The following is a 72,089-nucleotide window of genomic DNA, read 5'->3' on the forward strand; positions in this document are numbered from 1 at the left end:
TGAGTGCCACTACTTATGGCTCCAAGATAGAACCACATACACACACACAGAGAGAGAGAGAGAGAGAGAGAGAGAGAGAGAGAGAGAGAGATGGGAAAAGGGATGGGGGGATTTGTTTCAGTTTGCATTTAAAGGCGAGCCTACATAATTCATATTTTCCAAAACAATACACAAACCAAAATAAAATCATCTTTTGAAATTCACACTTCTCTGAATTTTGCAAGGCATTTCTCTAGCCACATCATGTGTACAGAAATGCACATATTAGGGGTATGGTTTGCATTAAAATGCATATATAAACAGCATGCCAAAAAAAAAAAATGTCAGGGAAATTGCTTGGCCAAAATGTGTATATTGGGCAAACTTGCATACAAAAGTATGTCTATCGGGAGAAATTTGCACTAAAATGCTGCTGGATTTTCATAAGAACGTCTTTCCAAAAATCAGAAGCTGATGTTGAAATGTGGAGAACTGAACTCAAGATTGGAAAAAGGAGAAATTGGGAGAAATTGAAATTGACAGGTTTGTCCACCCTGGCTCAGGAGAGCCCCAAATTTCAGGAGTCCCTCCCCCCACCCCCCAACAAAAAACATTAAAGGGGGAATCACAACACCATGTTCAGCATGTTCAGTGGCCATGAAATTGTGACTGACTGTTGTAGGTGAAGGTGGGGAAAATGGGAAGTGGGGGAAAAGCAACAGAGTGGCTGGAGCTGTGAACTGAAGCACTCCATGCTGCAGCATTTTGTGAAATAAAGGACCCCTGACAGTTAAGTCCAGTCACGAACGACTCTGGGGTTGTGGCGCTCATTTCACTTTACTGGCCGAGGGAGCCGGCGTTTGTCTGCAGACAGCTTTTCCGGGTCATGTGGCCAGCATGACTAAGCCGCTTCTGGCAAAACCAGAGCAGCGCATGGAAACGCTGTTTACCTTCCCGTCGGAGCTGTACCTATTTATCTACTTGCACTGGCATGCTTTCGAACTGCTAGGTTGGCAGGAGCAGGGACCGAGCAACGGGAGCTCACCCCGTTGCGAGGATTCAAACCGCCGACCTTTTGAGCGGCAAGCCCAAGGCTCAGTGGTTTAGACCACAGCACCACCCGCATCCCGATTTTGTGAAATAGAATTATCCAAATGCTGTGCACATACTGTGAACATTTTGAACTGGTCTAAAGGGCAGGGCTGTCAGCTGTCTCCTGGATTTGACTCAGTCTCACTGAGCTTTCGCCTTCCCAAGCCAGCTATCATTTTATGCAACCAGTTACTCCCACAGCTTTCTGCAATCTTTGCATGGGAGGAACTTGGCTCATATTCACATTTTTCTGCAGCAAGGAGTAGAGCACTCAGGTGATGTCAGTGTGCTCCATGGTGCATGCCTTGGTCACCCTGGCAACCAGTTATCAGCATCACTTACAAGGGCAGGGCCTCCCCACACATCCATCACCCTGGACTGCTAGGGGGTCCTGCTAGTCTGTCACCATGCTAACATATGCAATGCTCCCCTAAAGAAAACTAAATCTCATTACTAACAGAGTGCCACTTCACAGCTGCAAGTGCAAATTAAAATATCAAATAAAGATTATGTGTCATGCACTCAGAGACTGGACTTGTTAGATGCATAGGAAGAGATGAAAGTCATGTATAAACAAAAACCTTTTGCGCAGTTATTGAGTGTCCTGCCACCTGGAGTAGTCAGTGAGTGATTATCCCTCAATAAAGGTCTGGAGTTGTTATATGAAATATCAATCAAAGACAATATGATAAATAATAGACAACTACAGTCGGATGAATTGGCATAAATAAAGCCTTAAAAAACGCAATGGCAATCCATTTCACAGAACAATGGGAATCAACTTAAACAAGAAAGAACCAGAAAGCACCATACAGTTTTACTCCAGAAAATATTTTTAAAAAATAAAAAAAATAAAGGGACACTGCTTTGTAAAATGGCTTTTCACATTCATCCGATAGTTACAACAAAGAGAATAAATTGCTCTGTCAGTAGGAAATATTGATTTCCCCTGCATCCTTTGTGACAAGATCATCCCACCAAGCCTCTGAATTCAAGCATATGACTGCAGCAGAGGAGTTTGACTTGATTCATTTCATCCCTCCCAGTTGTCTTTTCCATTCTTCTTTTGTGCAATGTAGTCAACTAGAAAGACCCTTAGGAGGATCATGGTTTGGGTGAAAGCAATGGTACAGCATTTATAAGGACCATCACTGCACACCAGCCTTGAGATGGGAAGCAGAGCTCTGTTACAACAGATCTCAGGCGCTGGAGTCTTTCTGTCCTATCCTTGCAAGCCACCCTATTTCTTCAACAACTTGTAAAAGCAGGTTTCAGGCAACAAAGCTTAGTGATATTTTTTCCCTATTTCCCACTCTTCTTTCACAAAGATTAGGGTTAGCCCCTCATTCCACATGTCACCCTCACAACAGCCCAGAGATAGGTCCTGGCTTTAGGTCAAACAAAACGTGAATGGGGATTCGAACCAGGATCTCTGTGGCCTCGGTCAGACATCTTAACCCCACCACCACACAGGCTCAGAATATTCCTGGCTGGAACACATGTGGGTATTCCTTAGGAACACCTATATCACTATTTATTGGAAGAAGACCGAGCTCTGTGAAGTTCCAAATTAGACCCACAGAGAAGAATAAGCACTGGCCTCATAGCTGTCACTGTTCTGCAATCACAAACAACAATCAGGTGTGCCAAAGGCTGGGTGAAGAAGGGGCTGGGACTTTCTAGTCAGCAAGATAAAATTTCCCTACTCTTTGCAAAGCGTAAGGCAGGGGTCGGTGGGTGGGCCTTCTTTTAAACCCAACTGGGAAAGGCAGGTGCTATACCTGCCAATTTCTTGCCACAGACGGAACTCCACGGGGAACATAAAGCAGCCATATTCTACCAGACTGGGCTGCAGCCTCCTGTAGAATGACAGAATTGTAGAGTTGAAAGGGACCGCAAGGATTATCTGTCATGCAGTCGAATCTTCCGTCATGCAGGAATCTTTTGCCTAACATGGGGCTTGAACCCACGAACCTGAGATAAAGAGTATCATGATCTACTGACAGCTATCTGTATTCCGTAGCAACCAAGAATAAATGTTCTTGAGGGGGAATATTCTGACAGGGGCAGCCTCTTTTCTGCTTTTGCTTGTTATCTTTTCCTGGAAACTCTGACCCCTAGGGACTACTAGCAAATGTGAAGTGTCCAGAGGAGGGCAACCAAAATGGTCAAAGGCCTGGAAACGATGCCTTATGAGGAACGGCTAAGGGAGCTGGGCATGTTTAGCCTGGAGAAGAGGAGGTTAAGGGGTGATATGATAGCCAGGTTCAAATATATTAAAAGATGTCACATAGAGGAGGGAGAAAGGTTGTTTTCTGCTGCTCCAGAGAAGCAGACATGGAGCAATGGATCCAAACTACAAGAAAGAAGATTCCACCAAAACATTAGGAAGAACTTCCTGACAGTAAGAGCTGTTCGACAGTGGAATTTGCTGCCAAGGAGTGTGGTGGAGTCTCCTTCTTTGGAGGTCTTTAAGCAGAGGCTTGACAACCATATGTCAGGAGTGCTCTGATGGTGTTTCCTGCTTGGCAGGGGATTGGACTCGATGGCCCTTGTGGTCTCTTCCAACTCTATGATTCTATGATTCTATGATTCTAAGTGACCCCAGTGTTTTTGGTTTTTTTTACTGCTTCCTGCAGAGACCGGCCTCTGTCCAAAGACTGAGCAAAAGCCTAACAACACATCTTCAAGGTGGGGCTCTGTAGACTTCCCGAAAAATTCCCAGCCTCTCTGTGGCATTCCTTTCCTCCTGGGGTGTGTCTAGTACTTGACTACTGGAAAGTATCACGAAGAAACCACAAGGAGTGCTTTAAAGATACACTTAGTTTGGCACAATTGTAAAAGCAGGCCTTACATTTTGCTGTGGAACTTGGCACCCTGCCACCCCTCTCCCTCACAAACACACCACTACGACTGAACCCTAAAATGTTCCCCCCACCCAAGGCTATACACAGATTTGGATCAGCCCCATTGGCTCCTATGGAATTAATTTAAATTGCTTGTGGGCTTCAGCCTATGTTAACTGTGGACATTTCATATTTTTGATAATGCACAACTTAGAGCTGTGAGAATAAACTAAAGTCCCCCTCATTACACATAGCAAGGTTGTGATTAATGAGCATTCCACGGCCATCATTACAGAAGCATGGTCTAATTATTTCAAAATTCGTTCAATAAATCATACTCCTTCCAGGTTAATTTTTTACTTGTTTTTATTTTTTGCCTTGCTTGCAGTGACTGCAGTATTTCAGTTAATTACAAGTGGGGCACAGGGCAGAGTTAAAATAGTTATAGGTTGTCAAAGAGGAAAGTGCTGCCGAGTTCTAAAACTAATATACTCTTGCCACTTTATAGTGAAAGAAAGAGAGACCGTGATACGGGCTTTTCTGTTGGCAGGGAGTTGGGCTGAAGGGGCTGAGCCACATTAGCTTTTAGTAGTTCTTGCATTTCATTCTTTATCTGCAGGGCTGACCCAAGACATTTTTCTGCCCGAAGCAGAAGAGTAAACCCTCTCTGCCTATCATAAGTCAAGTTGCATAAAATCCAAGACTGGCCAAGTTATTTTGCATAGGCGACAAGTCCCAGGGGCCCCGAGTGCCATGACTCCCATAGCATTTTCAATGAGGGGGCGGGCACCCACAAAGTGGGGCACAGCCACGCCAGCATGACCTTCCCCTTGTGCGTGTGCTATGTCACCACTCCCCGCTACAGGTGTGCGTGACGTCGGTTTGCCGGGGCTATGATGTCATAGTGCACACATGCCAGGGGTGTGATGACGTTTCTGTCAGGAGTTCAGCCTACACATGACACGGAGCACTGCAACATGGCTCCCTCTCTCTCTAGCATCAGACAGCAAAGAGGAAAAAACCAAAGGGCAATAGTCCCACTTCACGGAACACAGTTACATAAACATCCTGTCTCCGTCACTTCCCACTCTGTGGAGTCAAAACATATACCGTCATGTGAAAGACAACAATCTTATGACTGCAATCATGGAGCAGGAATTCTAACAGTGTTATGGCTCATGCCCTGGTGATGGCGTGTGGCCCCGGGCACCTGCAGTCACTCTGGACAGCTTCCAACTTTTTTGAAAACATTATAAAATACCAAACATTAAAAACTTCCTGATCCAAAAAAACCCAAAAAACCACAACCCCTCTACTGAGTTGCTCCTAAGTAACAGCCCTTGTTGGAGCAGATGGGACCATAATGCCTGGTGGGTGGCCCCCACTATAATGACCACTTTTATATATATAAGCTGAAAAGCCGAACTATCTATAAAGTTCTCTCTACCTTGTTTGGGAGCTTTGCTCTCCCTTTCTCAAGCTCCCTAATGGGAATATCGGCTCCCTGAATCTTTTCTTGAAGTAGTCCTGCCAATTTCAAAGGGCCTACTTCAAATTGTACAGAGAATAGGGGCTCTGGTCATTCATTGCATGGAAAATACAGATTCAGGTCATCCTCTGAGTTTTTTCTTCCTTTAGTCAATTTCCACTCAACATTTGTCCTGTAATGGGAACTTCAGCTCTCCTTGGGCACCTTACTTTTGAATACTCCAGATGATTTCAACTGGACTACTGTGAAATGTGCAGATAATCATGGCTGTAGTCTTCATTGTCTGGATAATACAGAGTCAGCTAGATCATCAACCAAATATTCTCTCTCTTGCTTTGGAGTTATTACTTTTCACTCACTTTTGTCCTTGCCCTGCAATGGGAACTCTCAGCTCTCTGAATGAAGTCCTTGAAGCGTGTTACCTTGAAATAGCTCTCATTATTTCAACACAACAACTTCAGAATATGTAGATTGCACTGGTTGTGCAGCCAGATCCTATACATATTTAACTAGAGGCATATCCCATTCTGCTTAGTGGTGTTTGTTTTCCAAGTAAAAGCAGTATAGGGTTACCCTTTCATCTTATGGGAAATAGAAAATAAAGGAAGCATATAATGGAAAGCAGAGATGCATAGTGAAGAAGAAGAGAAGGGTAAAAAATAAAGTAAGGCATTCAGGAGAAAGGAAACACAAGGCAGCAATCGGCTGAAGGAAAGGATGACAAGAAGCCATGGTTAAGCAAATATTGGAATGAAAAAGAATCGCATGGGTGTATATATTGTCCCAGTATACGCACTGGGTAACTGCTGCATATAATGGCTTCTCCACCTGTGAATTAGGGCCAAAATATATGCCAGTGTGGCCATTCTTATTTATTCTTATTTACAGTGGTGCCCCGCAAGACAAATGCCTCGCAAGATGGAAAACTCGCTAGACAAAAGAGTTTTCCGTTTTGGAGGTGCTTCGCAAAACGAATCTCCTATGGGCTTGCTTCGCAAGACGAAAATGTCTTGCGAGTTCCTGTGGGGTTTTTTTCCTTCTCCCCCCTTTTCCTAAGCCGCTAAGCCGCTTATCAGCTGATTCGATAAGCCGCCAAAAGCCGCTAATAGCGCTAATCCGCTAATCCGTCAATGGGCTTGCTTCGCAAGACGAAAAAACCGCTAGACGAAGAGAATCACAGAACGGATTCTTTTCGTCTTGCGAGGCACCACTGTATGTTACTTTGCAAACTGCAGAAAGAAGGAACACCATGGTACACCTGTAGCAGCATAACTGGGTGCTTTCATTTGTCCCAGCTGCAATAAAACATGTCTCTCCCATATCAGTTTCTACACAGCCACAGCAACTCTCCAACAGTTTGGCTTTACCCTCGAAGGCACACTCTTCCATTGTCTCCCAAGACAGATGGATGCCAACAAAAGCAAATGGTTGCTTGCACACGAGTTTGAATGTTTATATGCATTGATGGGAACCTTTTTCAGCATGGGGGCCACATTCCCTACTAAGAAACCATCCAGAGGCCACATGCCAGTAGTGGGTGGGGTAAGAGGCAAAAGTCGGCAGATTAATGGGTGTATATTATATCTTTGTACAATTGTATAGTTTCTACACACACCTGAACACCCCTCTCTATTCTCCATCCAGGCAAAGATAAATCACCTTCTAAGAAACATACTAGCCGGGCAAAAGCACTCCAGGAGGGTGTGTGAAGCAAAGCCAGTGAGGTGTGTAACTGGGGTGGCTGTGTGGCCTCGGTGGGAGTCCCAGTGGCCAGACAGAAGGCCCAGAGGACCACATTTGGCTCTCCACCCTTGACATGCATACTGTGAACAGGCCTACTTACCGTATTCTATACAGTGGTACCTTGGTTCTCAAACTTAATCCATTCCGGAAGTCTGTCCCAAAACCAAAGCGTTCCAAAACCAAGGCGTGCTTTCTCATAGAAAGTAATGCAAAATGGATTAATCCGTTCCAGAGTTTTAAAAACAACCCTTAAAACAGCAATTTAACATGAGTTTTACTATCTAACGAGACCACTGATCCATAAAATGGAAGCAATAAACAATGTACTACAGTCACACAATCACTCAATCAGGAACTGAACTGGGTTCCACACAGTCACAAAAACAAAACAAAAAGAGCTGCAAAAACAAAAACAAAAATTAAATAGCGAAAACAGACAGACCTCAGCGTAACACTCAAAACGGGAGTGTGGCACTCAAATCGGAGCACATTCGGCCTCCAAAAAAGTTCGCAAACCAGAACACTTACTTCCAGGTTTGCAGTGTTTGGGTTCCAAATTGTTTGAGTACCAAGGTGTTTGAGAACCAAGGTACCACTGTAGTTGTATCTTGCAGCTACTCTTACCTTTTCGGGGCGAGGAGGGGAGAAGTAATGATGCTGCTTCTCGGGTCTCCATTGGAGTATTTCCAAGGTGCTTTTTCAGACTGCTAGGTGAAGTCCTGGCAGTGACAAAGTGATAATTACCTGGGTGAGTGCCGCCTGAACAAAAGCCAGGCCATTAGCTCTGCAAAATTCACAGGTGCATTGAAATACCAGGAATGAAATTGAATTTGCAATGAAGTGCAGCTTTTGCCTAAAGGCAACAAATATGCTGCTTTTAATTTTCATTAAATCGGATGTATTGATATATCATTAATGTTCTCTAGGATCCAGCTTTCACGTGGACTCTTCATCAATCTTCATGTGCTGATAGAGCTACAGTTCTATTACCAAAATACGACAGCAAAAGTTCAGGGCCACAGAGTCTTAAAGGGATTAAGAAATCTGATTGTGAGCCTTTTCCTACTGGATCAGCAAGCCGTAGCCAGCTTTGGTCAGCGCTAGCATGGCATTATCAGCTGCTGACTGCTTGGAAATCCACTCCATACAGCAGGGGTCACCAATCTCTTTCTGCCTGTGGGCACATTTGCAAACAAGAAAAACTGCCGTGGGCATTGCTTACTCGAGATGGAGCTGCCAATTTCAGTTTTCTTGGCTTCTCATTTTTCTAATCTTAAATTCTGTTCTCCACATTTCTGCAGCAATTTGTGGAGAGAGAGATATAAATCCTCATAAAAATTCTTCATCATTTCAATCAATTTTTTCCCTAACGAACTCATTCTTGTGTACAGTTTGGACTAACACACACATTTTTGTATGCAATTACTCCTATTACAATGCATGTTGTATTTTATGTTCATGAATGCTTTCATTATTATGCACACTTTTCCTTAATATATGCACGTTTGCAAACATTTTTTGTTTGGGAAACTACATTGAAAAACTCGGATAAGCACGAACTTTGCAGGATGGTTGTGTTTCGGTTGTCACATTGCGTTGGGAAGTGTGAATCCGATAGATTTTGCTTTAAATGCAAATAATCAAATTTCTGCTCCATTCCTTTCACTTACACAATGCATAACCTGTACTACTGGCTACAATAGAATGCTTCTTTGAAACCTAATTTCATGTTGGGGGACCCTGTAGGCACTGGGGAAGGTCTTGGAGGGTACATGTGATAACCCCAAATAATAATAGAGGCCTTCGTTCTCACTGATGTAGGAAATTAGAATTTAGTTTGTACCACTTCAAGATACAGGTATAGGCTCACATGATTAAATATTCCTTCATATAAAGAACTATATTATACAGAAAGGCTACAACATAGCCTTTCTCCCTGCCATGCTAGCTTTCCATGTACAGGGGGAAATTATGGAGGAGTATTCGGTAACACATGGGACATGGGTGGTGCTGTGGGTTAAACCACAGAGCCTAGGACTTGCCAATCAGGTCAGTGGTTCAAATCCCGATGGGGTGAGCTCCTGTTGTTCGGTCCCTGCTCCTGCCCACCTAGCAGTTTGAAAGCATGCCAAAGTGCAAGTAGATAAATAGGTACCACTCAGGCGGGAAGGTAAACGGCGTTTCCGTGCGCTGCTCTGGTTTGCCAGAAGCGGCTTAGTCATGCTGGCCACATGACCTGGAAGCTGTACGCCGGCTCCCTTGGCCAATAAAGCGAGATGAGCGCCGCAACCCCAGAGTCGACCACGACTGGACCTAATGGTCAGGGGTCCCTTTACCTATACTATTCGGTAAAACAAGCCCCTGCCTGTTGTCTGAGGTGGTACAGTTTGCCCCTCTGGTGAGAAATAGGTTATAAAATGTGGGGCGTAATATAGTAAGTGTGTGTCAAAAACTTAATTCCCGTGAAAATGATAGAATGGGCTGAATTGTGCTAAAGAGCTAACTCCGTTTCCTGATGAACGTATGTTAGATTGTACAATCCCTCTAAAACTAAACCTTCCATTACTTGGATTGGCTCATTCAACAAGTGGTCTTTGTGGCTGAATTATTCTAACACTCACAGTTCTGAAGGTGCAATTTAGTTTTACATCTCCTAACAATAGCAACTCCATGGCTAATATTTTCCTCTCTCAATTTTACACAACAGAGAAAGGAAATGAGCATAATGGCTATTAATATGACAATAAATATGTCATATGCAAAAATGACTTTTCATGAGGGATCGGCAAGTGAAACTGTGATCTAGAATTCATAAGTTATCTCAGTACTTGAGGTTTTTATTCCAGTACTTTCCTCTCCTTGTCGCGTAGTCTCTGCAACATGTCTCACTCTGACTTTGAGATGTGTGACTTGACAATGGATGATTTCCACAACATGTTGTCTCATAGTTTCATTGGCCCAGGATATGTAACATATTTAACAGAGAAGCAATTTATGATAGTAAACTTTGACAGGGCAAGTCACGCCCAATTTTCTTTTACTAACTTATTATATATCCCACTCTTCAGTAAAATATTCTCAAAGTGGCTCACAAGCCATCAAACATAATAGAATAGCAACCCAATAACAAGGTTAAAAGCAGAAATAAAACGCATGAATACTGACCTGGAATTTTGGGGGGCATTTTCACCCTAGAACAAGAGTTGTTTTTAAATCACATAAGCTTGTATAGGGTTGCCATATTTCAAAAAAATTAAAGCCAGGACACCCCAAAAGCTGTTGACATCAATTCCACCTTTGAAATCCTAGTAACGTCTGGGAAGAACTGAATGTATGGCAGCCCAAATAATTAAGAAGGGAGCCATCAGAGAAAAATGAACCTTTTCCATAATGCCCATTGGTTTATGACCAGTTATAGCCTTCCTGTGGGTTGGCCTTAGATTGGTCTTGTATATGAGTCTGCTGCCCTTTACAGTATTGTTAATTAGCACTGACCTTGCATCCTATATGCAAAATTGACTTCGGCGCAAAGTTGTCACTCCCACTGTTTAGTTACGTTTACCCTACTTTTCTACAAAAAGTATCAAAAGTAGCTTAAAAAGACATAGTAAAAATTGTCATAACACAAAATAAAAGCAAAAAACCAATAGTTACCAATAAAGAATCCAAAATACAAGATAAGGCATTAACAGAGCCTAGATGTGGCTACTCAAAAGTAAATGAGTTCAAAGGGCCTTGCTCCCAGGTAAATTGATCTAGGATTGCAGTCTAAAATAATCAAACACTCAGCAAAAAAAGTCAGAATCAGCAGCAGTGCATTGGACTCTTATGCTTTAAAAGCTACTCAGAACAAAAAGTCATCACCAATTGTCTAAAGCCACTTCTTAGAAACAAATCATGCAGAATTCTTGTGAGGTTCATTGCTCCCATAGGTAGTTGCCATAAGGCTGCTGGGAATCATCCAAAAAGCTCTGGTTCTATTAGAACAGAATTTAAGTGAAGACTGAAACACAAGTGTTCACAAAATAGTCATTTGTAAAGTCAACTTTTAAAAAATTAAGGTAGCCTATGCCATTTACAATTAACATTTGTGCAGTGATTTTTAGATGAATACATTTAAGAAAGGTGCAGTCTGCTTACAGACTCTCCGTAAACAGAATGCAAAGTTAAAATATGTCTGGTAAATTATTCATTGCAAATTATTCATTCAAGCTGTTAATCTGAAATCTTTCACAGCCTCTCTGCCTCCACTATTAAAACTGAAGAAGGCTACAGATCCCAAAGCATTTCCTTTACTAACAAATTAAAACTATGGCTTATTACATTTCAGTAAAGGGCTGACACAAACACACACACACACAGAGAGAGAGAGAGAGAGAGAGAGAGAGAGAGAGAGAGAGAGAGTTTTTTCTCCATTAAGAGACCTCCAAATTCACAGTTATTCTAGTAGCAAGTACAGTATTGCAAAATATGTAGTTGTATCAGAAAACATGGTTGCAGCAACCCATGTGGAACTAATGGATGACTCGGCATTTTCTTGGCTTTCTAGTTACCAGGTTTTAATGTTACATCTGGGCAATCAGAGTCAATTCTTTCTAATGAATCATCCAGATCAGTTTTCAACATGCTGTTTAACAATGCGTACAATTAATTATTGTTTTGAAAAGTATATTTTGACATTTCCTTTTAGGGATCCCACATTGTGGCTTTCTTACACCTTCGTTGCACAGAGAAATAACCGAACATATGACAGTACTGAAATGTGGAAATTAAAAGAATGACCACCAAGCAGGTAAAGGTTGAATTGCTGGCCTACATTTTAGCCTCTATACCTCAGTTTAACTTAGCAAAATACTTAAATTTGTAGTAGAAATGTAGATCAACAGAATTTCTTTTCTTTTCTTTTCACTCTCTGACTCCCTGTGCTTCCAATTTGCCCTTGACTTGTCAAGCTCCTGAGGATCAATCATATATGGTTCATGGGTTGGTACATTTCCAAATTACTTTTGAGAGCCTGCTTTCCATTCAAGCTATGTTTCTGTTTGTGTACATTTTGGTAAAGGGCCACTATTTGGTTTAGATGAGGTGGCACTAATCTGAAGCAATTTATCTTTATCAACCAGCAAGGTTTGAAGACACAGCATCCTATTAATCCTGATCTCAAGATGACAAACAGTATTATAAATATTACCCGCTTCTGAGAACAAGGAATTATTAGCCTCAATTCTTACACACAGCCCAGCATGCAAGTATATTTGTGTGTGTGTGTGTGTGTGTGTGTGTGTGTGTGTGTGTGTGTGTGTAGTTCAGTATAGCATTATCACACAAATGGAGGTGGGTCCTGAAGTATGACCCTATATATGTCTTATCAGAAGTCCCATTGAGTCAAATGGAACTTATTCCCTCAGGTAAGTGTGTATAAAATGTGCACCATTAATGGGTCAAGGGATCTTCCTTTACTTCTCAGTAGATCTCCATAGCTTTAGATGGCATTAATTGCAATTAGTTAAGTCATGCCATGGACTACCTGGATGCAGAGAAGTGGTAGGGGGCACCAGCTGGGGAACCCCGAAGGGAACCCCTGGGGGAAGTGACTCACAGCTAGGAGATAAGTGTTAGGATGACGATGAGAGAGAAGAGGGAGCAGAGTGAGAGGAGGTGGTGTCAGAAGTTGAAGAGGCAACAGGGTTTCGTGAGCAGGAAGAGGCTGTGGCAGAGAGCAGTCCAGAAGCAGAGGCAGAAGCTGAAGCAGGAGAGGAGGGAGGCCAAGAGGCAGAGATGAGCCAGGCTGCTGATAAAACTAGGGGGTCCCCACACCCATCCTGACAATTCATTTTCTTGCTCTTTTCTAAAAAGCATATTTTATTCCATGCATTAGATAATCACTGAACAAGCATAATGACACATATTTTTGAGGAAATGGTACGTACAACTTAGAGGCTGCGTGCTGAGAAGATGATGGTTTCATATCAGCAAATGCCTTGTTTGTTAATACTGGTATCCAAGAAGCTATTTTACTTCTGCCCGAAACCAAAATTATAGACCTAAATACGATTTTGGAAAATTAGCCTATTCAGGATAAAGTAAATTGCTTTCTAAAATGTGTGTTTATGTCTTGTGTGTTTGTAAGCCATGAAAAGAGTGGTCAGAATCCTTGGTTTGTAAAATGGAGTAAATATTTGTATTCTTTTATTACATTACATTTATTACATGAAGAATACGATGCCTGAGGAAGTTTGGCATTTTCTGTTTACCAAAGGTGTAAAGTTTTCTGTATTCCTTGTGATGAAGAAAAATTATTTCAAGATCACATTTGTCTTGTTGAAGGAGTTGCAAAATATATAAAGCATGGCAAGGTAAACAGTGATATTGAAGGAAGAAAAACAAAGGTGCTTTCTGCAACACCACCACCAGGCTTTCTGTTTAACTCACAGATGTGGGAAACATTATCTGCAGAGCCTCCATCTTAGCCAGATTATTTCCTAGAAGCATTGTGAAATATTGGGTGATATTTTATATCATTTACAATTATATACTTCTGTTCAGTCTCCTGACAGCTAACTTGCCACCATCACTGAAGATGTGACAATGTCACCAGTCCGGTCCAAGAAGTGGGAAGGGTAGGAAAGAGATTTGGTGAATAGGACAGAAAACTGACTAATTGGTTGGAAGATTCTCTGACTCAGATGATAAGTTTCTTCCGTGAGGTAAGTTTTATAAACTCAAACCTGGAAATATGAATTTGGTGGCATCTTGGGAAGTAATCGAGCATCAGTCATGAACCAAAGCCATTAAAATTAAAGCAATCTCAGGGATTACTTGGTTTTATTAACCTACCAAGGTTTATCTCATAATTCTTGGTTTTATTATCCAACCATGATAGATCAAATTCATGAATATTGCCTGCCACCCACCCATCCTGTTACTTCCACAGAGAAAAGTGCATTTCAATATACCCATGAATAGTTCTGCTCTGCAGAGGTAAATAGCTTACTACCAAAAAAAAAAACCCGCAAAAAACCCTCAAGCAATCCTATCCTCAGAGTAAATTGAAAATTCTTGTCCGTTCTGCTCCAATATGCTGTGAATGGCAGTTATTCAGAAAACTGGTTTCATGTCATAGCTATACCAACACACAGCTAGTCATAGCATATAAAAGTAATTGACAGATAGGCACACAAAATGCAACAGACATGATCTTCAGGTTAAAGTGTTAGTCCTGCTTTGGTGTGCCTCAAGGGAGTTTAATCCTTCTGAAGTTTTGAAGCATTAATTTGCCATGGCAAGAGTAAGAGAGACAAAATAGGCTGCAGAGCAGGACCATCACTATCACATGTAAGATACAACGGGTGTTACGTGAGAGTTGCGATAAAAATGTGCTGTCACAGTGCCATCCATATGAAATGGTGCAGATGACCAGGTAAGCGATAAACTCTGGAAAAAGAACAAAATTAGAGGCAGGACAGGAAAATTGGCTGTTTCAAGCAGAAAGAAAAGAAGAAAAAGAGAGAGTGAACAAAGCCCTTGCACAAAACAAAATCCATACTGTAAAAATACCAATAGTTTATATCAGGTGATGTCCAACTAAGCCACAGACCCAACAAAATCAATGGCCTGAATACTGTAAGGTAAAGGTAAAGGGACCCTTGACCATTAGGTCCAGTTGTGACCGACTCTGGGGTTGCTGCACTCATCTCGCTTTATTGGCCAAGGGAGCCGGCATACAGCTTCTGGGTTATGTGGCCAGCATGACTAAGCCGCTTCTGGCAAACCAGAGCAGCGCACGGAAACGCCATTTACCTTCCCGCTGGAGCGGTACCTATTTATCTACGTTCACTTTGACATGCTTTCGAACTGCTAGGTTGGCAGGAGCAGGGACCAAGCAACGGGAGCTCACCCCGTCACAGGGATTCGAACCGCCAACCTTCTGATCGGCAAGTCCTAGGCTCTGTGGTTTAACCCACAGCACCACCCGCGTCCCTGAATACTGTAAGACTGACTACCAATTATTAGTATTCTTTCACTGAACTCAAGGCAACATGCAGAAGATTCCTTGGCAGCCTTCTATTCACACACTGAATCAGAGCTGGGCACCCATGAGGTCAGGTGAGTCAGGATCCCCTAGGAAAGCACATCCCCATGTTGATCTTTATTCAGTGCCAGCCCACCATTGAGGCCAAGTGAGGCAACCATAACCAGCAGCAGGATCCCCCAGGGCAGCAGATCACCATGTCAATCTTTCTTACCTGCTTGCTCCTGGTGTAGATCTTTTCTTCACTCCTCCTTTCTTGGTGGGGAGGCAGGGTGCCATTTTAGTGTCTGCCTCAGGGGCCAAAATGTATTGGGCCAGCCTTGCACTGAATGGAGCTGGACCACACAAAAAGAAAACATTGCTGAAAGATTCAAAGACAAAAATTGTAGCTAGAATTAGAAAAGAAGTAACCTCTACAAAATTTACTTATTTTCTTGATACTGTAGCTCATTCAAGTGTGTTTTTGCCACAAATGTCCTTTTCTATAAATAAAAGCACTGTTCTAATTTTGGGTCCTAAAATGAATGTTTCTAGTCTCAAAATGTAACAGAGATTATTTCTCACCAGTTTACTGGGAGGCCTGCAGGGAAATTTCATATTCCACTTCTACACTGTATTTGGAAGCAAGTTATGGCCAAACTTAATATTATGTAGGAGATCCGTGACTAGATCTCCCAACAACTTTTAATTTCATGAAAAGCAGTTGCAGACACCACAATTTGGATCATGACCCCAGAATGAAATACAGTCTTCTTCATTTAAATTGAAAGAACTTATGTATTTGCTGGATCGTGCTCCTTGTGTTTTTGCCTTCTAGCTATCATCTCAGCAGCAATCTCGCTTCAGAAGTTGCTCAACAATTTTTTGATAATTTTATGCATGACAAACTCTTCCCTTCCCCTTTTCTTCCAAGTTTGATCCCCATTAATTTTAATCTTCGGCCTCTTGTCCAGTGTAACTAATCCCATTTATATATATTAAAACAGCACTGATGCAACAAGTATCTGGGCCTTCAAGGCCCTTTCCCCTTCTGATCCTTTTTATAGATTGCCTTGGCTCCACCTTTTGGCCTATATAGTCATTAGTTTTAAACTCTTAACTCCATAAAATCTGTTCAAAAAATACAGAACCCCAAGCAAGCACAGCTTATGCTCCACATGCTGTTTTCAGTAGCAGAAAACTTTCCCCAAGTATTACAGGTGTGCACCAGCCACAATATTATATTGGCATCCCAATCTGGCACTTCCGTAGATGACCTGCTTTAGTCCAAAGAACTTTGAACTCTGATTGGACCTGGGCTCCAAATACTAACCTAGTTCATACAAAAATAATGCTCCATGCCCTCTGCATTCACTATTGCAGGGAAATAAAAAACTGGTGATAACTTTTTGTCCTTTGGGCAGAAGTGGATAAAATTTGCAGGCATAATAGCCTCCATATAGCCTACCAAATTGCAGATAAATAGGTCCAAGATTTTTGTGCCATTGTAGAGTATCAGAACCAGACAAACACCATTTTAGGCCAGCAGCAGCCTGAGGAAAGAGTGCCATATATTGCTTGCTCTTCTTTTTATATTCACTACCCCTCCCTTTGGAATGTATTGTTGAGGAACAGCATGCAGAACACCCACTGTAACAAGAGTGAAGGTAAGGAAGTAAGAAATCACAGAACTGAAGAACAAGTAGAAAAAGTTGAATAGTGTGCTTTGATTCTATGGCACAGTATACATCAACACTGTAGTCAATCAGCATGTAACACAGTATACCCTCCTGGTGACCTGAAGTAAGCAAAATGTATAAAAATATATCCTCTGCACCCATGAGGCGTACAGGCTATGGAATCCATTGTCCTGTACCTTCTTACTGCAGTCTGAATCAATATATTCTTTTCCACCCTGGTGTGATTATTGGCTCAAGTCACCCCCTACTCTTATCATTACACTGTGCACTTTAAAATGTGAGGTTTTGTTTTTTTACAAACCATCTATCACTTATTTTATTTTTGCCAGAACTTGATGAAAATTGGAAGCTTGTTAGAGCCTCCTGAGAGGATGGATCCTGTTGAGTATCAGAAGGATAGCTGCAATGATTCTCCTGAAAGGGCACCTTTTAGACTTATTTGCTCCCCTGTTGTTTTCTGGGAAATTGTTATGAAAATGGAAGGCAAGAGATAGGATTCCCTAGGTGCCAAACTGGAGGCAAATAGGTCCAGCGGTGTTGTCCTAGGTATATTTGATTTTGGGGATGGGGGGTGGAGCTAAAAGAGATTCAGTATTCTCCTTACTGTTGTTGTTTAGTCATGTCCGACTCTTTGTGACCCCATGAACCAGAGCACGCCAGGCACTCCTGTCTTCCACTGCCTCCCACAGTTTGGTCAAACTCATGCTGGCAGCTTTGACAACACTGTCCAACCATCTTGTCCTCTGTCGTCCCCTTCTCCTTGTGCCCTCCATCTTTCCCAACATCAGGGTCTTTTCCAGGGAGTCTTCTCTTCTCATGAGGTGGCCAAAGTGCTGGAGCCTCAGCTTCATGATCTGTCCTTCCAGTGAGCACTCAGGGTTTATTTCTTTCAGAATGGATAGGTTTGATCTTCTTGCAGTCCATGGGACTCTCAAGAGTCTCCTCCAGCACCATAATTCAAAAGCATCAATTCTTCGGCGATCAGCCTTCTTTATGGTCCAGCTCTCACTTCCATACATCACTACTGGGAAAACCATAGCTTTAACTATACGGGCCCTCCTTACTGTACCACCTCCTCAAATAAGCTCAGGACCCCTCTGAAACATCCCACTTCAAGATTCAGGATTCATTCTAATCCATCACACACCCTTGCTGGGCATCTTGTTATCCTTAACTGGCGAAGCTACAGTGCAAGCAACATAATGAACCTTATAGTTATTAATAAGTAAAGGGTCAAGTGATGGTTGGTTTGGAGTTCAATTATCTGAGCATCTTTGCATGTTACCTGGATGCAGCCAGTGGCAAGGAAAGGAAACACAAATGAGTTATTGTGCATCCTGTTTTCACATGGCTGGTGTAATTTCTGAACAAGAATTTGCATGAAAGATATGCACACACACCAGATGTGGAAGCAGATGGAACTTCTGGATGTAGCAAGTGCCTTTGTCAAAATAATGAGTGCCCAAAAGTGTTCAAAGATTGTTCTGCTTGTGCTGCATATTAATAGCAAGAGTACTATCCTTTTATCCTTGTGTCTTTTTAGTATTTTACTAATAATATATGTTAGGTTTGTATTTGTGCTCTTGCTATATACTGAAATTATTCAAACACCTCAAAATTGCTATATACTGAAATTATTCAAACACCTCAAAATTGTGGCAAAGAGATTCAGGCAGGGCAGAGGGATTCAGGCAGCCTTCTTCTTCTTCTTCTTCTTCTTCTTCTTCTTCTTCTTCTTCTTCTTCTTCTTCTTCTTCTTCTTCTTCCCACCACCACCATTAGAATGAAACAATCATCCAATGTTGGTTGTGCAGAGATTTTGGAGGAGATTCTGGATGGCAACACGGAATAGTTTAGATCTATGTAATCCTGCTACTGCAAAATCCATTAGACCTTTCTTCTTCTTTTTCATAAAATTTTATTAAAGCTTTTCATAGTATAGTAAGATGAAAGAAACTAATCTAAACAAAAACAAAAAACAGAGAGGCAAAAAAAGAAAATACAGAGTCCTTTCTCTCTCTTTATGAAATGTTTTATTGGTTTTACAAAATTTTATACATTTTAACTTTAACCATTTCAAACATTAAAATAAAAGGTTCTATTGAAGCTTGGGACCTCCTTTCCTCCCTCCATGGGTTCCATATTCAAGATAACATTTTCTGTATCTTTTTCCTTTATTCATCTGTTAAATATCTATAGTTACCATACTTAATCCCTAATAATAATAATAATAATAATAATAATAATAATAATAATAATAATAATAATTTGTTATTTATACCCCGCCCATCTGGCTGGGTTTCCCCAGCCACTCTGGGTAGCTTCCAACAAAATATTAAAACCAATACAGCATCAAACACTAAAAACTTCCCTAAACAGTTGTCTTTTAAAAGTAAGCTACCGTATTTTTCGCTCTATAAGACGCACCAAACCACAAGACGCACCTAGTTTTTGGAGGAGGAAAACAAGAAGAAAAAAAATTCTGAATCTCAGAAGCCAGAACATCAAGAGGGATCACTGCGCAGTGAAAGCAGCAATCCCTCTTGCTGTTCTAGCTTCTAGGATAGCTGCGCAGCCTGCATTCGCTCCATAAGACGCACACACATTTCCCCTTACTTTTTAGGAGGGAAAAAGTGAGTCTTATAGAGCAAAAAATAAGGTAGTTGTTTATTGCTGGGAGGGCGTTCCACTGTAACCTCACTCCTCGCAGCGAGGGAACCGCCAGAAGGCCCTCGGCGCTGGATCTCAGTGTCCGGGTTGGATGATGGGGGAGGAGACGCTCCTTCAGGTATACAGGACCGAGGCCGTTTAGGGCTTTAAAGGTCAGCAGCAACACTTTGAATTGTGCTCGGAAACGTACTGGGAGTTTGCTAACCCCTGCAATAAAGACTCACGACAATATGTTTACTCACAAGTTGTTCACAATACACATCCTAGAAGACAGGCTTTAAGCTTCAGGTTACAAAGATATAACGTAGCTCACATCCTTTGTGAGGATGGGCCTAAGTGCTGCTGGCTGAGAGCCAGAGACTTAACTGAATTGAACAGAGCTGAAATCGAACCGAAGACAAAATGGCTGTGTGACTCTGCTTTTTATAGGGTCACACTCACCTGCTGAGTCATTTACAAGAGGAACAGGAAGTTACATATCCCCCCGTCTCTGTCCACTCTAGGAAGTAAAGCATGGTGTAATTGACTGCACTGATATAACACATCCCACAAAGAATAAACCTAGCAAGAAAAGACATTAAATGGGATATCGCAGACTTTCCATCCAATGACCTCTAATAGTGGTGTTAGTATTGCTGCCTCTGTATAAAGTGTAGAAGAACTAGTTCGGGATTTGTTCTCCACATGCTTTAGGAAGCTTTGAGTGCTCCCTCAAGGCTCAAGGAATTCAGCGGAGAAAAAGAAGCTTATTTACATTCTGCATTCACAGACCATATGGTAAATCTCATTAACATCAGAGGGAGCTGTGAAAATGAGGAATAATCGTGTTCTGATAGGGTACTTTTAATTTGATGTGAATGGATTTAACTAAAATAGCATCAATGCCACAGAATCTTTCCAAAGACAAGTCAAGGTAAAATGGACTTTGTATGATACACATCTCTGGCTTAGCGACTTCAATGTGGCTAATCCTTGGGTTGCTTAGCCAGTTCAAAACAGCCTTTTCTTTCAGACCTGGGAGCACTCGATTAATTCTAGAGAAAAATAAGCAACTTTGCTCCTTTTCCTTTCACAGGTGTTGAAATAATTTCTTTCTGGAATAAAGCCAGCTGTCTACTCATGCTTTTAGGGTGACTTTGGAGGGCTTAAAAGTTTTCAATTTGTGGATGACAGTAAGATATTAGTTTTCTCTCTCTCTCTCTCTCTCTCTCTCTCTCTCTCACACACACACACACACACACACACAAACACACAAACTGTGTTTAGTGTTTTCTCAGTCCCTTTTCCAATGCAATTTTTCCACTATTATCATTACTCAGTAATTACTTAGTGTGGTGTTGTGGTTAGAGAGTTGGACCAAGACCTGGGAGACCAGGGTTCACTGGGTGACCTTGGGCCAGTCACTGTCTTAACCCACCTCACAAGGTTGTTGTGAGGATAAAATTGGAAGGAGAACTATGTATGCCATCTTGTAACCCTTGCAGGAAAGGTGAGATATAAATAAATCAATTACATTAATTAATTAATTATGCCAACAAAAATTAGTATTCATAAATAAATGGATGCTGATTCATCCGAATGAATATCTTATGTTCCGCAAGACATCGTCACTACTGAAATTTAATGATACGGTAACTAACTATATTAAATAAATAACTGCAGAACAATTAAGCATTCATTTAACCAGGTCCAGCCTATTAAGAAGAAGAGGAGGAGGAGGAGGAGTTTGGATTTGATATCCTGCTTTATCACTACCCTAAGGAGTCTCAAAGCAGCTAACATTGTCCTTTCCCTTCCTCCCCCACAACAAACACTCTGTGAGGCGAGTGGGGCTGAGAGACTTCAGAGAAGTGTGACTGGCCCAAGGTCACCCAGCAGCTGCATGTGGAAGAGCGGAGACGCGAACCCGGTTCCCCAGATTACGAGTCCATCGCTCTTAACCACTACACCACACTGGCTCTCAGAGAACAAACAATTATGTGCAGCCCGTGATCTGCGTGATTGTCAATTTCTCTAAGCAAATATATGTCCACATTTATTGAGTCTTGCTCTCCAGTATTTCCACTGCATGGCAGAGGGGAACAAAATTCCAAATGTATAAGGTCTGCTATACACAGCCAGTAGATTCTGTCATCTTTTGAGGCAGTTGCTATTCAGCAAGGGAATAGATTAGTACTCAAGATAATTTTGACAAAAGAAATAAAATGTCTATATGGCTAATCTGACTCAGTAACACTCCTGCTTTACACATGCATACATGCATACATACATACATACATGCAAACAAACAAACAAACAAACAAACAAACCACACTGCGACCCACTGAACACAACTGCTTTGACATGTTGACTTCCACCACATATGGAATATGAAAATCAGCCTAAGTTCCACCATCTTGTAATGTGAAGAGCCTTCTGGTTCATGGCACAATTTATCTTCATGTTTCTGTACAGCAGAGCTGGAGAAGTCCTGTCAGCCCCAAACAGCAAGGACAGTGATCACGGATAATGGGAGTTGAAGTCCAACAATCACAGATTCCCCATTCCTGCTTTACAGCTAGGAGCGAAGCTGACAATTGCTACATAAAATGCTGACAGAAACCTTATGAATTTTTGAGCGATGTTGTATTGTTTTAAGTACTGTGATCTGCATCTTTAACAAATAAAAGAAAATAGAGCTTTACCGCCTTCCGGAAAGCTTTATGCCAAACCTTACACCTCACTAAAATATATACTGTTTAATATTAATAACTTCTGACATGTCATTACCTGCATCAATCAATTAATAGATGGATGCTATACTGAGCTTTGACAACTTGGGTCGCTCTGTCAGTCTCCTCCAGTCTACTGAATAATTGATCTATTCTCTTTTGTGGAGTGTTGCTAAATACTGTATCACAGAATACAGTGGCATAGCATGTGTTGCCAGAACCCGGGGCTGCGCAGAGGAGCAGGGATGGGAAGGAGGGAAATGGACAAAGTCCACATGTGCATTCAACTGCCTAATGGCATCTGCATCACCCAGGAGATTGCAGCAGCAGAGATAAGAAAAGAAGAGTTGTTCCATTGTCTTCAGAGGTCACTTCCTGGTTCCCATGGAGAAGATGTTTTCAATGGAGCCCAGTGACAGAAGCGCACAGCTGTATTGAGGCAGCGCCGGGTGTTGAAATTTTACTCCATTAACACTTATGTGCCCCAGGGCAACCGATCCTATGGCCCTCCCCACACTATGCCACTGACAAAGTAGCCTTCTAGTGAACAACCCATAGATATAAGAAAAACATGAGCAAAATGTCGATATATATATTTGCTCTAATGTAGACTGTCAGGAGAATCAATGTATCTATGTCCTGTCTCGTTACACTGACAGCCAATAGGGTGTATCAGTGAACAGAACCAGGATTCAACTCACCTTTCAGCAACTAAGCTCATTGGGCAATCTCTGGCCAGTCATTATTGCTCAGTCTATGCTACCTCAGGGTTGTTGAGGAGGGCAGAAAAAATACTTTGACTCTCCATGTCAGCCAGAGGAAAGAGTGGGGGCGGGGGAAATGTAATTAAAAAATTACCAAAAGTAAACCATTTTTCTTCATTATATCTAACAGTCTACTAGCGACGTGAATAACTCACATTTCATTTCAAGGGAAATCCTCATGGTGCAGCTTTGTGCACAAAACAAAGCTCTTAGAATCCTTGCTTTTACTTATAAGCTGTGCATGGGATTTAGCCTTGTCAGAGCTGCTATAGAAAAAGAGGACTGATTTAATAGATTTTTTTTCAGCTGAGGTATTTCCCTTCTGCAACTTTGCTTGAGTTTCTTTCTAATAGTGTGTTGTTCTTCTATTCCCCTTAGATGATTGTATTTTGCCTAAAGAAAAAGTTTATCTCATATGGACAGTCTACTTCTTCAACTCACCTACAACCATCTAATTATTTTCTGCATTTTGCCTCTGAAAATGACATACATTTTGCTTCAGAAACAGGCACCAGTTCCCCTGCTATTTGATGCACATCCCCATACTAATTAGCCACTTTACAGCACCTCCATTCCTCTTCCTCAAGAGCTGTTCAGGTTGATTTGGTTGAAAACTGACGCTGTCCGGAAAGGATTGTGATTCAGATCTTGGATCCATACCCACAAAGCTGTTTACAAAACAGCCTTAATGATCCGATCTATCTTCTTCTGTACAAACCCAAATAACATAAGAAGTCCCTGCTGGATCAAACCAGAGGCACAGCAGTGGTCAACTAGATGCCTATGGGAAGTCCGCAAGCAGGGCAAGAATGAATAGTACTCTCCCCACTTGTGATTCCCAGAAATTAGCATGCATAAGCATACTACCTCCATCAATGAAGATTAAATATATCTATCAAGGCTAGAAGCCAGTGGCAGCCTTGTCTTCCACGATCCTTTACTTCTCTCCCTGCTCCCTCTCCCAATTCTTTTCTCCTCATTAACTTTACATCTGTTCCACTACTGTAATCTTCTCCCACTGTTGATCTTTGAAACGCAGAGTCATAGAATCATAGAAATCTAGTCCAATGAAGGAATCTCAGCTAAAGCATCCATGATAGATGACCATCCAACCTCTGCTGAAAAACCTCCAAGGAAGGAGAGTCCACCACCTCTCGTGGGAGTCTGTTCCACTGTCGAACGGCTCTTACTGTCAGAAAGTTCTTCCTGATGTTTAGTCGGAAACTCTTTTCTTGTAACTTCAAGCCATTGATTTGGGTCCTGTGAGCCTGCTCACTTTAATGGTGATAGCTGCACAGGAGCCAAGAACATGCTGCCCTTTCAAAAACGGAAACATAAAAAGAAGCGTGTATATGAGAAAAGTGGAGCTTATACCTAGATATATCTCGCTTTTGTCATATATTCATTTTATATTTGTGGCCTCCTTACTTTACGGAATCTGGCCTAAAGCCAGAAATCCCTAATCTTGTTTGTTAAGATGTTTCCAGAGTTAGTCGGTTGTAGCAAAAACAAAAGATGTTGTAGCATCTTATTATGGCATTAGCTTTTCAGGACCGGAGTCCACTTCATCAGCTGCATGAATTGTTATCTTCACTTGGCAGACAAACATAGGCACAATGGGGAGAAAGCTGGTAGAAAGTTTCTGCCAAGCACCAAGGATCTATTGCCAGCCATATCAAAGTTTGCTTTAGATTTGAGAGACAGTTGATTCTACGGCTTCCAGAAACATGACTGGCCTGGTTAGGGATGGAGAAACTAATAATGTTATGAGAACTAAGAACATTTCCTAGGAAACCACTAAACTTAGAAGTATATCCTGACAGGATTGGTGCTTCCCTCAGCCTTTGAACTGTGTTAACATGGTTTGGTCAACATGGGATTTATACTTTTCTTGCTCAATATTATGCTAATTAATCACAAGTGTTTTCTGATCATTCTTCTGTGAGTTTGTTGTTCAAAATCTTATGTATGCAGTTTTAATATAGAACAGGAAGGCTGACTCGTGTGCCCTGAGCCAGGAAATAAACTGGTGTTGGAAACAGGGGAAATTGCATTCTCTGAAGAGGAAATAGTTTGGAGCAAGCTTAAATAGCCTGTCACCACCTCTCCCCATCAGGTAAAATCACACACCAGGCCATAACATTCTCCCTTGGGAGATACCACCTTTCAGGGGAGGGTGTGTGTGGCAAATTCGTCCCCCCCAAAAAATGGTAGGAACAGCATTATAGAAATGGTTACTGTTGGCTGCTGTATAGAGCTCTTTCATCAAGTTCATATTGGTCCTGATAGACATTTGGTGTGTATTCTACTTTGTGGGACAATGCTGTTTTCATACAGACTCCATAAAATTCTCTGTTCACTTTTGACAGCCACCTTCACACCACAGAAGATAATTTGGTAACTAACTATGGCAGCTTCAGAAGTCTGCACATTCAGCAATTCTCTTGCTTTACACTGGATTTAAGCAATCCCAAAACATTAATGAAAGTCTGACTGCTGTTATTTGAATGGAATACTAATGATATTCCAGAGGAGCAGAAAATGCAGCTTTAGTTCAACAGCATATATTGAGTTTTTTTCTATTTCTATAAAATATGTTGTAACATAATATAACTCTCTATTTGTGTTTCAGAATAGATGTGATACTACAGTTTCAGGTCATATTAAGCACACTACTCTAAAGACACCGGCGAAGGCAGATATCCTGTGATTTTGCCATATCTTTTTATTCAGTTACATGTTTAGGCCTGTTTTATGGAGACAATTGGCCTGAAGGATTAGATGGATTGAAAAAGTAATCAACTTGGACCTCAGAGAAAGAGAGAGTGCAAACACTTACTGCCTTAGGGTTTTCTTCATGATTCTATATAGCAGGAATTATTAATGCAGCATGCATGCTGGTTGTTATAAAGAGGCAAGAAAGCATCAGACAACAAGACAGGGGTCCCAGTTGCATTGAAAAATACACATTTCACACACAAAAACTTAGAAGGGTGACTTCACTTTTTGCTTCATAACTTTATATCTAGGAAGGCTAGAGAGTTTTTTTAAAAAATGTTCAGAGTCTAAGCACCTGTCTAGAGGCACTAATGAAGGTCTATGGGCACCATGGAACCTGTAGACACTGGGATGGAAAAACCTGGCTTAGGTTATGTAGGACTTTGATCCTGAAGCAATGGCTTGCAGCTTGCACTAAGTGAGTTGCAACAGCAGCAACACCATGAAGCAAATGTGTGGATTGAAGTGCGTCCCTAAATGAATATTTGGGCTAAAGGACAGTCCCAGATCCAAAAAGAGTGAAGACTAGTGTTCTAGGACATGGTGTGGAGATCTGAAGAAGAACGGTGATCAACAGGGATATTATGACCTTTTGGGCAGGCACTGTGAGATCACGAGAAACTTAAACGTTACTCCAGCAGTCTTACAGGAGGATAATAGGCACTCCATCAGTAAGAAGCGTATGACATTAGATTTACAGAGGCTTCTACTACACAAAGACTACCAGGAAAAGGCAAAATGAGAAAGGTTTAGCTTGAACTTTAAATGTTATTGACTCAGCATTGCCATGGGGTGTTGCTAAAATATTCTTGAGAAGCGAAAGGCAAAGCAAACAACTGGCTGAGTTGTCTGAACCTTAAACAAACTGGATCTGGAAAAAGATCCAGAGGGGATTGGTTATAGTAGCATTAAAAATTATTGAAAGATTTTTTAAAATAAATAAATAAAATAAACCAACATCATTTAAAACGTGGAGCACTTGAGGTGAAGGCTGGAATAGTGACACCTAAAATGAACCCACACAACTTTTCATCTCTACACAAATCAAACTAAACCCGAAAGACAAACCTGATAGTGTGACTGGATGCAAAGGAAGACAGAGTGCCTATGTCACATGAGGGACGCGGGTGGCACTGTGGTCTAAACAACAGAGCCTAGGGCTTGCTGATAGGAAGGTTGGCGGGGTGAGCTCCCGTTGCTTGGTCCCTGCTCCTGCCAACCTAGCAGTTCGAAAGCACAAAGTGCAAGTAGACAAATAGGTACCGCTCCAGTGGGAAGGTAAACGGCGTTTCCGTGCGCTGCTCTGGTTCACCAGAAGCGGCTTAGTCATGCTGGCCACATGACCCGGAAGCTGTCTGTGGACAAGCACCAGCTCCCTCGGCCTATAGAGCGAGATGAGTGCCGCAACCCCAGATTCGTCCGCAACTGGACCTAACAGTCAGGGGTACCTTTACCTTTACCTAGCTTGTCACACAGACATTAAAAACTGCATATATATTTTCTTCAACGCAGTTGATTTAGAAGCAGGCAACCCAGGAAACTATCTAGGGCACCAACCTTGGATGGCAACTCTCAAAGCCATGGTAGCCAATGTTCCTGGACTCCAACTCCTACCCTCCTTGACTATTAGCCATGTTAGCTGGGCTTATGGGAGTTGGAGTACAGCGACCTTTGCAGGGTACCCCACTGACTACACTGGACAAGGCTATTATTTCATCAATCAATTTGGTAGCTGAAACAATGAGTATAAGAAACTCATATTCATTTCTAAAGTTGGCATCAATGACTTCCATGGCCAGCATTGTGTTAACACCAGTGGTGCCTTTTTGTGTTTTTTAGCCAAAGGAAAATTTGTAGCAATAAACTGTTATTGGGGTTTTTTTAATGGTTTCATGATATTCATTATATGCAACAGCTCAGTTGGTAGAGCATGGGGCTCATAACCTCAGGGTTATGGGTTCGAGTTCGATATTGGACAAAAAGATTCCCACATTGCTGCAGGGGGCTGGACTAGATGACCCTCGTGGTCTCTTCCAACTCTACAATTCTATGATGCTATATAAATTCTTAAATAAATATAACAGAGGAAAGGACAGCAAAGAAGGAGGGGTGTTGAGAAACACCGTGAAAAGAAAAAAGAAAGCTCTAAGTGGTAGGTGGTTGTAGATTCTCTGTTGGTACATGATAGGATTCTGCTGGTGATGCTAAGTAGCTCTGGCCCTATAAATGGCCTAACGGCAGGGACTTGTCTAGGAACCAGATGTAAGATGCCCTGAGCTCTTGGAAGCAGAAGAGTGCAGACGTGTAACAAATGGATGTGTACACAAGAGGGGTGACAAAGGGAATGTTATATTTCCTGAAAGTAGTAGAAAGAGAGAATGATGCTCGTAGTTTTAAAGAGAGCAATGACAACTACAACTCACCACACCGTAGCAGGGAATGCTGTACACAGGTGACGCTGTGTTCCTGGCCAGTGCCAGATTTACGTATAAGCTAAACAAGCTATAGCTTAGGGCCCCACTCTCTTGGGGCCCCCCCAAAAAATTAAAGGGAAAAAACACTGGATATAAATTTCCAAAATATAAGATAAAAAAACAAAATAAAACCTACGTACAGCAACAGTGTGTAGTGTTGTGTAGGCTCCTATGGTGTAAGTAATGGGCCCCACTTGCTAGCCTGCTCCCTAAAATATCACTGGTTTGCTCATTTCTATATATAGGGTGCCTACATTCTGCATGGACTGGTTGCATGGCAACATGTGCAAATGGCTTTAGATACCTATTAGGTCCATAAATTACCATATAGCATATATTCAACACAAAAACAGTGACAATTTGTTGTTGACAAAGGACAGCTGGACATATAAAGGGCCCCATTACCTTCAGTAGCTTAGGGCCTCATCAAACCTAAATCCGGTCCTGTACCTGGCTCAGTGTGTTATCCAGATGTGATCTATTGATGGGCAACTTTGAGGCCCTTGCTTCTCTCCTTTCTTTTGGTGCTCTATCTTTAGACTGGAATTGGACCAGGCAGCCCTTAAAATAAAATATATGCTTAAAAAGAGGTCTGTCTTCTCATAGCCCTCCACACACTGGCCTGCCCACTGCAAAACAGGACATAAGGCCACTGTATACTCAACCCAGTAAGAAATCTTTGCCACAAGAGACGTTAATCCGGTATCCAGAAATTAAAATCTAGCAATTAGCTTTTATAATCATGGGGATTTGAAATTTGAAATTGCAAGATACCTTTAAGGCAGAGGGGTATAAATAACATATTGTCCATGTGGTGTATTTATTGTCTGACAATAATCTTAATTCCTTATGAAGGGCAGAGAGGATATCTCTCCCAGAGGAAGGCTGTTCTTTACAAAACTTATCCACAGCCTAAAAAGAAAATAAAAGAAAATCTGTCAGCCATATTTTATTCCCTGCTGAACATAACACATTAATTAAAGTCACCTTGAATATTGCTGCAACATGCAAAAATTAAATAACATAGACTTTTGTACTAAATAGACAGTCAGTAAATATATAGGAAGTTTTTAATAGTTATAATGGTTATCACGACTCCCCCCCCCCAAGGATTGCCTTTTTTAAAGCTTTTCAACTTTCCCCACTGCTTCTTCCATCACATTGGCATACAAAATTCCCCCCTGACCCCCTTACACCCCCAAACCAGAACATGTCAGGAATTTTCCTAACATATGGCAAGCCTATCCCCCACCCCCCAAAAAATAACACATTATTTCTAGCTACATATAATGCTGCTGTGGAATAAAAATTATTTCACGTCCTAATTGAAAAGTTCATCAGAGAGAAATACCCTTTAGTGCTGCTGTGCTGCTGTGAACAGAAGGTCACCATCCTTACCCGGAAGCATGAATGAGTTGGTGGAAGCTTTGAGCCCATGTCAGGAGCGGCCACTCACTGACACACACTGGTGCCTGCTAGTGGCGTAGCAAGGTCAGCTGGTACCCGGTGCAGAAATTTCTTGTCACCCCCACCACACACACACATTGGGGAGGGGGGGTTGCCTGCAAAAATGGTTAAACTTTATTTCATAGTTTTTGGCAGAGCCAAAGCTTTTTTTGTGGGGGAGTTGATGAGCTGCTGTTGAGCTTCTTTTGCAGAGATTGTGTGCCTTGCAACGAGGGGTCTGCCTGCTGTCGTACACCTAAGGCAGAGTTGGCGGGCAGACCATTTCGGCAGCAGGAAGTCTGCGCACGCCAAAGCCACAGTGTCTCTCACAGCCGTTGAGTGCCACACAACATTTTGTCACCCCCTTTGGAGGTGACACCCAGGGCGGCCTGCACCCACCACATCCACATTGCTCTGCTTCTGGTGCCTGCACACACATACATATGTGCTGATGCTAGAGAGCACAGGGTCAGGCCTAAAAGGGTGCTCTACCCAATACTGTGCCATTTTCGGTATTCTCACACCAACTAAAGGTAAAGGTAAAGGGACCCCTGACCATTAGGTCCAGTCATGACCGACTCTGGGGTTGCGGCGCTCATCTCGCTTTACTGGCTGAGGAAGCTGGCGTACAGCTTCCAGGTCATGTGACCAGCATGACCAAGCCGCTTCTGGTGAACCAGAGCAGTGCACGGAAACGCCGTTTACCTTCCTGCTGGAGTGGTACCTATTTATCTACTTGCACTTTGACGTGCTTTCAAACTGCTAGGTTGGCAGGAGCAGGGATCAGACAACGGGTGCTCACCCCGTCATGGGGATTCGAACCACCGACCTTCTGATCGGCAGGCACTAAGCTCCTGACAATGTAGGCCCCAAGAAAGTGCCCCAGCCCAAGTTAGTACCCATGGTTGTGTAAGCCCCTCCAAATATAGCATACCTGAGGTGCTGAATACTGTAGATTTTTAAAATGGCTTCAAGATTTGTTATCAAAGGCTATGGAAGCACTCAATGACCCACAACCTCTGTTCCATTAATGGGATGGAGGTTGTTCACAAGAAGCTGGCTTAAAAACTTAGTGAGAGTCGGGTGCTCATTTTCCACCCTGTCATGCTGTCTTTCAGAGTCTCCCATCTCAGGGAAGTGCATAAGAAGGTGGCACACAAGTTTTGTTTGCTCCGTTGTCAACAGAGGGGTAGCCAACAGTGGCATGCCAGAAAAATATCTGGTCTGCTTTGGTATACTTCTTTCAATGATGCCGTTTGTATGGTGAGGTTATGTGTAGCAAATCGTAATAATTCTCCCTCTTCTCAGACACACACACACACACAGATTTTTTGGCCTGCTGGATTTCTCATTTGAGGAGAAGCTTTACATGGGTCACTTCCATGGGCTGCTCTAGCCAGGCACATCTTTTGAATGTTGTATGTAGTACATTTAGTACATTTCATAATTCTTTCCAACAGTAGTGGCAGCCTGGGTGCCACGAACCCTATTTCTGGTGTGTCAACCAGGTGGCAGTACATGATAGCCATCCCTCACTTCAAAATCTGACTGGTTCATGGGTTTGATTCATGCATTCATGCTTTGGGGTCTCACCTTTAATATACTGTTCCTTGCTCACCAAGTGCTTAGTACCCAAGTTTACTCAACATAGTCTGGATCCAGCTCATAGATTGGTCTGCCATGTTAACTTTGCTGAAGGCAGGGGAAGAAAGTGTAGTAGAAAATTTATATAAGGGAGCCCTGCATATACTGTCCTTTGATCATTTATTTTTACATCTTTGGGTGGTTGCCTGCCATAATTATTATTATTATTATTTTTTGCTGTTTTGTTCCAGTCTTAAGGCCTTGTTCCATCAGCTTTCCATAACTTTCCATCAGCCAAATTTGTAAAGCAAACATAAAAGGTTAAATTGATTTCATCAAGGACTATCTAACAAACATCTGGCACCACAGAGATGAAGTTAATCACCACAGCAGCTATTTATTAAAAATTTATACAATCTTCAGGCCAACGAAGGGACTTTCCAAAGGTCAGACCTCATGAAATAATTCTGCAGTTTAGGTTTTTCAAACAGATCTGGTACCCAGTGCAAAGACAACAGATCTTCAGTTCCATAATCCAACATTAATGGATTATGTCCTTTGGTCTTCTCCCAAGATTGCCACTTGGGAGAGCACCAAAAGTGGCTTCTTGATCTCTATTCATAATAAGGCAGTAATCTGAATTGTTTCACAGTAATCTCTCATATTGAATGCGATAGTGGTTTTAAGCCATTGAAATTTGACAGGTATTAAGGTATTAAGATTTAATTATATTCTTTGTGATTTTTACTGAAACCTGGGAAAGTATTCTCCAGCCTTTAAAACTATTCTTTCTTTTACTGTTGATTTGTTTTATTATATGCATGTTCCATCATTTTATTTTGATGTATAGTTTATTATCATAATATTACTTGGTAAACTGTAATATTACTTGGTAAACTGAGAGAATTAAATTGTTCATGTCATTTGGAGAAGCCATATGGAACAGACGATAGAGAAACAGGAAGCATCTCCTCACCAGCAAGATTTGTACTATAAGTTTTTTAAAGCAAAAAACTTCAGGCTACATTTTACAAATACACATTTGGAATCCGAAAGCGGTTTAAGAACGACATCCCATCCCATTTCTTGAACACATTTATTTTATCTCACTGTCGCCTCTAGCTAAACAGATTTGCAGGCTTAAGGGAAGTGTAAATGGGATGAGGGAACACAATAAAGGCAGGAATGTTTCTTCCGAACCACCTTCAACTTTCTCTTTCAAAAGGAAAGTCTCCAATAGTATGGATAAGTCATCTCCACTGAGATAAAGTCATTTAATTGTTGCTTTAAGCAGGCATATAATATGGTTTCCACTAGTCTCCAGCCTCAGCCTGAAAGATTGTGAAGGATACCCCAATGGAGAGGAACTCGTATAGAAATGCTAAGTTTGTCAGATATTGGGGAAAGAACAAAAGACGGCAATGTGGAAACCTACCATGCCCCCAACATTACTCACACATAAGCACTTCATCCACAAGTCATATGTATCTGCTTACATCAATACATGTGCAGACAATAGTTGCAGCTACCGACTCCCATATCTTGCAATATGGATAGAAAAGCATAAATAAATTTTTAAAAGGAAAAAGAAATGCTTATTCTCACCCAGACTTAGCAGCGCACCAAGTGACCACACTGGAAGCCTGCCACATGAATGTGTATCTGGGTCGTACTCAGCTGCCTTTTGCTCATAGTAGACCCACTGAAATTAATAGACCTAAATTAGTCGTGGCCATTAACTTTAATGGGTCTACTCTGAATAAAAGCAGGGACTGGCGGCGACTATTTTGTGCAGGGGTTCTGTTCCCCGAACACCTTGGCGGAGCACGCATAAGCCCACCCTGCCCTGTTTGGTCCTCTTCCGGGTTCAAAAGGACCCACACATCAGTGGTCACGCTTCAATTGGACACAGGCAAAATGGTCGCCACCTGTACAATACGACCCTACGTACGGCAGGCTCCCAATCCAACAATCTGCTTTCACATGCAAATCTCCCTTGCTGGATTAAGGCATACATGTTCACTTTATTCCCTTTTTAAACCTCAGGAATATCAAAGCAAAGAGAATGATAAAAACCAAAGACTAACAACTGTTGTCTGCTTTAAAGGAGGTGGGTAGATTGGTGTGTTGGGTTTTTTCAGGCTATACAATGGCACCAGCATAGGATTTTGAGTATGGTTTCCTTCTGATGAACTGAATTCACAGCTCCACAGTTACAAAAGCCCTTTCAGGCATTTGTCTGAACAGAGAATTGTAAGAACTGTTGTGCACGCGCAAGCCCTGTTCCCAATGTCATCCCTTACGGTATGTGATCCCCTCTAGGACCATCACATATTGAAACTGAAGGTTTGGAGGAGGCTTCTGCATGCATTTGACTGAACACAGGTAGAAACCTTCATGTGGATCAGGAACTCTGTCTTATCAGGATTCCCAATTGCGGAGACTTCTAAATGCATTCAGTTGAATTGATGTAGTAGGCCCCTTCAAACTTTCACACTCAACATATGAAGATCCAAGAGGAGACCAATGTACAGGGACATGGAGGTAAGGCTTGTTCACATGCCCCAGTGCCCTGAACACTTAACTCTTACACGCTGGGGCAAACGTCTAATAAGGAATGACTTCTGTTATCCCTGCTGCATCTACTCATGTACCACTGGCTACTCAAAATCCATTTATCAACCAGATGATCATGTTAAACACCCAAATTTGCAGCAGACAGAAAAACTGTCTCTACACACAGTGCACGTTAGCTCAAACTTCTAGGAATAGCCCACAGACTCTTGACAGTACTAATAGAGGTTCTAGAGACAATGAGTTCAATGTCTAGCTCTATACTTCTTTAAGAAGACTAAAGACTTGTAGCCTATGGCGATGAATAGCCTTAAATCTGAAATAGATAATTTATTTTATAAATGATCTCCACTCCGAAACCCTTCCTTGAGTTAATTAAAAGCAGAAATACATTTCCCCATGTAAAACACTGCACTACAAGAAGTGACGACTTATTAAGTATTCTCTAAGGATGTTCCAAGCTTGTGCAGTTTTCTATTTATGGAAAACCCAATTAGTGGCTCTGAAAAGTGCAATACATCTATAGGTGATTTAGTTTTAAACAGAAATAGGGAAACCCCTATGTTACCCTGCATTCTCCTATCTCCAAATCTTCCTCCTCCCAAAGATGAAAGGAGAGAATGCAATATTTGAAAGAAGGGACCAAGCGAGGAAAAGCATGTTGTCTCAAGAACAACCCTAAGAAGCACTTGACAAATGTGTTGACTATTCGTTCAATAAACAACATTATTTATTACTTATTATTATACAAGAAAACACAAAGGTGGTATAAGATAAAATCATTAGGACTTCATAAAACACAGAAGAAATGACCAACACTGAATCAAATTAATTATCGGGGGAAAATAAAAAATTATCTAAAGAAAACAGGAACTATTCAGCAGGCTACAAAGTATCAGAATTGTGTGTGCTGGCCTGATGTCAATGGGAACAGTGTTTCATTGTACAGGCTCCACTATGCTAAGCCTTACTTTGCATAGAAACTAAACAAATAAGAGAACTGTGGGACTGCCAGAAGGTGTCAGAAGGACTGAGGAGGAATGATGGAGACCGCCTCCAGCTCCTTTTCTCCCTTCCAAAGAAGAGGAAGACAGTATGGATTAACAATAGCAGTTTGCAGAAGGTCACGGCTCTGAGACAGAAGAGGGGCAAAGCTGGGAAATAATGGGAGAAGAGGAGTGGGGAGAACCAGAGCTGGAGCAGCTAGCTGATACATTATCACTAGAAAGCATTCCAGACCCCCCTTCTCCCAGAACCCGGTGAGCAGTGAAAGTAGGAGAAGAGAGAGCAAAGAGGCAAATGACCTTAAGCAGCCACCATAAGGGGGCTGGTGCTGTTGATGATTGAAAAGGGAAGGGGGTGGAGTTTACTCAGAGCAACACCATTACTCATAGAGGCAGCATTTATAAGCCTCTCTCTGTGAATATTGAATAAAAGAATATTGAATAAATATTGAATAAAATTACTAGCAGCCTGCCGTGGGGGGGGGCAGATTGGATTCCCTGACACCTGACAGAAGGGTTTCCCCTGATGCTAGAAGTGATCTGCTGGTGTATTAGAGACCAGGCTTCCCTCTGCGTAACCTGGATCTGGACCATTTATATACTAACAGTAATACCTTGAACTTAACTTGGTAAGGTACTGGCAGCCAGTGAAGAGTTTTCAGCACCCATGTAATATGCTGCTGTGGAGCAGCTCCAACCAAAACCAAGGCAGCAGTATTCTGTACTAGCTGCAATTTCTGAACCAAACTCAAGGACAACCCCATATAGATCACTTTGCAATAGCCCAGTCTTTAAGTTACCAATATCTGCACTACTGTGGACAAACTATGCCTGTCCAGGAATGCCTGTAGTGGGTGTACCAGCCCAAGTTGGGGGGGAGCACTCTTAGCTGTGCCCCCCAATGATAGTGATGGATTTAGGAGCACTCCCAAGCTATGTATGTGCTCCTTCAGGGAGTGCAACCCCATCAAGAACACCAAACCTGCCAAGTTTCCAAACTTGGGGGACACTTGTGTACAGGGCTTGTTTTACCACGATTTATTGGCCCTCATCCACAGCCACCTCATGACCTCTAGTCATTGGCCCAGGACTTGCAAAGCCTCACCTGATTCAGACATTACTGAACCGAACCCAGTGTCATCAGCATACTGGCAATACCGTGCTCTAAATCTAAGGCTTTGACCACTCTCAAAAGCTTCAAGGAGATGTTAAAAACCATTGAGGACAAGATGGTACAGCTCAAATTGAAGGGGCTGATAATTGTCCAAAGCCACTAGCTGTAACCGTCTTCAGAGAGCGCAGTCCCACAAATTCCTGTTCCACAGAGCTGATCCCAGAGGATACTATGGTAGACAGCATCAAAAGCTGATGAAAGATCAAGTAAAAGCAACAGAGTCATACTCCACCTGCCCTTCTAATAATAAAGGTCATCTATCTGCGAGACCAAGGCCAAATTGGTCTTGAAACCAGGCTTGAAGCCAGCCTGAAATGGGTCAGGATAAAGAAATGGCCATTTGTCAAGACAAATGGAGTCATTTGTCAACACACTATCAACGAACACTATCAGAGCACTCACAATGAAGGAAGCTTTAGAATTTGTGAGGGGAAAGTTCTCAACTTTTTTTTTTTTTTAATCTGGAGGCATTGGGAGTAACCTATTATGCCCAAACTTAAAGTCCCACTAATTTCAATGCAAAAGAAGAAGAAGAAGAAAGCATGTACTTTGCTCCTCTAATAGCCCAAATTTTGGTGCAGTCATCTGGTACAAACTTTGGTTTGTTCACACAAAACGCCTCTGCACAATTTGGGGCACAGTGGAGATTGTTGTGTCTTTATGATATGTAGTTTATTTACGCATATATACAACCTGAGCATACGATGGAGGAGTTCACAGCTTTAACATGCCAAGAATGTCTTGCTTTTCCCACAGTCCCAGCCTTGGATTCACGCAGAAATCAGGCATGGCTCATTTTAGGCATTTCACTCAGAACAGTTACCAAAATAGTGCATCAAGTGCAGGAGCATTAAATGATTTTAAAATGTTAAGTTTTACAGTGCTAAATGTGCATTCTGTACTTGGTCTCCTTTATGATGCTTTGTTTTGAAATATTTAAGATAATATTTTAGTTTCCTGTTAATTATCTTGCTTTGAATGCATGCTTTATATTTGACTTTCCTCTATAATGTTTTGTTTGGGATTGTTTACTTAAAAATATAAAGTGGTATAGAAATGAAATTATTAATAATAATAATAATAAATAAATATTTTCCAACTCTGCATGGATACCAAAGAAAAAAGACAGTATGTTTTGCAGGTAAGAATACATTGAAGGAAAAGTGGATCAACAAGGAACGAATTACAAAATGAAAGAGTAACTGATGCCAAAACCTCACATACTGGTGTGCATGTGGAGTCTGTTGATGTTCTTTTTTATTTGTGTACCCAATAAAGTCAAACCAATCCCCAATGACTCCATTTCAGTTGCTTTCTGGAACCCTTTGTGGCAGTTTCTCAATTAACACCAAGTCCTGCATCTTCCAGACATTCACCTCCAGCTCTGACTGCCACACTCATTTCTTTTTATCCAGCAATGGTTACGCTGCATAGAACTCCATCAGTCCTTCTAAAATATTTAAGTCGTTATTTAGCATTGCAGTATGTACAAAGTAATGAATCATTTAAGCCTGTCTGTCATTTAGCACAGAGTGCATTTAACGCTCAAATTTTCTGGCTTTTTAGTCACACCCTCTTGCTTCCGTGTACAAGACACTTTCGTTTGTTCTTCACTTAGCTTGCCGCCAAAGAAGTATAAACGGTTTCATATAAATATAAATATGGGCTTTCAGCGAGGTGTTGAGCAGCTTGTTTTAACCAGACTTATCCAAAGCATTTCAAAATTTCAGCACTAAGTCAAAATGTGCCAAGAACACCATTCACCAGACACCACTGCCAGAAGTGGAGTTAGCTGCTCCAGCCCCCCGGAGCGGCCCACGCGGGCGGGGCTATAATAATAATAATAATAATAATAAATGTTATTTATATCCCGCCCTCCCCAGCCGAAGTCGGGCTCAGGGCGGCTAACAATAAAACAGTACAAAAGTACAGCACAAACAACACTCTAAAATCATTCATTATAAAATTAATTAATTCAAGCCACTGGCAACCATTGGGCAAGAGCTCCGCGAAGATTGCCGAGGGAGGGAGTCAGGCTGTGCCCTGGCCAAAGGCCTGGTGGAACAGCTCTGTCTTGCAGGCCCTGCGGAAAGATGTCAAGTCCCGCAGGGCCCTAGTCTCTTGTGACAGAGTGTTCCACCAGATCGGAGCCACAGCCGAAAAAACCCTGGCTCTAGTTGAGGCCAGCCTAACTTCTCTGTGGCCTGGGACCTTAAAAATGTTTTTATTTGAGGACCGTAAGTTTCTCTGTGGGGCATACCAGGAGAGGCAGTCCTGTAGGTACGAGGGTCCTAGGCCGTATAGGGCTTTAAAGGTTAAAACCAGCACCTTAAACCTGATCCTGTACTCCACCGGGAGCCAGTGCAGCTGGTATAGCACCGGGTGAATGTGATATCGCAGCGAAGACCCCGTAAGGAGACTCGCTGCAGCATTCTGCACCCGCTGGAGTTTCTGGGTCAGTCTCAAGGGCAGCCCCACGTAGAGCGAGTTACAATAATCCTAGCTGCTCGCAGGGGTGCACGGGCAGTGGGGAGCGTCCCGGGGGGGCACCTGTGGGGCGTGCGCTCCAGGGGGGTGCGCTGCTGCCAGGGAGCATCCCAGGAGGGTGTCGCCTGTGGTAATGTCACACCCCTTAGGGGTGACACAAAGGACGGACCGCCCCCACCGCCCTCAACTTTCTTCGCTTCTGACTACTGCTGAAGAACCACCTACAATTACTATGGGGTTTGTGGAAAGTTCTTCTAAAGACATGGTATAGACACATCTCCCAGCACCCCTTGTTTCTGTTGTGTTGCTGCTGCTGCTAAAAGCAGTCATGGGGGTTGCGATTTGAACCCCAGAGGTACATTGTGGGTAGAAGGGGTTTCATCATTTCTCCCCTTACTAATTCTGTAATGCAGATTGTCCCCTTGATGCCAATATGTTTTATCCTCCACAACTGAGAGAAATGTTCAGGCACTGAGTAATTTGGGGTGAGGGTGCAATTTACATCTGAAACCCAAATCCCACCCCTTCAGTATGGGCACAGCAACTATATCTAGAGGTTTGTACACCAAAGTGTTTCTGTAAACTTCTAAAAAGCAGAACGAACAGCTACCGTGTGAGGGGATCTGATTAATATTTACACTCAAAAAAGCTATCATTTTCCTAATTAAACAATCCAATGGAAACCAATTAGAACAGACAAGAATGTACAATGAGCTTAGAAAGTGAGAAAATTATTATTCCAGACTGACTTTCATCTTAATTCTCCATCACGCTGCACCCAATTGTCACCAGTGATGTACATAAGACAGTCACTGGTGTACATTTTTGTACTGGAGTACAGATACCCAAGTGTAGAGTCCATGTAAACTAGTTTAATGACCATTGGGTACCAAATAAGACTGTCTGTCTGTCTGTCTGTCTGTCTGTCTGTCCCTCTCTACATACCTGTAGTAGTAGTAGTAGTAGTAGTAGTAATAATAATAATAATAATAATAATAATAATAATAATAATAATAATTTATTATTTATACCCCGCCCATCTGGCTGAGTTTCCCCAGCCACTCTGGGCGGCTCCCAATCAGTGTTAAAAACAGTACAGCGCTACATATTAAAAACTTCCATGAACAGGGCTGCCTTAAGATGTCTTCTGAATGTCAGATAGTAGTAGTTGTGAGTTTGGGGAGCTGGTCTGTATGATGCCTGAGACCTTCTAATCCCTGAGGTTCTGGAACCAACCAGGGTTAAAACGCTAATGCAGGATTTCATTGTTAAACTAGTCGGGCAAGTTTCTTTGTGAGTTAATGGTCCTTAAAAAACATTGTTAGTATAACCAAAAAATGTTGCTCTGTGCCAGAGGGCCAATGAGTGGACCACCTTTCTCACCTGGCTGGTAGTTAGCCAGGGCCAGGATGTATGAGCTGAAACCAGGCAGTAGGCAGAAGCTGGGAGTCAGAGCCATGCTTGACTTCTGCTGGAATCCAAGGCTGTGGCTACGGGAGAAACAAGTACCTCTTGGGGTGTTAGTGCAATGAGCCCCTCCATCTTAGGCTCAGGTTGCAAAAATGTGTAAATAAGCCATATATCACAAGATAAAAGCCCACAACTAAATATACAAAACGCAAGCAACAAAACTGTAACCCACCCACCCCAAACACATTTAAAAGGCTGTATAGAACATTAATCAACCAAAGGCCTGGTCGAAGAGGAACATTTTCGCCTGGTGCCTAAAAATACATAATGAAGGCACCAGGTGAATCTCCCGGGGGAGAGCATTCCACAAACAGGAAGCCACTTCAGAAAAGACCTGTTCTGGTGTTGCCACCCTATGGACCTCTCATGGAGTAGCCACACAAAGAAGGGTCTTGTGTTCTTGGCTCCTCTTTCTAGAGTGTGCAACTTCTTCCTGAAGCTCTTCCTTACAATGTATTTGCCAGCTTCCCTCCCTAGGCAGGGAAGCATGACATCTGTACACTGACAGTCTTTACTGCCTCAGAGCTCCCTGCTTTCTGAATCTTAGGCACCAGGCACCTTGTTCACTATAAGGCTAAATTTGGGAGATTATACTTTCCAAAGAGATTAATTTAGTTTGATATGGATGTTAATCTGCTTCCATACAGTCACACAGGTGTCCGATCATTATATATACAAAGCTTAGGCAGCTTAATCTTAGGTCACTTTAATCTTGCCATGTCTGAAAGTCCTATCAGATCTTGCGAGGGCCCTCCCATTTCACATTTACGGGGTTAATTTTCTTTCGTGGTAGTGAATCTTTATAAATGTAGGTCATATTCACCTTGAGGGAAGATAGGACCAAATGCCTTCTCTGCACTGCAGATAACAGAAGATAAAAAGTAAATTTTATTTCCTGCCAATGTTCTCCTCACTAGGCCCTTTGCTCTCACCTTGTGTTGAATACTGATAACACCTAAGCATCCTATTATGCAATTATGCCAGTGTTATCCTGACTGGCAGCAGCTAACCATGGCAATTATATACAGGCCGCTGTACATGGCTGGCTAACAAAACTGATTGCTAGAGGAATGTGAAGCACGCCTAATAAGAAATAAGAAAATAAACCTAGGGCATGACTGAAAATAGCACACCAGGAAAAAAATAATCTTATTTTTTAAAAAATTAAAACAATTTGCCATATCTGTCAACAGAAATATCCTGCAAAATATTATCTCAAAATGGGAACCCTCAAAATGTTTGTAAGGTGATATTTCTTCTTCCACCTAGCCCCCAGCACATATACATTTTTACATTTCCTGAGGATCGTAATGAGATTTCATACCTTCCAACATGTTTCCGATGAAAACAGGGATGTCCTATTCAATAATAATAATAATAATAATAATACAGGTCTCCTAAAACCTGTAGCTGGCAACTTGCCTTGAAGCTTTACACCAATACATTTCCTGTGGCTTTTACTACAATGAGAGTCTGCTGGCACCACGAAGACTAAGAAATGTGGCATAAGTTACATAGGCTGTCATAATCAGATACCCGTATTTTTCGCTCTATAACACACACCTGACCATAACACGCACATAGTTTTTAGAGGAGGAAAATCCGTAGGCATGCCACCCATAGGCATTCCCTCCATAACACGCACAGACAGTTCCCCTTATTTTTTAAGGGGGTAAAAAGTGAGTGTTATAGTGCAAAAAATACGGTACTTGAAGGTGATGCACTGGATGAGAAGGGATTTAGCAGAATGCCCCAGCCCCAGCCCCCTCATGCATAGCTACTTCCTTGTCTATGCCAATACACAGCTTGTACACCTACATCCCAACTTGCCTCTGGCCACCAGTCCTGCACCAGATCACCTTTTTTTCTGGTGGTGACTTTCTCAGTCAAGATGCTGAGCAAAGGCACAGAATAGGGAGGGAACATACTCTCTTGGTAAAGGTGCAATTTGGATGTCTGAGCAGAAGTTAAATTCTCCATTGCTGCATTTGTTCTAAGTAGTTTGGGGGCTGCAGTTTTCCCAGTATTAACCTGCAATAAAGAGAGCATTACGGTTCTCTCTTTTCTTCTTTCTAAACTCCACAGAGACCAATAAACAAGATTTCTGCTGCTACTGTCATGGCAGCTCTTTTGTGCCAATATTCCTATGAAATAGCATGGGGTGAGGGTAATGTTTTTAGGTAAATCTAATTTGGGGGGTAAAAGACACTCAAAAAGGAATCTTGAATATTTCACTGATCTTTGCTTTATGGACTATCCTGAATTGACAAACTCGGTTTTTAAAATGCAGAAATACTGCAACGTTTCAAGGGCAAGACAAAAACCCAAAGCAAACCCTGTTTGAGATAAATATAGCACTTTGGTGATGAATATTGTACGATACAACATGTAAAATGATCTATTGCTCATGGGGCCCTTAAAATATAGCACAATAAATCCCAGCAAGCTATTTATTCTTGAGTATATTATTTTCTCCTGCCCCTAAATAACAGCTAACCATAATTTTTATTTTTACTTTGTGTAACCAAATAGCCTTTATGTGGAGTTGAATAATTTACTCTAAAGAAGAAACACACACACAAAAGCAAATTTGCTGGACTATTTACCAAAGGTGGAGATAACCTTGTGTTTACCTTGGACTTGCTTTTCAGTGCGAATTTCTCTCGCCTTCCATTAAAAATGAGTTCTTTCTCATTCTTTGCAATGTGCTTTTCAGGATCTCCTGTATGGTACGGACATTTGCCAGGGGGTTGGAATTGCCCAGCCTGTGTGCTAGATGCAGCTTATAGGACCTCTTCATTCAACCACCACCTTCTTCCTCCCCACAGACCCCATTGCAGGACACATTCAGGATTCAGAGAAAGAACAGAAAAGAACACATTATTTCCTGCCTAATGATAAACTTTAAAAGGAGAATTCTTGAAGTCTTTAGAGCAGTACTGGGTTTTCCTGGATAAGCTAGATGGAAGTTTTAATAAGCTAGACAATTAACCTTGGAGAGCACCTTGTGCCTCTTAGACCAAACAAATTAATAAGTATCTGTTGCTTTTAATGGCCTTGTAGATACAATAAGTCATGGTAATGACAGAAAGTTCATTCTGAAGTCAGAATCTGCATATTGCTACATTTAAAAAAATGTAGTCTATACTGAAAACCTTTTTTTAAAAAAATATGAAAATTTAGCAGAGAAGACCTTGGTTTCTAAGTAGTCCACACCAGTTCTATAAGGAGTGAAAACTCTCATCCAGATCATGCCAATGGACAGCTCATTTGGTTAGAGTGTGGGTCTGAAAACACCAAGGTTGCAGGTTTGATCCCCATATGGGTAAGCTGCATATTCCTGCATTGCTGGGTTTGGACTAGATGACCCTCGTGGTCCCTTCCAACTCTACAATTCTATGATTCTATGTAAAAATGGGCTAGGTTAAATTGGCAGCACCTTGAGAATGTCATAAGCTAATCATTCAAAAGCTCACTAGAGAAATATGAGCAAATGCATTTTTAACTTAGTGGGGGTTTGACTGTGTTCTCATTGGCTTGGTTCACATGTCACATTAAACCAAGGTTTGACTATACCTTACATAATAAGTCATGGGCTACCATTACATGTAAACACAGCCCAGCGCCTTAACTATAGCTTATCAACAATGCTTTGTTAGTTAGAATACACCATGGTTTTGCGGTTGGCTTACTGACTTCAACTATAGTTTGGCATTATGTGTAAACTTGGACACCAGTCTCATTCACACATCACAGTAAGGCAAACTATGGATTACCAAGACTGCATGAACATTTGGTGGGCCCATGGTCCCTTTGCTTCACTTGTTGTTGTTGTTTAGTCGTTTAGTCGTGTCCAACTCTTCGTGATCCCATGGACCAGAGCACGCCAGGCACTCCTGTCTTCCATTGCCTCACGCAGTTTGGTCAAACTCGTGCTGGTAGCTTCGATAGCACTATCCAACCATCTCATCCTCTGTCGTCCTCTTCTCCTTGTGCCCTCCATCTTTCCCAACATCAGGGTCTTTTCCAGGGAGTCTTCTCTTCTCATGAGGTGGCCAAAGTATTGGAGTCTCAGCTTCAGGATCTGTCCTTCCAGTGAGCACTCAGGGCTGATTTCCTTAAGAATGGATAGGTTTGATCTTCTTGCAGTCCAATAACATTTCAGTAACATTCCCATTATTGCTTCACTTAGGTTTGGCCAAACCCAGATGTTTAGTGTGTGGTCCTAACCCAGACTCATGGTTAAGCTTTAAGCTCTACTCAATAACAAAGTTTGGCTGCTCATAGGTAGTGACTAGAGCCAACTTAACCACAGTCCAGGTTTGGACAACACAAGCCTTGGTTTAGGACTGTAAGGAAGTAAAAAAAATAATTAAAGACCAGAAAGGAGCAAAGTCATGGGAAGCTCCTCTCCAGGAGCCCACACCTTCATACCATCTCAGTAAGTCATCGTTTAGCACACCATGTCATGTGAACCATTGCACTGCATGGACCCAGTTATACAATCAGCTTTCCTGGACAGTCACAGCTCAGTCTGTTTTACTTTTACATTTAAAGACTAAAGTGTAACTTGAGAAGGAAACTGGTTTTCAAGGAACACAAAGAAGTTCAGTATGACCTGCTCCTCATATGAATGCAATTCCATGCAGTGAGAAAGCTGACACAAAATGGCCCCAGAATTCCTCCTGAAATTCCCTCCACTGTCAGTGGTGCTTGAGATTTCTCTCTCTCTTTTAAAAAAAAAAAATCAAGGGTCATAATTGCTAATATCTTCTCAGGATCATACAGGCAGCCTAGTGCACAACAGCTTTCAATAACATTCCCATTATTCTCAAAGGAATAAATTCCTATTAAATTGTTGACTAATTTAATTTAGGTCACCTTCCACCACATATATTTGGGATGCAGCTTCCACAGTACTGTTAATATTCAAACACACATTAAAATCTTACACTTTGTCATCTTTGTTATGAAATGGCTAATGAGGCACAATTTCAAAAGAACACTATAGACCCAATAAAAACTAACAGAACCTGAAAAATCCCTAACTGGTAGAGGTGTTATAGGTTATGCTCACATTAGCTTTTTACTGCTGCTTGCATAAATGTCTCCACCACTGAAGGTTTACTATTCAAAGATAGCTGGTTTTCACCCAATTTAGGTGACATTCACACCATATATTTAAAGCATATTCAACACGTACACAAAGCATTTAGGTTCCCCCAAATAATCCTAGGAACTATAGTTTACCCACAACAGAGCTACAATTTGCAGCATGTTTAATGAACTACAGCTCCCAGGCTTCTTGGGGGGAAGCCATTAACATTAAATGAATGGTGCGGAGGTGATGCCAGTTGCCACTTGGAAAATTCAGCCTCACCACTGAGCATTGTGGGGAAACCAAAATGAAAACTATATTGGGAGCAAAGAAGGCTGCAAACAGTTCTGAAAAGATTATTCTTGTCTAATCCATTGTGCTCGACATACAGAGAAACAGAGAAAAGCATAGCAGCTATACTTTTGCAGAGCGGTTTGAAGTATGGGACCTAGCAGACATGTTTTCTGGGAATTTGGTTGGATTTTGGTTGACAAGATAATCAGTTTCTAACTATTATGAGAGTAGGATTAAATGTGGTACAGGCTTCTGCTGTGAACAGAAACTATTACCTATGCAATATTATCTTTTGCTTTGCATCTTTAGCAGGGACTACTGTGAAGAATATTAAACTCCTGCAATTTTCACTGGACCCTGAACTATTGCCATTTTAGCTCAAGTGCAGCCTACTGCTAGGCTACAACCAATAGTAAACAGCATGATGGGGCTGCACTGATCACCTGAGCTTCACCCAGCTGCGCAACTGCTGCATACCCAGAGAACTGGTCAGCTTAAAAGGAAGAGGCATTGGCTGCACTGTGCTGACCCTGTTGCCACCTCGCCCTTCCCCTTTTGGATCCTGGTTCCCTTCACAAACAGAAAATAGGATCGTAGCCAATGTTGCGTGTCCACATGATCCTGTGCATATGGGGTGTTTGCCATCTCCCCAATCCAAATAAAACTGCATTGAGAAAATCAAGGTGCAAAGTGTCCCTGGGCTGTCCTTGGCACCCCCGTTTTATTCCTCTTTCAGAGAAAGAGGTTTGTGTCTAAAAGACCAAGGCCAAGACCAAGGGTGCATGAAGTCCAAGGTAAAAGCAAGTGCAATATACGGCGCTATATGTTATTACAACTTACATTGCTAAGTAATTGAAAGGCAGGAGCATCAACATTTTCTCTGCTTTTTCTGGAGCATTAGTGAGCTTGTAAGAACCTTAACACTTCTAAGCCAACATACCAAAGGGTTTCCCCACCCACACACTCGGTATATAAAATTATGTAGGAGTGTGCTTTGTGTGAAATTAATGTTAAGATTCCTTGCACATAGGAAGAGGCTTGAAATAGCTTTGCTTGCCTTCCAACAGGCAAGCATAATTTCTTTTAAATGCTGGAGAAATTGTTTCATGAGCCACTGGAAGCAACATTTCTATCAAAGCTGTCTTCCTGGCGTTTAAATATATTTACCTGCATGTGAAGGGAAAGCAGGTGAAAAAAATGAACTGCCTTCCTGTGTCAGATCAAATGCCCATCTAGTCACTCCTCTTGAATACAGCTGCCTAGTTTTCTATGGCATCTGTCACCAGCTGAATTTGCAATCTGGAACCAAATGCCAGTAGAAATGGCTGTAGAAAAGAGTGTTATGTCACAACAAGGTACCACAGCCAGTAAGTTACGAAGCAATGCGAGTCCTTTTGACAGGGACTTCCTGTATAGGTGGCAAAGAGCCCAAACAAGCCTACATGAACTAGCCACACTCGGGTCCTTAGGAACAATGGCACTGGATCTAAGAAAACAAATATTAAAGATTGATGGCCATGATAGAGGCAATGGTGGATAGACAGCCATTTGGGAAATGCTGAAAACAAGGATGGTGCGGGAGGCAGAAAGAGGTAATTCCAACAAAATTGCTATAAGACTGGCTGGGGCAAGTAGGACCCTGGCAAAGACACATGCCCGACTAGCATGTTCTCTCCCTCCTGGTCAGTCGTATGGGAGCTTCAAAAGCTTTCACCAGCCCAAACATCACAGCGACTGATACCAAGAAGCACCAGCACACTTATGATCCTGCAGAGTATTGGCAGTTCGCATAACAGACTCAATAGCTCAGCATCTTGACTAATCTACTTTATTTACATATAATATACTCAGAGCATTCTGACTTAGCTCCTTCCTCTTTCTCATCAGACAGCAAAGAGAGAAAGAACAAAGGACAATAGTCCCACTTCACGGAACTCAGTAACATAAAGCATCCTGTCTCCGTCACTTCCCACACTGTGGAATGAAAACATACACTGTCATGTGATAGACAACAATCTCATGACTGCAAACACGGAGCAAGAATCCTAACAATGGGCAAGGTATAAACAACAACAGAGGCTGTGCAGGTTGATAGCAAGGCTCTGTGTGAAAAACTCTCAGATTTATTGGAGTGGCCATAAAATGGGAGCCCCGCATAAACAGATCATGTCATAGTGACATTAGGTAACTGACTGACAAGGGGTCCTGCCCACCTGCCAAAGTGGCCCACTGGGGTTGGAGGAGCTAAGGATCAGAACTGCCAGGCTGAAAGGGTTCCCCACCCCAGTCCTATTTTATCTTCACAACAACTCTGTAAAGTGGATTAGGCTGACAGATAACCCCGGGGTCCCTCAGTGAGCTTCATGGCTCAGTGGAGAATTCCAACATGCTAACCACTACGTCATACTGGCCTTACCATATAACAAGACATATTTGCTTCAGTATCCTGGCATAAGAATGCACAATTCCAGTGGATTTCCCCCATTATGTATAAAATTAGGATTGCAGTATGGAGGGTGTGCCAAAGTGCCCATTATAATGGCAGTCAAGTAGTTTGCCTGTTAATCAACAGCAACTTGCTAGGGGACAGGTGTATATCCTATTCAAATATCATAATCAAACCTCAGAGTAGGAACATTAAATATCATATTCAAATATCATAATAAAAGCTCAGAGTAAGAAGAATAAAAAAGAATGGTGTAGTTTACTCAGGTTCCAAATGAGGTCCAAAAGAAAAAGATTTCCTTGCAGAAATAGCCCAGGTAGAACAGCTACAGTAAGCAAATTTACAGCTCAGCAGCTCAGGCTTTCAAAGAGGAAAACCCTGTATATTATACAGTGTGCTGCATTGGCAAGAGGTTGTTATGAGGCTAAATTTCATGTCAGGAATTTGCTACCATAAAACACAGTTTTATTGTGTTACCGCAAATCGTGATGGAATTACGGACCAGTAATAAAAGAATTTGCCCTCGTCTCTCAAAGGAAATCACACATGACAAGGTCTGCAGCTAAACAACGGGGAAACATAAATCAATGGATGTATATGTAATCTGATGGACCAGTACTTAAATCTTAGTGGCCTGCACCATTCAAAAGGGAAAAAAGCACCTGAGAAAAGCCTGCAGATAAATAAAACAGTTGTACATTGAAAAAAGACCTGGGATTGTCATGCTCTAATCTGGAATAAAGCATGATAGGTTAAAAAGAGATTTTAAAATCCAGCGGTTGTATGGGACAAATATAAAGGCATGTTTACATGTATGCACTACCAGCTGTATATCTGTGCAGTGTTTTTCCACACATGCAAAAACAGTCACTTGATATCATTGTGACATCAGGGGGGAAGGATCCAATGCTTCAGATGGACACAGTTCACCACCCCTAGACTAGAATTAATGTTACCATAAGCATTGAATTTCTCCATCACTTCTCTCCCCCATATAAGTACAGTGGTACCTCGGAAGTCGAACGGAGTCCGTTCGGGAAGCCCGTTCGACTTCCAAAACATTCGAAAACCAAGGTGCGGCTTCCAATTGGCTGCAGGAAGCTCCTGCAGCCAATCGGAAGCCACAGAAGCCCCGTTGGACGTTCGGGTTCCAAAGAACATTCGCAAAACGGAACACTCACTTCGGGAGCCAAAACGTTCGACTCGCAAGGCGTTCATCAACCAAGGTACGACTGTATATGCAAAACATTGTAGTGTTTTCCAAAGCATATAATGCCAGTCTCCGTGTAAATGAATAGCAGCTTGGACACCTTGGATGAGAGTAAAAGCTATACAAATTTTTACTTAGTGATAACATCCAAATCTCGCTCCAAATAAAAAACCATTGCCCTAATATAGCTGGAAAGGTTTGGGTCTTGTGAGTTTTGGAGGGTTATATATCATAAAGACACCACAGTCTCCGCTGTCCCTCATTCCAAAGGAAACCAAACCCTGGATGAGCTCCTTGAACCCCTGGAATCTCGCACTGCTCAACAATATTTCTCACCAGCTCAGAAAATGGCCACTGACTTCCTGCTTTATCACAAGTGAACTAGTATGTTTTGAGCTGCATTAAAGAAAGCCAGTACAGAGCGTGCAAGACAAACTCATTTGTGACATTGGAAAGCTCCAGATAATTAAACAGTAATATGGGCCTCCGTTCTTGCACAATGATTAATGCATCTCATCTTGATCATCTGACATACATTATTAATTGATGATTTAAAGCTACTCTAAACATTTCAGAATACAATGGGCATGATTTCATTTTCCACTGTTGCTTTCATTTTTCATTGCACCAGCTACATAAAGGCACTTTATTAAAGTATCTGGCGGCATTCTTGAATAGCAAGTTGTTGTTGTTGTTGTTGTTGTTGTTGTTGTTGTTGTTGTTGTTGTTGTTGTTACATCTATCTATCTATCTATCTATCTATCTATCTATCTATGATGATGAAAAGAGAGCAGAAAGCCTGCATCTAGCAACCATCATGAACGGCTTCTGCATACCAATTTTTCTTTTCCGGCAATGAAGAGCATTCTCGAAGACAAAAAGGTATTTCCCCTTTAGTGCAGCAGAAAACCCATCAGTTATTCTGTCAGCGTGCAGAGCCGGGGAAATCCTTCACAAAGGAAAATTCGCCTGCAAGAAATCCCTGCAAACATTCCCCAGATACTGCCGCCCACGCAGAGGAGCTCCACATAATATATTGTATTTTTCCCCCACTCCCCTTTTTATTGCTCCTGCAGCGCTTGGCAGAGTATAGAGCTGGTGATTAAAATTCAGCAACAGGCTGGCCACCTTTGATACTGTCAGATTCCCCCACCATACTTCCCCTCCTTTATCATAATAACACTTACTGCAGCAATCCAAGTTCATGGTGTATTATTGCAAGGATTTTTAATATTAAAAAAGGGAGAGTATGTGCTCTCAATTAAATGCATGAAGTTTAATATTTATTTCTCAAAGCATGGGGGAGGAAAGATGAAAGACAGAAATATAATTCACCCACCCACCATTTTCCTAATCTCTCAGAGAACAGCATTTTGCTTTCATACGAGCCCCTTTATAGCTAGCTAACATTGAGTCTGAGTATGTGCTTGGCAGACAGGGATTTTCCACTGAAAAAATAATAATGCATGGATTCTCAATCATTTACGATTAAGGCGAAAAGACCCCTTGATTTAAAAGCAGTGTTGAAAAGGCTGGGGTAATTGCAAATGTCTTAAAAACGGCTGAGGCTCAAATGGTTCCTTGAAGGCTTTGCTCTCTGCAGTAGAAGGCTTTCCCCCATATATCAGATATGCAGGAGTGATCTTTTGGTGATGAGGGAAACAGACTATTTCAAAACCACCTCTTCTTATAATTCTAGTACAGTGGTACCTCGGGTTAAGTACTTAATTCATTCCAGAGGTCCGTTCTTAACCTGAAACTGTCCTTAACCTGAAGCACCACTTTAGCTAATGGGGCCTCCTGCTGCCACTGCGCCGCCGGAGCACGATTTCTGTTCTCATCCTGAAGCAGAGTTCTTAACCCGAGGTACTATTTCTGGGTTAGCAGAGTCTGTAACCTGAAGCGTATGTAACCTGGAACATATGTAACCCGAGGTACCACTGTACATGTCTTCATAGCAATGCAGTCCTACGTGCATCTACTCAGAAGTCAGACTTACCAAGATCAATGAGATTTATTCTCAGGTAAGCCTGTATAGGATTCCATCAAAAACTGTGATCAAAGGCTGAACCCTGGCAGAACTGAGCAGATTATGAGAAGAATTTCAGAAAGGTATTAGAGATTGAGACCTTTCACAAACGATTTGACATGGAACTTATAATCAACCATTCAGGCCTCACCTCAAGCATCTGATCTCCCTAGATGAAACAGGAAGAGGGGGAAAAATGTCTCCCACAAAACCAGGCACTGATCACTCACTCAACATATAAAGGCTAGTTGGTCACCATGTTCCTTAAACTGAACTAGATGGATGGACAGGTGTGCTTCCATTTCAATACAGTTGTGCAGTTATGCGTCCACAGCAGTTTTGTGACACTAAAAGGCACCCCAAATATCTTCGTCTTTTAGCTTTGGGCTATGTCAAACAAAGCCTGTGTGCATCCATACTTTATACTCCCTCTCCCTAGTTGTGTAGCGTGGATTTCCAGAGCCTGGGGCAAGGCGGGAGAGAGTGAAATGGACAGAGTACGCATGTGCATTCAACTGCCTAATGACGTCCATGTCACCCAGGAGATCACAGCCACAGAGAAGAGTCGTTCCATTGTCTGGAGAGGCCACTTCCTAGTTCACATGAGGAAGCTGCTTTCAGTGGAGCCTCTCAATGGAAGAACACAGCTGTATTGAGGCAGCACTGGGTGTTGAAACTTTGTGCGCCTAAGAATTTTGCGCCTGGGGCAACTGCCCCTATGCCCCCCACACTACATCACTGCTCCCCACCACCACCTCTTTCTCTCTCTCTCTCTCTCTCTCTCTCTCACACACACACACACACACAATAAAATCTCAGCTAGAGGGATCTTCTCATCTGCATCATGGTTGCACAAGAGCAGCTGGTAAAATGGCAACATCCCACTCCTTGCAATACAGTGGTGCCCTGCAAGACGAATGCCTCGCAAGACGGAAAACTCGCTAGACGTAAGAGTTTTCCGTTTTGGAGGTGCTTCGCTAGACGAATTTCCTATGGGCTTGCTTCGCAAGACGACAATGTCTTGCGAGTTCCTGCGGGGTTTTTTTTCTCCCCCCCCCTTTTTCTAAGCCGCTAAGCCGCTTATCTGCTGATCCGATCAGCCGATAAGCCGCTAAAAGCCGCTAATAGCGCTAATAGCGCTAATCCGCTAATCTGTCAATGGGCTTGCTTCGCAAGATGAAAAAACCACTAGACGAAGAGAATCACAGAACGGATTATTTTCGTCTTGCGAGGCACCACTGTACAGTCAGAAGTGTGGAGACAAAGGCAAACCAGGGGGCAGCCACAAAGCCAAATCCTAGTTTTTTCAGGAGGCTTTGAACTAGCAAATGTTAGGATCTTGTATTTTCTGCCATTCCCATAAGGCCAGGGGGCATCAGGTATGACTCATTGCCTGAACTTCCCTTTGGCATGGGGGTCTTCCATATCTGCCTAAAAAAACATGAAAATCAGATTGCTCATCTGACATTTCCCATGTCATGGTTAGCAAATCAAAGCGAATCTGTCATGATTGCTTTATGAAGGTTTTATTCTAGTAAGCCTTCCCTTCTGCAGAAATTGTCCAAGTGTGTTATCTGACATTCTTGTTGCTATCATTCCTGCACTATGGCAATAATAGCATTTTCCTTTTCCCGAAAGAAAGAAAAAAGTACAAGGCAAATGAAACCAAATTCTGACCACTGCAGGCGATACGCAGGTCTCATAGATCTGAACACTTCTTTGGATAATAGAAAAATTCTGGTAATAGCTTGGAAATGATCTCAAGCACAGGAACGAAAAGCAGATTTTAAGAGGGGTTGATGCCGACAGGAACTGTGTGAGAGCACCACCATTACGAGCACAGGAATACTGCAAGAGAATATAGCAGGAAGAGGATGCTGACTTCAGAGGGACCTACTTGTGAAGCAAAAGAAAAGAATCAAAGTGCATCATAAGCACTTATGCAAGGAATGGTGTCTTTGATTTATATAGAAAAGGAAGGAAGAGCTCTTAGTAAGGAAATACAGGCAATGATTTTTAAAAATTGCCTCTTGTGAGTCAGAAGCTAAAGAGTCTTAAATAGCAGAGGCTGCCATCCCATTAACCTAGGAATAAGCCCTGTTAAACACAGTGGTACTTGCCTCTGAGTTACCATGTGTTGTGCTGTGCTGAAATTTGCAGGTTTGTACAATCCCAAGCACCTGGAAATGTGATGCTGCTTACATCTAAGAGCTGGAAATACGCATGTGGCTGAGTAAAGGGCTTGCACCAACTCCTGCAGAGAGTTCTGCTAAATCTAAGCTCTTAGACACAGAATTCGCTTTCCAAAGATATTCCATCCCACTTAACTGTTTTCTTTAAGTGTCTGCAGCAGACCTGCGAAACCTCCAGCCCACAGCAAAAGAGAGCCTGAAGCTGGATTTCAGCCCTCTAGGTCCTCTCTCATCCATCAGCTCTTTTAGCAGGGGCAAATGGAAAGGGACAATTCAAAGTGCACAACTCTAGCTCCTTCTTTCACAAAAGGATCTGCTCCAAGAAGATCAAAGCAGAAGGGCAAATGTCTCAGTGGAGAGGTAGACTTGTGTCCCTTGCCCATATGCAAAAGGTGTTCATACATTTTGCAACTGCATGTGCATTTTTGAGATGCAATTGCATTTTTAATTTTGAGGTTTTGAATAGCTATAAGGCAGGCCTTTTTGTGTTTTACAGAATCAGGACAAATACAGGGTGCTGGATACAGCGCTACCTCGGGTTAAGTACTTAATTCGTTCCGGAGGTCTGTTCTTAACCTGAAACTGTTCTTAACCTGAAGCACCACTTTAGCTAATGGGGCCTCCTGCTGCTGCCGCGCCGCCGGAGCCCAATTTCTGTTCTCATCCTGAAGCAAAGTTCTTAACCTGAAGCACTATTTCTGTTCATATGTGTGATCAGTTGTGTGTGTGTGAGAGAGAGAGGGGGGGAGGGAGGGAGGGAAGGAGAGAGAGGTGGGGGGTCTGATCTCACATTACTGGAATGTGACCCCAACAGTTTTCCACTACAGCAGGGGTTCCCAAAATGTGGTCCATAGAATTCTAATTGTAAATACATCATTAGGGTCCTCAGCAATTTTCAAGGGGGAAGGAGTCATTTGGGAACCATTTCACTAGTGTAATGCAACCCTTGGTATGCAAAATACATTCATCTTCTAAAAGAAAAACAAGATTGGAGAAGTGGCTTTATTCTTGACAAATGGAATGCTGGCTAATATTCTGCTCAGCGCTTTTTTCAGCCGGAACTCACCGGAACTCAGTTCTGGCACCTCTCAGGTGGGGGCCTTTTCCATTCTAAGAGAACAAGGGAGGTGTTCGTGTTGAGTTCCGGCACCTCTTTTTTTCTAGAATAATAGCCCTGATTCTTCTTCAGTGACACCTCTAACCCTCTGTGCTGGCTATGCTCTTGTATAGCTTAAAAACTAGCAACTTGCTGAGGAGCATTAATTTTTAGTCTTGCACTTAAAAAAACAAGGTGGTAAAGTAACTGGATTTAAAAATAATTATTTCAGATAAGGTCCAGTCTGCATATAGGAGACAAAGATACTGGACTTTTGCTAGAGAGAGCTATTTCAAAATCCCTGCTTAGCCATAATTTTTTTCAGGGTGGCCAGATACTATTTCTCAGTCACAGGGTAATTGTGAAGATAAAAGCAAGGATGAAGGACATTTATTTTTAGTTCTATCCCACTGTAGTTTCATTCAAATCTTGCATCAAATCTTTCAGAGCTGAAGGCAATTTTTAAGTGCTTCAGGTGGTTTCGTTCCTTCCAAGGGTTTAAGAGTCCTTGCAATGTCCTTCTCCTTTAATTTTAATTTCGCTACTATTTTTGTGAGCCCTAAACTAGACATGCCATCCCTGTATTTGTGTAATTACTAATGTCACTGTTGACATCTTCAGTTTCCCAGATTCCACAAGGCATCCATTCAGAGTACTTAATGAATCAAAAGCCTTCTCATAATCAATAAACCTTAGGCATAACACTAACTCATATTCACTGCAACTCTGGCATAATTCATGGAGGATTTGAAAATGATCCAAGTACTATGATTACTTATAAAGCTGATTGCTTGTAAAATATGCTCGCTCCCTTGGGTGACTGAAATCAAGTTTTGCTTGAAATCTATGCAGGCATTTTCTATTTAATTTGATAAGCAGTTTTATCAAGTCTTTAATGACATATAAGGCTTTATACTGGTGAATGTCAGTGGGAGCCACAAAGTCATTAAAACCAGAGTTGTGTTTTTTTTTTAATTTTCCCCCTCTGATCATTCTTTACTCCTGAGCAACCAGCAGCTTGAAGAGGAACTAATGAAGAACTAAAGAATTAGTTCACATTTCAAATTATCTTTTTAAAGAACGAATTGAGCTTCCCACACACAAGTTTTCAAAATATGCATTTCTAACTACCCACACCTAACTGGTTCCTAAAGCACCATTGAGCATTCCACCTTACACCCAGCCCGAGTATTTAAGCTTTCTTTTCTTTTTGCAAAATCGACACTGCTGGCATTGGTTGCCATACATCCAGATATTCCCAGAAATTTTGTGAATTTCTGCCTGGACACTGCTTCCGACTGCAGTATTCGGGTATGTCTGGGAAATTCCAGATGTATGGCAACCCTAATACGAACTGTTGTGTAAATTTCACAGAAATTACACCTGGGGAGGCGAGGTTTGTGCTTTCCCTCTGAAGCTGTAATCTCTGTGAATTTAACCCCTCCACACATGTTCCAATCTTGATTTCATTTGGGAGGGTCTCCTAATGTAGAATGTCTGTTTAACCGCAGGTCAACATAAGTGAAGTAAAACACTTATCATCAGAAGGGGGAGTGGCTTCATAAGCCTGGAAGCACAGAGTCTAGCAGCGGTTCTCAACCTGTGGGTCCCCAGATGTTGTTGGACTACAACTCCCATCATCCCTGAGCTCTGGCCTTGCTAGCTAGGGGTGATGGGAGTTGTAGTTCAGCAACATCTGGGGACCCACAGGTTGAGAAAGGCTGGAAAGTTACCCAACCTGCACCTCTACTGTTCAGGGCCAAGTCAGAGAAGATGTGAAGATATCAATCAGGGCTTTTTTTCAGCCGCAACTCCGTTCCGGCACCTCTCAGGGGGGTACCATTGCCATTCTAAGAGAACAAGGGAGGCGTACGTGGTGAGTTCCGGCACCTCTTTTTCTAGAAAAACAGCACTGATATCAATGAACAGATATATGCAGCCATTCTGATTCAAACGGCGGCCACGACACAATGGAGAAGTGTTTCTAGATGTGGCTGTTACGCAGCGATGAGTTGCAAAAATGTACTCCAAATCTCCAAAAATGTGCTCCAAAGCTTGACTTTTTGCATAGCTTAGAGTAGAATTTTCTCACAGGCTACTAGTTGCAGGAGGTCTTGTATCCAGTTTTCTGTGCTTGGTGTGGTCCAGGCTTTCCAGTGTTGAAGGGTGATTCGTTTTGCTGCCAGTGTGATTCCGTGGAACCACTTTTCCTGTCCTTTTGATGACCCCCACCTGGCAGGTGTGTAGCAGTTTATCGCAGAGAGAGAGACAATGCAGGGATGGAAACATCTCCAATTTAATGGATGTTATCTGAGTAAGCATTGACACTGATTTATCCTAAGCCTTATCTGAGTGTGCAGACCTGAAAACAGTGTAGCATGCTGAATATCAGAGATTAAAATACTGCAACTAAAAGGATGGGAGAGAGAGAGAGAAGAGGGCAGGTGGTTGAAGAGAAGCTGGATAAAGCACTATAATGTTCTGCTGTAACAATGTGAAAACCCTCATTATAGATTTTGTTTAAAAAATGGAAAGGGGTGTGTGTTTTTAACACTTCTGCCTACCATTGCTTTCCCTCTCCAAACTGCCCCCCTAGTGCTGCTCTTTGCCCAATGAGGTGAAAAACAGAAGTGTAGCAAACAGTCCTTAGTTTGGACCTCAGGCCTCTGACTGGTGAGTGAGTCTTGTGGGCCACAGTTGCTGCAGCCAGTTCTGCTGCATGTATATTCTAAATTTGTTCTATATTGCTGTTTTTATCATTTTCCTCTGTTGGGACCCACCTCGAGCTAACAGAAAGGTGAGGTGTAAACAAATAAATAGCATAGCATAGAGTTACGATGAGATCCTAAAAGCCAGCAAAGGCCTAGCACTCAGGGGTGTTGGGCTGTTATCACTAAAATGAGACACTTAGTTGGCAGTGGTGCCTATTCAAGAATTACCACTTTCCTGTTTTATTATGCTATATAAATATGTCCCCGTTTCCTCTGCCAAGACCATGAGCAAATGAAGAATTAAAATACTGCTTGAAAGAAATAAACATTAACAACCTAATCCTCAAAACACAGTGGCAGAGAGCAAGCCCCACAGACGTGCATTTCCAGTGCGCCCAAATTGTAGCATGTAGCACTCAGCATCCAACCAAGCCAGACTTAACTGGGTTGGCGATTTCAATGGAGGCCAGTTGTGTGGGCAGAAAAATTGGAAACAGTCTGGAAATGGTGCTCTGGGCATCTTTTCTTGCTGGGGCTCTCACATCTTCCCCTGCGCTCTTCAATCCATCACCTCATCCCCTTCTACAAAGTGGGGCTTTCCCCCCCCCCCTTTGGGGGGAGGAAGGTGGAACAGGCAGCAGAGGGCAGAGTGAAATGCAAGCGAAACCAAGACAGAGGAATGTTGAAGGAGTCTGTGTTTGCCTCAGTTCTTGCTCACTGTAATTCAAGCAAGGATGTTCACATAGCCAGGCTCTCTGCTCCTTTTCTTCTTCCTTTCCAAACCCAGATTCAATGGAGGCTCCTTGGTTGGGTAAGTGGGGTGTAGCCCTCCTAGGTTTCTGAGCCCCTCAAACCCTCCAAAGCCATAGTCCTTCTCCTGTCACCATGAATACTTTTCCACTGACCAGGAGGCTTCCTAGATACTTCTACTCATTCCCTCTGCTCAGCCATGAAAAAAATCACTACCAGCAGATCTCACCTCTGACCCAAGCAACTCTCTCCCCACAGAAATGGCTTTGGCAGGGTGGTTCACATTCTTTTTTTATCTGTAAGGAGTGATGTTGTGAGAAGGGAACCAAACTATGGTTTGGAACAAGAGGCGGGGTGAGGGAGAGGCATTGGTAGTCCTCCCTGTCAATTAGCCCACCCTATGCCAATCAGGACCATGCATTCTTCCTGTGCCATCATCTGCAGTGTGTACGAGAGAGAGAGAGAGAGAGAGAGAGAGAGAGAGAGAGAGAGAGCGCTTACTCACAGGAAGAGCCTTGTTTACCCCCCCTTTTTTTTAGGAGGGGTGGATTGCTGAGGAATATGTGTGTGCTTTTGTTTGCTTGCTAGAATCCTTGCTCTCTCCATTATTGCCTTTTTTCCTGTTCTAGGGATAGAAGGCTCTACCGAATCAATCAGTTAAAAAAGCAATTTCCTGCCCTTTCATGACACCCAAAATAAGATGCTTGGTGCCCCAATTTATCCAATGGTAGGGCTTACCCACTTTTGAACACTGATGTCACAGGGACATGCAGTGAGAGAGTAGCCTATTGTCAGCAGATTCCATTAGGTTTTCAAGGCTCGATTCCATCGTTTACAAGGGTTTTCAGGAAATGGCGAGCAGGAAGCCCTCTACATATCTGTCACATATTAACAGCATGGTAAAAACCAGTTGCCTCAGACCAAAAGAATCGTGTCATGTGTAAAATGCACTGTTATTCTCCAGAGAGAACAGAGGAGGGTCAAATGTTGGCATGCCAAAGAGGTGAGAGCAAATCATGCTGCAGTTGAGAGAAAAGAACAAGTCTTCAAGTTGTTGCACAAAGCTGATATTCTCCTCCGTGATTTGTTCAGTGTTAACCCAGACAGAATGGAATCAGATTTGGCTCAAGTGCTTGGAAAATGTGCAAGAAGGAAAGAGAGGCAGGTAAATGTGGTGGACATTCAAGGGTGACTGGCTATAGGAAGGTCAGATTTGATGTTGGCAATTGCATATTCAGAGATTAGTACCACAAAGATATTGGATTTTTGCGAGGAAAGGCTTTATAGGAATACAAAACAATGTGAGGAGTCCAGGGGAATCCAAATTAGAATTGATTGTCGAGAAAGTGTATTCTGAAACAGTGGCAGGAGAGCCAAGAATATTTACATCTTCTGTCACAAAGATCCCTGCCACTACAGTGGAAGGTAGGTGGTGCACGCTAACTGGTAAGGCTTGTCAGGAATCATAAGGAAGGCGTCATACGTATCCCTGAAAAATAAGAAGAGGATGGAGGAGGACTGTGTGTTCTTCCAAGGGGCAGAGATTCTTTTAGGATTCAGAACATAATAAACACACAAATGGGGTGAGGGCTAAAGATTTTTTATCAAATAGCCCAAGAACACGGTTGCATCTAATCCAGATTAGAGAATTTCTCCTCCCTCGCCGCAGTTCAGCAAAGTACCCTGTAGAAATAATATGAATGGCTGCATATCACAAGTGACAGCAGTTCCCTTCAGAGCTGTCACTGAGATGATTATCTCTGAAAAGGAGGAACTCTAGGCATCTCCGTGACTGTCTGATAATGCTAAGTCTCCCAAGTGAACTGAAAGAGATCGGAAGCCTACAGATCTTACACCTTTCCATTGCACAAAACTATATATAAATGACAGGGTTATAGTATCTATTTAAGTATGCCTTTCCTCCTTAAAGGTGAGAGCTGTGAAGTGAAGCAATTCCTGTCAACCCAAGGGCACAGAGTGAGATGCTCTTAAATTTCAAAAAGGATAAGAACAGCATGGCTAACTATAGAATATATGTCATTTATAGAGTTCAGATGAAAAGTGATTGAAATTTAGCAACAACAAAAATTGCTTTTCCCTATGATCAACAAACCAGTTAAGAGGGAGTAATTAGATGTCGAGTTGTTTTGCTCCATTAGTCAGGATAATAAAACAGCTATACTTGCACACCTTACATATGATCTTAAAGTGTGGTGAACCAGCTATACCATACAATGTAAAGTTCATTAAAAGCTTCCCCTAAAGAATCCTAAAGCAGAGACATCACCTTGCCAACAAAGGTCCGTATGGTTAAAGCTATGGTTTTCCCAGTAGTGATGTATGGAAGTGAGAGCTGGACCATAAAGAAGGCTGATTGCCGAAGAATAGATACTTTTGAATTATGGTGCTGGAGGAGACTCTGGAGAGTCCCATGGACTGCAAGAAGATCAAACCTCTCCATTCCTAAGGAAATCAGCCCTGAGTGCTCCCTGGAAGGACAGATCCTGAAGCTGAGGCTCCAATACTTTGGCCACCTCATGAGAAGAGAAGACTCCCTGGAAAAGGCCCTGATGTTCAGAAAGATTGAGGGCACAAGGAAAAGGGGACAACAGAGGACGAGATGGTTGGACAGTGTTCTCGAAGCTACCAGCATGAGTTTGACCAAACTGCAGGAGACAGTGGAAGACAGAAGTGCCTGGCGTGCTCTGGTCCATGGGATTTCACGAAGAGTCGGACACGACTAAGCAACTGAACAACAACAAAAAGAATCCTGGGAACTGTAGTTTGTTAGGGTGCTGGAATTGTAGCGTTGTGAGAGGTAAATTACAGGACCCAGAATTCTTTGGGGGAAGTCAAGCACTTTAATTGTGTGGTGTTGACACAGACCCATAAATCTAATCTATTGCACTCACAAGAGCAATGGTTCTACGGCCCTCTGTACAAACAGAGACTTTCCCATTCATTCTGATGTCAATTACAAAACTATATGTGCATCTGCTGTTAAGTATAATTGTTTAATTATCACTGAAATGGATCATGTCTGAATGTGTATTGCTAATATTGGGGATTTTCCATAGCAGCATACTGACTGCTCTCTGAGCTTTAACTGGTTGATAATTAACAGTGATAGTCTGTGCTTTTATACTGAGAGTTTAACTGTAGATCATGAGATGAAGGTATTCGCCATCTGGGAAGGATGGTGGCTGTTTCCTTTGTTCCCAGGCCCCATGGGAGAAGGATGTGGGATTGACTCACCCCAGGGAGCTCAACAGCCTTGGGCTGGAATACAGGCTAATGGAACCCATGTGAGAAAGAGCTCTGTTTGTCAGCTCTGATTGTAAGTTATTTTGTTTCTAAGAAGATGAACCTATGCCTTGGACAGGTATATGTCTTATGGAATTATTTTGATGTGTCTTTGATTGTTTTGTATCTGTTTCTGAAGAAGTTCTGCTTAGAAAGCTTTGAACATTGTCTGGACAATGTTTTATTCCAAAAGGAGTCAGTTGTTATGAACCCAGTTGCCCCAAACTGCGCAATATTAATATCTGTAACACCTTCCTCCGCCTTGCATGCACGGGGCTGTTTCAATAAACAAAATCCTTTGTGTATGTGGGAGCTCTCACATGCACACATTGAAGGCTCTCCAATTTGGGCTGGGTGTAAAAGAAACACTGATTCCACAAACACTCTGAGAGCATAGCCAAGACAACTCTAATCCATTGCCTGAAGCCCTACCTTCCTCAGTATTTCAAAGAGGCAGAGCAAGACTCCCAAGTCGTGATCCTGCATTACACGCATAAACCGTAAAGCCTTTGGTGAGGGCACAGATCAAAGTGGCCATTGGTGAGTAGGAGTGCTTTACTAAGGGGTTTCCTGCAGAAACAGTCCAAGACATTTTGCTGCCTGAAATACAGCAACAAATGATGCTCAGTGGGTCATTCCACACATTAGGCCAACTATGCAAACAGAACGGGAGCTGTAATGACTTCTAGTTTTTCTGATAAGCCTACCTACCCATATGATGCATATGTTCATTGCATTTCAACTTTTCTTGTTTTCAGCCTCTAGCTAAGATGTTTTTAGTCCACATCTAAAAATGTAATGGCTGAAATGGCCCTGTATAATTCTCCCCCCCCCCTTTTGTTTATAAAAATAAAAAGTTATATGCATAAGAAGATTACAAGACATACTGGCACATACATATGCACTGCATATATAAAGATGCAATACATGTGGAAGCCAAAAAAGAAGACTTTTAAAACTACTGTGGGTCAATATAATACTTTGCCTTACAAAGCTGACAGTATTTCTAACCCTACATTTTCTGTAGGAAATCTTTTATTCCAATAATTCAAAAACTTTCCCTATTGCTCTATATAACTCATATATTTAACCATGCACTTATTCACACAATACATTTTTGCAAACAGCTGGGGGGGTACACCTTAAAAATGCAGTGTTTAATGCAGCCCAGAGTCTCCAAAGAGGTAAAAAATATCCCTCCTATGCAGATGACAGCAGGAATGAATTTGATTCTAGTTTAAGATTCCTAGTCCATGAGCCTTGGCATAAGGTAAACGACACAGAGCAGGGAGTGTATCACACTTTATTTTAAAGAGTTGCAAAAGTGATTTCTAGCAAACTCTGGCAAATTTGGCTCACTATAAAAGTCTGTGATGAAGGCTATCAAACCAGCTCTGTGATTTATTGTACCATTACCCACTAGCTGCTTCGAAACCAGATGTCTACAAGAAATATGAAAAAGTCAAGGCTGATATTCAGATAACTTAGCTCCTAGCACCGCAATCAATTCAAGCGACTTTCATTTACCGAACAGTAATGCACATTGTTTTATTATCACATGAATGGCCAAGAATAATGGGGAGGAGGGTTAAAGTACCCATCGCATGACACTTTGTGGACTTTAATAAGAGAAGAAATTTAGCAGGCAGGCAAAGAGAAATGGCAGCATAGTCACTGAAAGGAGTATGTACACGAGCCTATGTTCTAGTTTATATATTCATTATATTTATGAGATGCCTTGTGAAATAGCTTCCATGGGTGTTGTACAAATAAAGAGAGCAAACACAACAGTAAAAACTATCCTGCAATAAAGCCACAATAAACTTGAGACAACCAGCATAAAAAAATCCATACCATAATACCATCGACTAAAACAACCATCATTAAAATCATCAACTTAAAGCAGATCTTAGAAGGCCTAGAAGAACAGAAAAGTCTTAATCTGGCACAGAAAAGGAAGCAATGTAGAAGCCAAGAGGGTTTCCCTAGGGAGGTGAGGAGGCCACCACCAGCAAGGCCACTCTCTTGTGGCCACCCTTTAAGCTTCAGATTGAGGCAGCACACAGAGCATAGCCTCTGTAGATGACCCAAACTGCAAGTGGGTACATAGGCAAGGAGGCATTCTCTTAGGTACCAAGAGCCCAATTCATAAAGGGGTTTATGGGTCAAAATCAGCACCGTGAATTGGACACAGACATGAATCTGAAGCCTGTGCAGATAACCACCATGAGGAGGAAACAGGAATCTGTAGGACAGAATTACAGCATCAAGATGTTACATAACGCTCAAGTGGCCTTAGCATTGTAACTTCAAAGGTTCCTCTCTCAGCTTTTCGCAAGTCATTGCAAAACTCAATATTCTGTCTGCATAAATTATCAATAAGAGGCATTTGATACCAACCGCAGCAGCTTCAGTCCTGTTGAACTGAAAACCAAATAAAGGGAATACAGCTGTACATACTTAGTATTAAAATATTCATATATTTTGGAGTGATTATGCTGAACAGGGCTGTGAGTTCCTGTTGGTCGCTAAATAATTTGTCAGCCTGTTATTAGAGTTGCCACACAGGCATACAAATGAATTTCCATCAGTCACCCATAGAGACAAGTAGTATTTGCAAAAGAAGACCGTAGCATGAAGTACTGTTGTTCAAAGTCCTCATTGAGTTGTTCAGGGAGGGGTACCCTTGGGTCATTTTTGGTCTAAAGGCTTCTTGGACTTCTGCAAACATTGCGGGTTCCCCAAGCCCACTGATACCTTCTTATTGTGCTTTAGCTTGGGGTAGACCATCTGCTTTGCATACAGAAGGTCCCATATTCAGTCCCCAGCATCTCTAGGTAGGTTGAAACTCTTGAGAGCCACTGTTAGTCAATGGTCTTTCTCAGTATAAGGCAGCTTCCTATGTTCCTTGCATATGGGTGTTGTCTGTTTTGCTGTAAAAGGATAGGTACATAGGGAATAAATTTAGTATTTGTATATAGGAGCTAACTGGCATTTTTTAATCAGTTAAAATATTGTCTTCTGTAGGTACTACTCCAAGTATACAGTTAACATTCAGACTGTTCTTTCTTTCTTTTGGGTAAGTTCCTGACTCTTTTATTAAGATCCTATCCATAACACTTTGACATTTGAAGATCTCAGAAATTAAAATTAATAATTAACTTTGAACTGTAATGGTAGTCTGCAATGGTAGTCAACATCAAGGCTAAAGTTTTATATTACATTTCATGTAACATATCTATCAACCTAGAACTTGCAAATACAGTAGCCACTACCAAGAGGGCCCTCTCTGCTGATCTCAGCACCTGGGAGGATCTATAGGGAAGAAGGTAGCCTTTCAGGTAGAAGGCTGTTGTGTTTACACACAGGCACCATTAAATGCTATCCATAGTCATCGTCCCCCCTTCATAACTATTGTTTTCCTCCTATGCAAAGCTATGGCTATTTAATCAATCAATTCATTAATTCATTAATTAGTCAACTACAATTCCTTGAAGCAAACAGCACAGTTAACTGTTAGCTATCCTTTCCACCAGTGTGGTGTAGTGGTTAAGAGCGGTAGTCACGTAATCTGGGTAACCGGGTTCGCGTCTCCGCTCCTCCACATGCAGCTGCTGGGTGACCTTGGGCCAGTCACGCTTCTGTGAAGTCTCTCAGCCCCACTCACCTCACAGAGTGTTTGTTGTGGGGGAGGAAGGGAAAGGAGAATGTTAGCCGCTTTGAGACTCCTGAAGGGGAGTGAAAGGCGGGATATCAAATCCAAACTCTTCTTCTTCTTCTTCATTTGACTAAACAGGCCATTTCCAGAATCTAGCATGGACTCTTTTTGATCTCACCTATTTAAGTCATTGTGTATATTCAGCAAAATAACATCATGCATTTCCATCTTTCATGGTATTTGGACCAACATTAATATATACACATGGTGTGACCAAGCCTTTTGGCCTACAGTGATTTTGGTAGCCAGATGAATGTTTTGACTGATGATACTGTGAGGTCCATGTGTTTACCAGTAGAAATTAGGCTCCATCGTCTAGATATAAGATATAGCAAAGAAATGTCAGTGAAACATGAGGACTTCAATGGCCATGGCATACAGGACTTATGAAAATTCCATTAAAATAACAAAGAATCTTGCGGCACACTAACAGCTAATAGATTTATTATGGCACAAGCTTCCGTGGACTTCCGTCCACTTAATCAAATGCAAGATTAAAATAATAACTCCTGCGATCGATATGCTCAAACTCTTGTACAAAATAGAATAGAAAAATAAAAGCAGCTATGCCATAATATCTGCAGGATATTACTCAGTGTAGGACACGGAATACAAGCAATTAATCATTTCAGTAAGTCTAAAAATGAGCTCTCTCACTCAGATTCACGCTGTCTTCCCCCCACTGCAAAAGGAAGGAACAACACATATTTTAATGCGGGCCACTTATCTTCAATAGGCAGACTTCAAAACTCTGTCATATAACATGCTAATCCTTAATATTTCTTCTCTTCTATTTCTCCAGTGTGAGAAAAGAGATAACCATGTTACTAATGGCATTCTAAAATAGTTTGTAAAGCATGGCTCTTGTTTGTAAAAGCAAAAAATGAAGAAAGCTGTCACTGTAAGGCTAAGTACAGAATCCAGTAGGCATGGGAAATTCAGTGTGGTTTGCCACGCTCAGGTTTCCACCTGTGTTAAAACCTTACAAATTTTGGAACAGACTGCCTCAGACTGTCATAGGAGAAGGCCTCACCACACACCTCTGAAATTTCCTATCTGACATACGTCTTCTACCACCACATTCTCTGCTTCCCTCTTTCCAGCTCCCAAACACACCGGTAACTGTTATCCTTGTGTTCACATTGTCCTTAACACCCATTCTGTTTCCATACAGATGTCTCCTGGATTTCTTTCTTGAGTTAGATAGAAAGCAATGTTTGATGGGATATGAGATGCCCTATCTACCAAGCCTCTCAAGGACCAACTATGGTTTCTTGTCCATTTCTATCACCACCTCATGCCCTAGCATGTTGTATCTCAAGTGGAACCTTAGGGTGATAGCCAATTAAGTCCAGGTCACAGTAGACACACTGAAATCAATGCAGAATCATGAGCAATGCTATAGGACATAACAGCACACTTGTGCATGTGTCTACAGAGCAGCACTAGCACCTATTTTCCTTCCACTTCTGATTCTTTGAATCCAGCCCATACTGTTTTTTTCTCCCCACTGCCCTAAATAGTATGTCACTTGGGCCAAAGGCAGATGTATTCCTTCAGTTGCTCATCCATCCTGTTCTAATGGCACCTCTTCATTTCCTATATCTTGGCATAATTAAGAGAGAGTTCATATGTACAATGATACCCAAAGGACACTCTCAGCTCTCATCACTTGCTTATATATTTTTCAATAATTTTCTCTCTTCATAAAAAGATAATTATATATGGTTGCAATCAACAGTAACGTTTTGTTAGCAGAAAAGACTTTCCCCCAGGCATCTGCATTTTTCCAATTCTCCCCCTAAGCCACTTAATATCTGCTTCTGAAGGTTGAGGAACCCTCTGGACTAGATTATGGTGCAAGGACTGGCGAGATTGGCAAAAATTGGGTGATCCACCTTGCAGACCCTCCAAGTGTCCCTATTTTCCAGGGACATCCCTGATTTAGAGAAGCCACCCCGGTTTCTGATTTGATCCCTGAATGCCCCGCTTTTCTTTAGGATGTCCCTATTTTCATTGGAGAAATGTTGAAGGGTATGGAGTTATCCAACCCCCAAGCCGCCTGAAGACAATCCTGTATAGTGAAGTTTTCTTTTGAAATGTTTAATGTTTTATTATGTTTTTATATATGTTGGAAGGTGCCCAGAGTGCTGGGGCAACACAGTAAGATGTGTGGGGTATAAATAGTAAACATATCATTATGGAATGGGACGTCCCTATTTTCATCAGAGAAACGTTGGAATGTATGACCTTGCATGAGTCGAGAACAATTTTTGCTAGTCATAAGTGCCCATCCAATACAGCCCACCTTATTCTGTTCATCTTTTATTACAGAGAAAACTGAATAAAAAATGATGTTGCATTACACGGATAGTATCTTGCTAACAGTCTATCTCTAGGTTATTGATATATGAAGCCCTCTTTTGAATAAAAACCAAAGGGCATTATACTGTAATACTGTCAAAATACATTTGAGTGGGAAAGATGATATTTGCAAACAACAAACAAGAAGATGGACAGGTAAGGATGGCATATGCGAAACAGTGAGAGAGCCTTTGTTGTGCAATGTCAGAGTATTGGAATAAGACTGGGGAGACTCTGTAACCATTGTTTCAAATCCTAAACGTAAATTGCAGCTGACTATGGCAGCATAAAGCAACAAGCTTAAATATTCAAAAATCCATATGACGGCAGCACATTTACTGGGATCATCAAATGGCGTTTTGGTTGGCCTGATATCGGTCTTGTCCTAATGCAGCCCTTCAGATTTTTTTTCTCGGGATTCAACTTGCCCATCTCTACACTGTGTTTAAATATAAGAATACTGAAGTCAGACTGAAATTTGGTAATATGTAGTTTCACAATTCAGACACAAAACTAGTCTCTTTGGAGCGAGAACAAGAAAATGAAGTAGTGAACTTTACATTATGAGAATTATTTTTGCAATTCTGTTGGCCAATGTCAAGCTAGAGAAATTGGCCTATTGCTTCCTATATTGTCACACTGCAGTGAGTGCCAACAAGCTCAGTCTCATTAGGGTGAACTGAATTAGATAAGCTACGTCCCGTCTTCCCAGTGAAAAGCCCTTTTCCCAGCCATATACGCCCACGTCCCTTTTCTCAGAGTAAAGCTTGCTATAGAGAGGAATGCTATGATTAGCTGGGTAGGCTTCACGCAGATATTCAAAATCCCAGTCCCCTTCTTAAAATGTACTAGCAAGCAGTGTGCGTCCTTTTAATCAGAGCAGCCTGGCATTGCGGGAACAGCTGAAAGCAGGCTTATTAACAATCTCCAGGTTTTTGGCACTATTGGAGGTGCACATTCATTATGGAGTTATCACAGCTTAATTTTAATTCTACGGGTAATACAAATTACTCTGGGCCAAACTAGGCATATGCATGTTTATTAAGCATGCGATTGCCAGTTCAGCTATAAAAGCAGGGATGGAGATTAACCACCTTTAACAGTAAATGGAGCAGGCAGGGGACAGGAGCTACGCCCTCCCCCACTTCCGAACGCCCCCCAGCAAGCTGCTTTATGAGGTTTTCTCTCAGCCCAACTCTGATACCAGAAGTGAGCAGGGCCTGGAAAGAAACGCGTTAAAGCAGAACACAGAGAGGCCAGGCAGAGGCAGGAGAAGGATTCACTTCATAGCAAAATTGGCAAGCACAGTAATCCTTACCTTCTTCTTTTTTAAAAAGTATTACTACCGGTGAACCATGAGTTGGGAAGGTGGCTGAAGAAAGAGATAAAGGTGAATTGCAGAGGTGAAGGTCTGAATGTTAAGCTGTTCCTTCAAGGTGTGAGAACTATACGTTGTCACTAACCCCAAAGTAAATATCCATTTTCCTTTATGTACAAATATCCCTTTAATACATACCCTTCAACATTTCTCTGATGAAAATAGGGAGGTCCTGTCGCATAAATAATAATAATAATATTTATACCCTACCCATCTGATTGGGTTGCACCATCCACTCCAGGTGGCGTACAACATATAAAAAAAACCATAATAAAACATTAAACTTCTTTTTTAAAAGCTTCCTTAGTACAGGGCTACTTTCAGATGGCTTGGGGATTGGATAACCATCCAACATTTCTCCAATGAAAAGAGGGGTGTCCTGAGGCAAAAGCGGACATTCTGGTATCAAGCCAGAAACCAGCATGGCTTCTGTAAATACGGGACTGTCCCTGGAAAATAGGGAAACTGGGAGGGTCTGTTAGTAAATGATCTTAATTTGTTCCACACTACATTATAATGCTCATTCAGTGCTGGATGCAGGCACCTTTTTGATATGTTTTCCCCATTATTTGCCAATCTAAAGCACATTTTGCTGGGGCAGACTTCCTAACATTGCTGAGCTTGGGCTACACCCTCTCACCATATTTAACTTGTCTATGAATGAAATAGGCAAAGAAGAAGAAAAAGGGAAAGAAGAAGAAGAAGAAGTAGAGGAGGAGGAGTTTGGATTTGATATCCTGCTTTATCACTACCCTAAGGAGTCTCAAAACGGCTAACATTCTCCTTTCCCTTTCTCCCCCACAACAAACACTCTGTGAGGTGAGTGGGGCTGAGAGATTTCAGAGAAGTGTGACTAGCCCAAGGTCACCCAGCAGCTGCATGTGGAGGAGCGGGGAAGCGAACCCAGTTCACCAGATTATGAATCCACTGCTCTTAACCACTACACCACACTGGCTTTGCCAGCTTAGCCACCTTGGTATGTATATCAGTATATCAGCATACCAGTTTCCAGCCCCTTTTTTGTAAAGCTGCCCCCTCCCACAAATTTTCTTTAAAGGAAATACCAAATAAAGGGGGGGCAATAGAGAACAGCATCACCCACTAGTCTGAACACTGGGTGAACAGAGAACAAGGATAGTAGTTGCCACTATCCTTACATTATACAATTGATTTACATTATTGCATGAAGCTGTGAACAATTTTGAACTGCTATGCACATGGCCTGAGCTGAGGAAACCACAACCTCCTATTACCAAACAGCAAAAATTAAGCACACCGTTTAAAGAAATTTCCTGGGTCACTTAATTTCCCCCTTGCTAATCCATGATGCATTTATATTTGTGTGTGTTCATAAATCACTTGTTTGTCCCACTGATCACAACTAAGGTCACACTGAAGCAGCCAAGAACTAATTGTTAGCATTAATCAGTGCTTCCGCCCTGTGCCAAATACCATCAGCCCTGTGGGAATCTGTTCACTTGGAGCGCAAATTTAACACCCGATCAGCTATCCTTTGATGTATACCATGCAGTAAGACATGGAAGGCTGGAGGGGTGGGAATCAGTTTAAAAAAAACAAAACACCAAACCCCTCAGACATTAGACAAATCATATCTGAGTGAATAAGTGTTGGAGGACATTGTCAGAACCAATAGTTTTATATGAAAGATGAATGATCAACAAGCACGGCAGAGGAGTGTATTATTATTATTATTATTATTATTATTATTATTAATAACAATAATAACAATAATAATAATAATACCCCGTCCACTTTGGGTGGCTCCCAACAGAATACCAAAAACATGATAAAAGATCAAACACTAAAAACTTCCCCAAACAGGCAGGGCCAGAGCTACCTGCCACGGCACCTGGAACGGTGTGGTGGCAGAGCTAGCCGCCCACCACCCTCACAGCGTGCGTTGGGAGGGGCACCACTAGCCGCCCACACGATGGGCATCGGGACTGGTGCCGGTAGCTGCCCACAGCAGCATCGTTCCTAGCGGCCCGCCATCCACACAGCGAGCGTTCAGGGCCACCGCCCGTGCAGCAAGTGGGGTGGTGGTGCAGCGATGTCACCCACCCTTACAGCTGACACCCGGTGCGCACCACACACCCTGCACCCGCCTTCCTCTACCAGGGCAAACAGGGCTGCTTTCAGATGTCTTCTAAAAGTCAGATAGTTGTTTATTTCCTTAACATCTAATGGGAGGGCATTCCACAGGGTGGGTGCCACTACCGAGAAGGCCCTCTGCCTAGTTCCCTGTAACCTCACTTCTCGCAGTGAGAGAACCACCAGAAGGCCCTCAAAGCTAGACCTCAGTGTCTGGGCTGAACAATGGGGGTGGAGACACTCCTTCTGGTATATTGGGCCAAGCGTAAGAAAAGGGGGGGGGGCTTAATATTAAACAGAAGGAAAATATGATGAAAGGGAGGGAGCTACAATCTCCTTGGATGTCATGTGGGTTCCCTGCAGCATCTGCTCCTGAATATGATTGGCCCCATTGTTGAGGCCACATTCACACCATACATTTAAAGTGCTATGTTTTTTAAAGGTGTTGAGAGACGTTAGCAGGCCTTTATTCCCCTCAGAGCTACAGTTTTCAGAATAGTTAATCAATCCCTCTTCCTGGAGAACTCGGAATTGTAGTTGTGGGGGAGAAATGGGGGCCTCCTAACAGCTCCCAGCACCCTTAAAAAACCACGGTTCCCATAATTCCCTGGGGAGCTCCGTGGGACTTGTTCTAACTTTGGACAGTTTTCAAGTTTAATTGTAAACAGAAAGTCCTATTAGCATCTTTCAAAGTATGGTGAATGCCCTGGGGCATAATACTGAAGGCAGAGGCAGGCTGGGGGAAGAGAGGTGGGTCCACTGGGCTGAAGAAAATAATTGCAGTAATTACAGGGAAAAGGAAGGAATTACCATGTCCTCGTTTCAATTGCGTGATTTCTCAGTGGGTTTCCTATCAACTTGTACCAGACCGAGGTTTACCATATGTGAGTTTTTTATTAATTATAAATCTGGAAGAATTAAAGTGTGATTAATCTGTAGTATCACACCAATAAAATAAACCAGTCAAATTGTGTCAATAGAGAGTCTCTTATCATTTTGCTTTCTTGTACAGTACAGTGGTGCCTCGGGTTACATACACTTCAGGTTACATGCACTTCAGGTTACACACTCCGCTAACCCAGAAATAGTGCTTCAGGTTAAGAACTTTGCTTCAGGATAAGAACAGAAATCGTGCTCCGGCGGCGTGGCAGCAGCAGGAGGCCCCATTAGCTAAAGCGGTGCTTCAGGTTAAGAACAGTTTCAGGTTAAGAACGGACCTCCGGAACGAATTAAGTACTTAACCCGAGGTACCATTGTATGCTGTTCTTATATGCAGAGGGGTTTTTTAGTGATGTTTGCTACTCTGAGTCACATGGTGCAGGATAGGCTTTTGTGTGAATTGTCTGAGGGGAAATGTCATACTGTCTCACTTCCTGGGCTTTCCCCCCACAA

The sequence above is a fragment of the Podarcis liolepis genome (assembly GCF_965112155.1).
Source record: "Podarcis liolepis genome assembly, chromosome: 11".
Taxonomy (NCBI): domain Eukaryota; kingdom Metazoa; phylum Chordata; class Lepidosauria; order Squamata; family Lacertidae; genus Podarcis; species Podarcis liolepis.